General features: G+C 44.2%; 2 protein-coding genes, 2 long non-coding RNA genes, 1 other non-coding gene and 1 pseudogene across 18 annotated transcripts in view; all 6 read left to right on the top strand.

Moving 5' to 3' along the window:
• LOC125524534 overlaps positions 1-1,708 on the top strand; it is a 3,888-nt gene extending 2,180 nt beyond the window's left edge. For 3 of the 4 annotated variants that reach the window (XR_007290804.1, XR_007290807.1, XR_007290806.1), the window contains 2 exons: positions 1-702; positions 1,421-1,708. The exon at positions 1-702 is cut by the window's left edge and continues 171 nt beyond it. This is a non-coding gene — a long non-coding RNA (uncharacterized LOC125524534). The remainder of the gene's footprint in view (positions 703-1,420) is intronic. The other variant, XR_007290805.1, reaches the window with a different exon arrangement.
• A 40,858-nt stretch (positions 1,709-42,566) lies between these two features.
• LOC125523719 (aspartyl protease family protein 2-like) lies at positions 42,567-44,075 on the top strand. The gene has a single exon (XM_048688781.1). It carries the CDS (start codon positions 42,651-42,653, stop codon positions 43,977-43,979), a length of 1,329 nt encoding a protein of 442 aa, XP_048544738.1. The 5' UTR covers positions 42,567-42,650; the 3' UTR covers positions 43,980-44,075.
• Positions 44,076-48,403: 4,328 nt separating this feature from the next.
• LOC125524576 (two-component response regulator ARR12-like) lies at positions 48,404-52,120 on the top strand. Its single transcript, XM_048689609.1, has 4 exons — positions 48,404-48,563; positions 48,655-48,807; positions 50,628-50,987; positions 51,082-52,120. Exons 1-4 carry the CDS (start codon positions 48,416-48,418, stop codon positions 51,216-51,218), a joined length of 798 nt encoding a protein of 265 aa, XP_048545566.1. The 5' UTR covers positions 48,404-48,415; the 3' UTR covers positions 51,219-52,120.
• Positions 52,121-53,496: 1,376 nt separating this feature from the next.
• TRNAE-CUC lies at positions 53,497-53,569 on the top strand. Its single transcript has one exon. It is a non-coding gene; the product is annotated as a tRNA-Glu (tRNA).
• A 1,721-nt stretch (positions 53,570-55,290) lies between these two features.
• On the top strand, positions 55,291-58,903 carry LOC125519368 (annotated as a pseudogene).
• A 685-nt stretch (positions 58,904-59,588) lies between these two features.
• Positions 59,589-63,281, top strand: LOC125521757. 11 transcript variants are annotated; one of them, XR_007289412.1, is made up of 8 exons: positions 59,589-60,435; positions 60,517-60,570; positions 60,658-60,744; positions 61,071-61,166; positions 61,349-61,520; positions 62,367-62,442; positions 62,641-62,742; positions 62,923-63,281. It is a non-coding gene; the product is annotated as an uncharacterized LOC125521757 (long non-coding RNA). The 11 variants fall into 11 exon arrangements; XR_007289420.1 differs by having other exon boundaries at positions 62,918-63,281; XR_007289419.1 differs by adding an exon at positions 62,106-62,150 and having other exon boundaries at positions 62,641-63,281.
• Positions 63,282-72,089: the final 8,808 nt, after the last annotated feature.

Here is a 72,089-nt window from a genome sequence, read left to right as displayed (position 1 = left end):
GACTAGCAGTTCTTGTCTTGCTTATGTTTTGTGATCTCAGCTTATCTAATAAAACTGGCAATTATAGGATACAAGATACCATAACTACATAACTGGGGTCATTTGCGTTACTGTAGTTGTGCCGTCTGGCTAGTGGGCTAATATGGGAGCCACAGCATGGCATCCTTCTCCATTGTAGATCCATTGTATTTGCATGCTGCTATATTATGTCAAGTTGAGTGAAGCAAACATATCCTGGTGTGTGTGTGTGTGTTAACATCTCCTAATGCTCCTACCAGCTTTCTGACTTTGGCAAATGATTTGACTCCTCTCACCTGGCCTAGGAGCAACACCACTGCTGATGAGAGCAGATCCTTTCCCTCAATAGATTAGCATCATTCCATTCTTACTGTGTAGTAGAATTGGTAGTGATAGAGTGGGTGAATCTATGTGATGTAGAGATACACTAAGATAATGCAAAAATATATATTAGTTCCGCTAATGCTTACCAGTGAATTCAAGTCTCCTTATTTGAAGGTCCAACACTTGTGCATACTGATTTGTGTGCTTTCTGGTTTAGGGAGGAGCTGCATGCTCTGTACCAGCTCATCCTTGTCCTGCTCGAGGAGCAGCAGGAGGAGGGGCGCATCTAGCCAGCCACAAAGGGCCTGCTCTGTACGACCACGTCATCGGCCTGCTGCAGCATCGAGTTCAATATGTCAGGTGACCCTTCCTATCCTGATGATGTCTAGTAGATAGTTTGATGTATACCTGCTGCTGATTGATGCTCTTGTGGTTAGCATTATACTCCTGGAATCATATTCTACTATATCTAGTGTTCTTGTGGTTCTCGAAGATGCATCACAAACATCTAGTGTTCTGATATAAAATTGGTCTCTAAAATATGTTTCTAAAATTGGTCTCTAAAATATTATAATATACCTGTTGTTGATTGATGCTCTTGTGGTCTCTTGAAGTTGGCTGAATCTGTTGCTTTATCATATATTTGGTCCAACCAGAATCTGTTCTTGAAGTAATCAAATATTATACCCACTAGATAATTGGTCTCTAACCAGAATCTGTTGTTGTTATTGTGTCATCTGCTGATTACTTCTTCTATTAATCGCCTAGTGCTCTTGTTAGTGAGATTCATCTAGTATTTTCTTTGCAAAGCACGAAATGGTTTTGAGTAGTTGATCATTGCTTGATGGAACCTTCATGTCGTTAGCTTGCACTACAGTAACCAGATGCAATCCATTTTTATTAAATGCATTCTGGTTAGGATTTTGTCGTGGTTGTTCTGTTTCCTATAGATCTAGATCTGGTCACTACTGAAATTTCATTCTAGGACTTCATCATGTGATTATTAGTTATTTTTAACCAATGCAATTCCTAGCATGTGTACACTCTAATCTCTAATGATGTTTGTCTTTGTGTTCAGGAGCTCGAGGTCTACAAAATTTGAAGATCGAAACCATATAGCTCTACTCAGCAAAGAGCCGTCTCTTCTGTTTGATTGTAATAGAATGTAAATATTGCAATATTGTAATAGTAGGCATATCTGGGTTGTAATAACTATGTACAAATTGTAGTAGACTTAGTGTTATTTGACGTACTACATCTGTACTGTTCCGTTTGAAATAATGATTATGTATGTGATTTGAAAACATGTGGAATGGAAACCTGACTTGTGGGATCCACTTATGAAAATAATCTGAGCATTTTTGAATTTTCTGTCAAGTGGGCCCAATGTGTGAGAAGATGACAAGTGGGACCAGCTCCAAAATATAATGGCCCAAACAATGTTAAAAGACCCGACCCAGAAATAAATAAAAGGCTGAAATGGGCTTGGCCCGTGTAACTTACAGAAAAAAATACATTAAAAGGCCGAATTGTTGGGCTAGGCCCATGTAGAAAACCGAATTGGACCGGGCTGAATCTTGTGCCACATCAGCTTGCCACGCTGGATGCCTACGTGGCCTGGAGAGGTTGCTAGTGACCAAAACGCCACAGTGGACATATTTTGGTCACAAACGTTTGCGACCATTCCAGAAGAAAGGTCGCTATAGTCAGTTTACGACGCCCAGCTTTTGACCTTATGTTTTTGGTCACAAAAAGGTCATAAATGGAAATTTGTGACCATTCAGTGACCAATAGTGGTGGTCATAAGTTAACATATTTCTTGTAGTGATTTTCCCATAGGGGAACAACAAGATGTTTCTTCTTCAATCTTATTTTTGAGGTATCTAATTCTTCCTTACGGCAAATGTATGGTCAAGTTCTTTTTTTCAGTTTTTGTTTTGTAGTCTTAGACAGTACATTTTTTCTAGGTAAAATATGTACACAGCAGCAGGATATTTCTCTGAATTCAGTTTTTATTCACAACATGGGAAAATTGTAGTATGGGGAATTTTTTTAGTGTGGGAAAGTATGCAGCTGGGGTTTAGTTAGAGCCAGGGCAGTAAGCTACGGCTCCAAGTCGCCCCAATCTGGGTAAGATCTTGGGCTACTCCAGCGTTTTTATGTGTTAACGGGTTGGCCAGGCGGCCCGATTAGGGGAAAGGAAGGATGACGCGCAAACCATCAGAAGGGCCAAAGAGGCTGGCGCATAGTTTTCGACCTGAACCCAGCGAGAAAACAGATGTTTTTTATTACTAACATTTAGACTGAGTAGTCACTGCAGACGCGTGTCAACCCTCCATTGGAATAAAAAACAGCCTGAAGCAAATTGAAAAACAGACGTCTGATAATTAGTCACTCCCAATATTTTTGTTTGCGGAAACCCCACTAAAGCCAGATCCATCATCGCAAACCCAAGACCCAAGTCGTGCGTCGTGCGTCTCCTGCCCCAAGTCCTTCGTTGCCAGATCTCTCGGCTCCCAAATCAAGTCCTAATCCGAAGGTCTCGTACGACGACAACGCCCAGATGATTCCCTCGAACTTCTCCAGGGACGACAAGCAAGTAGCGAAAGCAACGGCTCGACGGTTACATAGACCCGGCCGGCCGGTCGTCTCAACGGCGAAGGCATGATAACTGACGACGTTCCGCAGCTGTGAAGACGAGTCTGATGAGGCACCAACGACGCCCTGGGTGGCCTCCCCTGACCGCGACGGTTCCTTCATAGGAAGATGCAGTCTCTCGTGATCCGTAGGAAGCTGTAGTGATGTAGTCTTGTAGCCTATAGCAGAGTAATAATATTTGCCCCTAATGAATGGCATGGTGTGAGATGTTTTCACATGTTTCTATTCATTTCTAAATTGCTTACCAATACGTGATATGCCTTGTTCAGATCAGAGGCTTTGGCTCAGCTTTTCCCTTATTAAAAATATCATGTTTGCTGTTGCCACAAAATTCAGTGACTAGTTCAGTTATGTACTTATGTGTTGAAAAAAAAAATCAGTGATTTTCTCAGTCATGTGGTCAAAGCATGTATTCTTTGTTATAAAGATTTTGAGTTGCAGAAGTGGCCTGGGGTGGTTTTCTCCACTTTTGATATGTAAGCTGTAAGCAGCAAGTCACTATCCAAAATATCCTGAAGATTTACAAAGTTCAGTGACTAGCTCCCGTATGTGTTGAAAAAAAATAGTAATTACTAGAAGTTGCCTGGGATGGCCTTAACCAGTTTTGAGGTAAAAAAGGCTATAAGCAACAAGTCACTATCCAAAGTTTCCTGAATATTTACTGTAGTTTTTTATGTGTCATGTATAAAAGTAAATTGAGAAACAGCGTTGTGTGCTCCAGTATGATGCTGGTCTGAGCAAAGAATTGATTTCACATAATGTAAATTTGACAATCATCCACTGGCTGAGGTTCAATATATAATGTAATAATTTGACAATCATCAAAGTTGTGATAAATCAAGCCAAATTTGATTTAACATAATTTGAATCCCCATCCATTACATGGCTTATGTACATCCAAGAGTAAATCAAAACATATATAAAATCATTATTTGCTTGTTAAAATTTGGTATCAGGGAGCACAATTTAGTTGCATATATCTTCCACAGTCATGCTCCTTTTCCCTTTGCTTGGACACAGCTGTAGAATGCCAACGTGAGGAAGAATTGATGGCAGACAATAGAAGTATACAACTGTAGGATGCCAATTTGGAATTGAATCCTTCACGGTTACACATGAAGCGCTTAACTTCATTCTCAATCTTCTTCTGTTGTCCGATACAAACTCCAAAACCCACATTATGTGCATAAGCCTTGTAGAACTCCAAAATCAAATATGTACAAACGAAATAATGTCTTTGCAAGTAGGCTGAAACTCATTTTAAACAGCTCTGCTGCCGAGACCCGTGAGCCAATCATATGGCGCCAGCGCATAGAGTATACCGAAACATCCTATTTGATTCATTTATCTTGTTACTCCGATGTTGATATGTCATCACTCGCCCCACCATCACATTCGGTGGTTCATATTTCTTTCAAAAGAAATGATTTTTTAAACCTATTTTTTGCAGAAATTTCAAAAAAGAACAAAACTAATTTTCACCAAAAAAGTTTGACAGAAGTTTTCAATTATTCCAGTGATATTAGGAAACACATTTGTGCATTTTTAACGATTCACTGTATAAAAATGTTTACAAACATACTCCCTCCGTTCCAAATTACTCGTCGCAGAAATGGATGTATCTAGAACTAAAATACATCTAGATACATCCATATCTGCGACAAGTAATTCGGAACGGAGGGAGTATTTCATAAATACTCGCACAAATTGCAATCATAGTTCAACCATTTTTAGAAGCATTACATAGAGATTCATACAAATTTTAATTATTTCAGTCACATCTTAATGAATTTCGCTAATATATAGAAGCACAAAATATCAAAAATATTCACACACATTTAACTAATTTTGACAGTAATTTAATCAATTTTAGAAACACGATGCTTTTTTTAACAAAGTATAGACGCAGACGCTCATACATATGCACATACACTTACCTTATGAATGCACACACACCCTACCCTTCTGAGCATCTCTGAGAGACCGAGCTCGACAAGTTGACGGGAATGTCTATTCCACTGAACGAACATCGCTGAAAATACTAAATTAAATCCAGAAAAATGCGAGCAGCAGTGCCAAATACTGAAGTAAACCTTGGTGCGTTGGTTCCACCACAAAAAACGTAATCATCTAAGCTAGGTTCGGTTCGCCGATGCTCTCTCTTCTAGTCATCTAGCAAGTGCACAAACATAGTTGCACCCCATTCAAGCATGCAGATAAGCAACAGACTTGCCACCTCCCCTCCTACCCCCCCCCCTAAAGAGCGCTGCTATACAGACGACGAACATGCGGCCGATGCGTGCACGATTCTGCTGTGGCAGCGCCAACAGCAAGCATGCACACAGGAGCGCTGTTGGGGAGGAAAAATCGTTTGCATCTCATGCGGAAATAGTCGTCCGTGAAGCAATTTCGCCACCTAAATATCACATACAAGTTGGTCATGTAGACAAACAGATTCAATATATGTCACATATAAAAAGTGATTCAGTATGCATAAAAGTATTTCGGCATGTCGGAATTGCCTATGGAGACTAACAAATATACATAACTAGTGCATGCTCTCCCAAAAATAATCACCTCAGGAACATATACAAAGTTGTGCCTAGTAGCATCTCTCATGCCTCTCAATGATACATAAATTACATATCATCATCCATATCTATATATAGAAGATCTAGTTAGCCCAAATCTGCCAAAAGATCTCTCATGCCTCTCAATGATACATGTTATAATCATCCATATATTAACATTTGTCTAATCTATCTGCATAACACCAACCCAAAAGTCCAAACAAAAATTATTATTTTTTGCCCTGCATACAGAGTCCAAACCCAACTTTGTCCCTAAGAAGGGAGAAAAAAAGAAACAGTACCTCACGGGAAAACAAACCTGTATATTTTTCTTTTTCTTCAAAAGGAGGATGACACCCAGCCTCAGCATCTTGACGATGCATACACCATTTTATTAATTATTCATAAAGACCTCACAAAGTAATACATCAATAAGTCTGAAGGCACCATCTTGGCAATATCTGTCGCTACTTCTATCCACTTGATGAAGGGGTGCAGATGATCAAAACCGAATACCCAAACGTCTCATCAAAGCCTATCATCTAAAGCTAGGGGCCCCAACCCAGCCGTCATGCCGAGTCTGGGGCACACACTAGTCCGACGCACTCTCAGACGTCGTCGCCGCCTTTCTTTCACCGATCCATCTTTAGAGCATGTACTGACGCATCGAACTTGCCAGGCCTACCGTAGGCGCCCACACGGTGCAAGACAATGCCTCCTCCCTACCATCATCACACATCCGTCGACAAGACCCTACCGCGCCACACCGTCGAGACTCCACGTCGTCGATGCATCACATGGAACGTCGCTCCACCGCTGGAACCGTCCACTTGTATATTTGTCATAGAATTTTAATAAGATAAGACAAGAATGGCATTTTAATAAGACACAATTAATGACAGCAAGCAAGCGAAGAGATACTTAACTTGTTTAAAAATTGTCGGAAGAAGGGGCCCACCCCGGTGAAATTCAGGGGGGAGAAATTGGTGAGGAAAAATTGTGCAACATACCCCTAAAAGAGCAGTAGGTGTAGGATTATTGATATTCCCCTATGATTCGGAATGCACTCCCCCATCTTGGTGGAATCACATAGAGCGCCTTGGTCTCGCATCTCTCACTTTGCCCCACAACCCCCTCACCACTGAACCCCTATCCCAGTGCCGCCACTCCCTCATATCTCCCCCCTCTCGATATGCGCCCCCTCGCCTCTCCCTCTCCGTCGATGCATCTATCTCTTCTACCAGCTCCGCTTGGTCCTCTCAGCCTCCTTTCCCATGACCCGCATTGGGTCGCTGCGGATCTCCGCGAGCTGCTGTTTCGATTGCAATACTCCATAGGCTGGGGCTTGGAGTTGTCGATGGATGCATCGACGACGTCTACTCTAATAAGCTCGCAAGCATCCTTGATCTGGAGGATTACCTACTCCTTGGGCCGTTCTCGAGTCGCCACCATGGTGATGGGGACAGAGAAGGGGATGAGAGGAGATTGGGATCACGTCGATTGGGTGCTGGTGATTCTTCTTTTGTGTATGTGATGGAGCCTTGGCACCCGGACAACAGTACATAGTCGGTTTCATTGCCTCTTTGGTGAATCCTCTAGTTGAAGGGTGGCCTAATGAAGCTTTGGCATCTTGCCAGCTTCCCATCTTCCTCCCGGTCGATGTGCCAAAAGGGAGGTAGTGCAGTGATGGTGTGGTGGCCACTTCTCATTTCTTTGGCATGCATAGCTGCTGGAGATGTGGTGGTGGTCCTATGGTCACAAGTGGTGTCATCTCCAGCGACGAAAAGCTGGATCCGCGGTAGAGATGCAATTTGGACCCAAATGTGTGTTTCCTATCCTCATATTAGGGACCTACTTGAAAATGTCAAGGACTAGGTTGTAATTATTTCTTTTGCATCCTGATTTGATCTTTGTAATGCAGCCGCTTTAATCTATGAAAGCTTTTGAAAAAAATCTTACACAACTGGGTCGTACGCCCGAGATAGCTAGACCCTCCCCATGGTTGACACCTGAAAAATTTGTCTTAAAAAAATCAGGCCAAAATCCGAATCAAGGATTCCATTCCTGACTCCATGTCAACCAAGTTTTACAAAAAACAGTCTCATGGCCGAAACCCTCTCTACAACGATAGGCTGTATAGGTAGCCGTTTTGCCAACTGTGAGGATGATGTGCCGTCGTGTAGTGCGGCTGCTATCGACAAGAGCTCATGTTGTTCGTCACCCTGACTAATCTTGTGGCCTAACGGAGGAGCTGAATGGGCAATGCAACCAGGAGTCTGCTCTGTCATGCCGCATGATGGCCGCTGGTGAGAGGTCGTACCGAATCGAAGACAATGGTGGGATTAAGAAAAAGCAATTGTCAAAGAAAGAAAGGAGAGGAATCAGGATTAGGGTGGATTGCTTTGAGATTGATAATGACAGGTGTCGTGAATCAAAGTGGAGAAAATTCCTTATATGACACTCTTTTAAATATTGTCTCCCTATTTAAAGTTCATGGCTTAGTAGTTTGTATAGTTTTGTGAGATCTCTAGTTTTGTACTAGCAGTAATGATCATGCATATGTTTTGTACTAGTAGAAAATGATAATGCATAGGTTTCTGTCCAGATTGGTAAATTCATGCATAGGTTGTACTTGGTTTATGTTGCTGTTAATTTGCTTGCCTGCGATCACAACAAGATGAGACTCCAACAAAAGTACTTGTTCACTTAGATTCAAGTAAAAGATCAGATTGTCTAGCAATAGGCATGCATAGATTTAATGCAAAGTTGTCTCTTTAATTGACGGGATGGATCCAAATTCAAGTTATCTGCTCAAAATTAAATTTTTTGGCAATAAAAAAAGCTCGAAAGGACATAAGATGTTTTTGTTTTGAGAAGGTCGTTGATTATAACTTGACAAATTATAAGGATTTGGTTGAATCCATTGTAGAGAAGTACTCGCCGCGTTATTTGGAAGATGAAGTAGAGGAGGCTGAAGTAGAGCAAGATGAGGAGTTGCATGAGGCAGATCATACTCCACATGTAGAGTACGACAAATTAGACCCTCCAATGACAAAAGGCTTTACATATCCCAGCATGAAAGAGGAAAAGTGGCCAGCACTTGTGCCCTATTTGTAAGGAATACGGGCACCATTCGCATAAGTGCAAGAAGGGTAACAAAGATGACATTGCTGCTTTGATGGAAGTGAGGTAATCAACTATGCATTCTACTTTCTTATTGCATGTTAACTACTTCCTTGCATTACTGTTTTGTAATCACTTATGAATGCTCACTACTTTCTTATTGCTCGTGTAGAGAACTGCCAAATAAGAGGAGGAAGAGTACTAAAACAACTGATTCGTCCATTGTGCCAACAGGTGATGGTGCACCGGCAGTTGCTATGTATTTTCCACCAAGGTTACCAATTCTACACCAATGCTTGTTCCAAATGAAAACTAAGTTTTATTTGTGTGAAGCGAAAACTGAGTTCGGTTTGTATGTATTCATGTAATCCATAGCCAAAACTTGGAAACTACTGTTGGGGAACGTAGTAATTTCAAAAAATTTCCTACGCACACACAAGATCATGGTGATGCATAGCAACGAGAGGGGAGAGTGTTGTCTACGTACCCTCGTAGACCAGAAGCGGAAGCGTTAGCACAACGCAGTTGATGTAGTCGTACGTCTTCATGGCCCGACCGATCAAGCACCGAAACTACGGTACCTCCGAGTTCTAGCACACGTTCAGCTCGATGACGATCCCCAGACTCCGATCCAGCAGAATGTTGGGGAAGAGTTCCGTCAGCACGACGGCGTGGTGACGATCTTGATGTTCTACCGTCGCAGGGCTTCGCCTAAGCACCGCTACAATATTATCGAGGATTATGGTGTAGGAGGGCACCGCACACGGCTAATAGATCTCAAGGATCAATTGTTGTGTCTAGAGGTGCCCCTGCCCCCGTATATAAAGGAGCAAGGGGGAGGGGCGACCGCCCAGGAGGAGGCGTGCCAGGGAGGAGTCCTACTCCTACCGGGAGTAGGACTCCCTCCTTTCCTTGTCCAACTAGGAGAGGGGAAAGGAAGGGAGAGAGGAGAGAAAGGAAAGGGGGGGGGCGCCGCCCCTCCCTCCTTGTCCAATTCGGACTAGAGGGGGAGGGGGCGTGCAGCCTGCCCTAGCCGCCCCTCCTCTGCTCCACTTTGGGCCCATGAGGCCCATTAACCCCTGGGGGGGTGGTTCCGGTAACCCCCGGTACTCCGTTTTATATCCGATAACTCCCGAAACCATTCCTTTGTCCCAATATAGTCGTCCAATATATCAATCTTTATCTCTCGACTATTTCGAGACTCCTCGTTATGTTCGTGATCACATCCGGAACTCCGAACAACCTTCGGTACATCAAAATATATAAACTCATAATGAAACTGTCATCGTAACGTTAAGCGTGCGGACCCTATGGGTGAGAGAACAATGTAGACATGACCGAGACACGTCTCCGGTCAATAACCAATAGCGGAACCTGGATGCTCATATTGGTTCCTACATATTCTACGAAGATCTTTTATCGGTCAGACCGCATAACAACATACGTTGTTCCCTTTGTCATCAGTATGTCACTTGTCCGAGATTTGATCGTCGGTATCTCAATACCTAGTTCAATCTCGTTACCGCAAGTCTCTTTACTCGTTCCGTAATACATCATCCCGCAACTAACTTATTAGTTGCAATGCTTGCAAGGCTTATGTGATGTGCATTACCGAGAGGGCCCAGAGATACCTCTCCGACAATCGGAGTGACAAATCCTAATCTCGAAATACGCCAACCCAACAAGTACCTTTGGAGACACCTGTAGAGGACCTTTATAATAACCCAGTTACATTGTGACGTTTGGTAGCACACAAAGTGTTCCTCCGGTAAACGGGAGTTGCATAATCTCATAGTCATAGGAACATGTATAAGTCATGAAGAAAGCAATAGCAACAAACTAAACGATCAAGTGCTAAGCTAACAAAATGGGTCAAGTCAATCACATCATTCTCCTAATGATGTGATCCCATTAATAAAATGACAACTCATGTCTATGGTTAGGAAACATAACCATCTTTGATCAACGAGCTAGTCAAGTAGAGGCATACTAGTGACACTATGTTTGTCTATGTATTCACACATGTATTATGTTTCCGGTTAATACAATTCTAGCATGAATAATAAACATTTATCATGATATAAGGAAATCAATAATAACTTTATTATTGCCTCTAGGGCATATTTCCTTCAGTCTCCCACTTGCACTAGAGTCAATAATCTAGATTACACAGTAATGATTCTAACACCCATGGAGCCTTGGTGTTGATCATGTTTTGCTCATGGAAGAGGCTTAGTCAGCGGGTCTGCAACATTCAGATCCGTATGTATCTTGCAAATTTCTATGTCTCCCGCTTGGACTAAATCCCGAATGGAATTGAAGCGTCTCTTGATGTGCTTGGTTCTCTTGTGAAATCTGGATTCCTTTGCCAAGGCAATTGCACCATTATTGTCACAAAAGATTTTCATTGGACCCAATCCACTAGGTATGACACCTAGATCGGATATGAACTCCTTCATCCAGACTCCTTCATTTGATGCTTCCGAAGCAGCTATGTACTCTGCTTCACATGTAGATCCCGCCACGACGCTTTGTTTAGAACTGCACCAACTGACAGCTCCACCATTCAGTAAAAACATGTATCCGGTTTGCGATTTAGAATCGTCCGGATCAGTGTCAAAGCTTGCATCAACGTAACCATTTACGATGAGCTCTTTGTCACCTCCATATACGAGAAACATATCCTTAGTCCTTTTCAGGTATTTCAGGATGTTCTTGACCGCTGTCCAGTGATCCACTCTTGGATTACTTTGGTACCTCCCTGCTAGACTTATAGCAAGGCACACATCAGGTCTGGTACACAACATTGCATACATGATAGAGCCTATGGCTGAAGCATAGGGAACATCTTTCATTTTCTCTCTATCTTCTGCAGTGGTCGGGCATTGAGTCTGACTCAACTTCACACCTTGTAACACAGGCAAGAACCCTTTCTTTGCTTGATCCATTTTGAACTTCTTCAAAATCTTGTCAAGGTATGTGCTTTGTGAAAGCCCAATTAAGCGTCTTGATCTATCTCTATAGATCTTAATGCCCAATATGTAAGCAGCTTCACCGAGGTCTTTCATTGAAAAACTCTTATTCAAGTATCCCTTTATGCTATCCAGAAATTCTATATCATTTCCAATCAATAATATGTCATCCACATATAATATCAGAAATGCTACAGAGCTCCCACTCACTTTCTTGTAAATACAGGCTTCTCCAAAAGTCTGTACAAAACCAAATGCTTTGATCACACTATCAAAGCGTTTATTCCAACTCCGAGAGGCTTGCACCAGTCCATAAATGGATCGCTGGAGCTTGCATACTTTGTTAGCTCCCTTTGGATCAACAAAACCTTCTGGTTGCATCATATACAACTCTTCTTCCAGAAATCCATTCAGGAAAGCAGTTTTGACATCCATGTGCCAAATTTCATAATCATAAAATGCGGCAATTGCTAACATGATTCGGACAGACTTAAGCATCGCTACAGGTGAGAAGGTCTCATCGTAGTCAATCCCTTGAACTTGTCGAAAACCTTTTGCAACAAGTCGAGCTTTATAGACAGTAACATTACCGCCAGCGTCAGTCTTCTTCTTGAAGATTCATTTATTCTCAATTGCTTGCCGATCAACGGGCAAGTCAAAGAAAGTCCACACTTTATTCTCATACATGGATCCCATCTTAGATTTCATGGCTTCTAGCCATTTTGCGGAATCTGGGCTCACCATCGCTTCTTCATAGTTCGTAGGTTCATCATGATCTAGTAGCATGACTTCCAGAACAGGATTACCGTACCACTCTGGTGCGGATCTTACTCTGGTTGATCTACGAGGTTTGGTAGTAACTTGATCTGAAGTTTCATGATCAATATCATTAGCTTCCTCACTAATTGGTGTAGGTGTCATAGAAACCGGTTTCTGTGATGTACTACTTTCCAATAAGGGAGTAGGTACAGTTACCTCATCAAGTTCTACTTTTCTCCCACTCACTTCTTTCGAGAGAAACTCCTTCGCTAGAAAAACTCTGAATTTAGCAACAAAAGTCTTGCCTTCGGATCTGTGATAGAAGGTGTACCCAACAATCTCCTTTGGGTATCCTATGAAGACACATTTCTCTGATTTGGGTTCGAGCTTATCAGGTTGAAGCTTTTTCACATAAGCATCGCAGCCCCAAACTTTTAGAAACGACAACTTTGGTTTCTTGCCAAACCACAGTTCATAAGGCGTCGTCTTAACGGATTTTGATGGTGTCCTATTTAACGTGAATGCAGCCGTCTCTAAAGCATAACCCCAAAATGATAACGGTAAATCAGTAAGAGACATCATAGATCGCACCATATCTAATAAAGTACGATTACGACGTTCGGACACACCATTACGCTGTGGTGTTTCGGGTGGCGTGAGTTGCGAAACTATTCTGCATTGTTTCAAATGTAGACCAAACTCGTAACTCAAATATTCTCCTCCACGATCAGATCGTAGAAACTTTATTTTCTTGTTATGATGATTTTCAACTTCACTCTGAAATTCTTTGAACTTTTCAAATGTTTCAGACTTATGTTTCATTAAGTAGATATACCCATATCTGCTTAAATCATCTGTGAAGGTGAGAAAATAACGACATCCGCCACGAGCCTCAACATTCATTGGACCACATACATCTGTATGTATGATTTCCAACAAATCTGTTGCTCTCTCCATAGTACCGGAGAACTGCGTTTTAGTCATCTTATCCATGAGGCACGCTTTGCAAGTACCAAGTGATTCATAATCAAGTGGTTCCAAAAGTCCATCAGTATGGAGTTTCTTCATGCGCTTTACACCGATATGACCTAAACGGCAGTCCCACAAATAAGTTGCACTACCATTATCAACTCTGCATCTTTGATTTCAACATTATGAATATGTGTATCACTACTATCGAGATTCATCAAAAATAGACCACTCTTCAAGGGTGCATGACCATAAAAGATATTACTCATATAAATAGAACAACCATTATTCTCCGATTTAAATGAATAACCATCTCGCATCAAACAAGATCCAGATATAATGTTCATGCTCAACGCTGGCACCAAATAAGAATTATTTATGTCTAATACTAATCCCGAAGGTAGATGTAGAGGTAGCGTGCCGACCACGATCACATCGACTTTGGAACCATTTCCCATGCGCATCGTCACCTCATCCTTAGCCAATCTTCGCTTAATCCGTAGCCCCTGTTTTGAGTTGCAAATGTTAGCAACAGAACCAGTATCAAATACCCAGGTGCTACTGCGAGCATTACTAAGGTACACATCAATAAGATGTATATCACATATACCTTTGTTCACTTTGCCATCCTTCTTATCCGCCAAATACTTGGGGCAGTTCTGCTTCCAGTGACCAGTTTGCTTGCAGTAGAAGCACTCAGTCTCAGGCTTAGGTCCAGACTTGGGTTTCTTCTCCTGAGCAGCAACTTGTTTGCTGTTCTTCTTGAAGTTCCCTTTCTTCTTTCCTTTGCCCTTTTTCTTGAAACTGGTGGTCTTATTGACCATCAACACTTGATGCTCCTTCTTGATTTCTACCTCCGCGGCTTTTAGCATTGCGAAGAGCTTTGGAATAGTCTTATTCATCCCTTGCATATTATAGTTTATCACGAAGCTTTTGTAGGTTGGTGGCAGTGATTGAAGAACTCTGTCAATGACACTATCAACAGGAAGATTAACCCCCAGTTGAGTTAAGTGATTATGATACCCAGACATTTTGAGTATATGTTCACTGACAGAACTATTCTCCTCCATCTTGCAGCTATAGAACTTATTGGAGACTTCATATCTCTCAATCCGGGCATTTTCTTGAAATATTAACTTCAACTCCTGGAACATCTCATATGCTCCATGACGTTCAAAACATCGTTGAAGACCCGGTTCTAAGCCGTAAACCATGGCACACTGAACTATCGAGTAGTCATCAGCTTTGCTCTGCCAAACGTTCATAACATCTGGTGTTGCTCCTGCAGCAGGCTTGGCACTTAGCGGTGCTTCCAGGACATAATTCTTCTGGGCAGCAATGAGGATAATCCTCAAGTTACGGACCCAGTTCGTGTAATTGCTACCATCATCTTTCAACTTTGTTTTCTCAAGGAACGCATTAAAATTCAACGGAACAACAACACGAGCCATCTACCTACAATCAAACATAGACAAGCAAGATACTATCAGGTACTAAGTTCATGATAAATTTAAGTTCAATTAATCATATTACTTAAGAACTCCCACTTAGAAAGATATCTCTCTAATCCTCTAAGTGATCACGTGATCCAAATCAACTAAACCATGTCCGATCATCATGTGAGATGGAGTAGTATCAATGGTGAACATCAATATGTTGATCATATCTACTATATGATTCACACTCGACCTTTCGGTCTCCGTGTTCCGAGGCCATATCTGTTATATGCTAGGCTCGTCAAGTTAAACCTGAGTATTCCGCGTGTGCAACTGTTTTGCACCCGTTGTATTTGAACATAGAGCCTATCACACCCGATCATCACGTGGTGTCTCAACACGAAGAACTTTCGCAATGGTGCATACTCAGGAAGAACACTTATACTTTGATAATTTAGTGAGGAATCATCTTATAATGCTACTGTCAATCAAAGCAAGATAAGATGCATAAAAGATAAACATCACATGCAATCAATATAAGTGATATGATATGGCCATCATCATCTTGTGCTTGTGATCTTCATCTTCGAAGCACCGTCATGATCACCATCGTCACCAGCGCGACACCTTGATCACCATCGTAGCATCGTTGTCGTCTCGCCAATCTTATGCTTCCACGACTATCGCTACCGTTTAGTGATAAAGTAAAGCATTACAGCGCAATTGCATTGCATACAATAAAGCGACAACCATATGGCTCCTGCCAGTTGCCGATAACTCGATTACAAAACATGATCATCTCATACAATAAAATTTAGCATCATGTTTTGACCATATTGTAGGGGAACGTAGTAATTTCAAAAAAAATTCCTACGCACACGCAAGATCATGGTGATGCATAGCAATGAGAGGGGGAGAGTGTGATCTACGTACCCTTGTAGATCGACAACGGAAGCGTTAACTTGGTTGATGTAGTCGTACGTCTCCACGGCCCGACCGATCAAGCATCGAAACTACGGCACCTCCGAGTTCTAGCACACGTTCAGCTCGATGACGATCCCCGGACTCCGATCCAGCAAAGTGTCGGGGAAGATTTCCGCCAGCACGACGGCGTGGTGACGATCTTGATGTACTACCGTCGCAGGGCTTCGCCTAAGCACCGCTACAATATTATCGAGGACTATGGTGGAAGGGGGCACCGCACACGGCTAAGAATATGATCACGTGGATCAACTTGTGTCTCTAGGGGTGCCCCCTGCCCCCGTATATAAAGGAGCAAGGGGAGGAGGCCAGCCGGCCCTATAGGCGCGCCAAGGAGGAGTCCTCCTCCTAGTAGGAGTAGGACTCCTACTCCTACTAGGAGGGGGAAGGAAGTGGGGAGAGAGAGCAAAAGGGGGGCGCCGCCCCCCTCTCCTAGTCCAATTCGGACCAGGGGGGAGGAGGCGCGCGGCCCAACTTTGGCTGCCCCTCTCTCTCTCCACTAAGGCCCATATGGCCCATTACTTCTCCTGGGGGGGTTCCGGTAACCTTCCGGCTCTCCGGTTTTCTCCGAAATCACCCGGAACACTTCCGGTGTCCGAATATAGCCGTCCAATATATCAATTTTTATGTCTCGACCATTTTGAGACTCCTCGTCATGTCCTTGATCACATCCGGGACTCTGAACTAACTTCGGTACATCAAAACTCATAAACTCATAATATAATTGTCATCGAAACCTTAAGCGTGCGGACCCTACGGGTTCGAGAACAATGTAGACATGACCGAGACATGTCTCTGGTCAATAACCAATAGCGGAACCCAGATGCTCATATTGGCTCCCACATATTCTACGAAGATCTTTATCGGTCAAACCGCATAACAACATACGTCGTTCCCTTTGTCATCGGTATGTTACTTGCCCGAGATTCGATCGTCGGTATCTCAATACCTAGTGCAATCTCGTTACCGGCAAGTCTCTTTACTCGTTTTGTAATACATCATCTCGCAACTAACTCATTAGTTGCAATGCTTGCAAGGCTTATGTGATGTGCATTACTGAGAGGGCCCAGAGATACCTCTCCGACAATCGGAGTGACAAATCCTAATCTCGAAATACGCCAACCCAACATTTACCTTTGGAGACACCTATAGAGCTCCTTTATAATCACCCAGTTACGTTGTGACGTTTGGTAGCACACAAAGTGTTCCTCCAGCAAACGGGAGTTGCATAATCTCATAGTCATAGGAACATGTATAAGTCATGAAGAAAGCAATAGCAACATACTAAACGATCGGGTGCTAAGCTAATGGAATGGGTCATGTCAATCACATCATTCTCCTAATAATGTGATCCCGTTAATCAAATTACAACACATGTCTATGGTTAGGAAACATAACCATCTTTGATTAACAAGCTAGTCAAGTAGAGGCATACTAGTGATGTTTTAGTTTGTCTATGTATTCACACAAGTATTATGTTTCCGAATAATACAATTCTAGCATGAATAATAAACATTTATTATGATATAAGGAAATAAAATAATAACATTATTATTGCCTCTAGGGCATATTTCCTTCAGTCTCCCACTTGCACTAGAGTCAATAATCTAGATTACACAGTAATGATTCTAACACCCATGGAGCTTTGGTGCTGATCATGTTTTGCTCGTGGAAGAGGTTTAGTCAATGGGTCTGCAACATTCAGATCCGTATGTATCTTGCAAATCTCTATGTCTCCCACCTGGACTAAATCCCGGATGGAATTGAAGCATCTCTTGATGTGCTTGGTTCTCTTGTGAAATCTGGATTCCTTTGCCAAGGCAATTGCACCAGTATTGTCACAAAAGATTTTCATTGGACCCGATGCACTAGGTATGACACCTAGATCGGATATGAACTCCTTCATCCAGACTCCTTCGTTTGCTGCTTCCGAAGCAGCTATGTACTCCGCTTCACATGTAGATCCCGCCACAACGCTTTGTTTAGAACTGCACCAACTGACAGCTCCACTGTTTAATGTAAACACATATCCGGTTTGCGATTTAGAATCGTCCGGATCAGTGTCAAAGCTTGCATCAAGGTAACCATTTACGATGAGCTCTTTGTCACCTCCATATATGAGAAACATATCCTTAGTCCTTTTCAGGTATTTCAGGATGTTCTTGACTGCTGTCCAGTGATCCACTCCTAGATTACTTTGGTACCTCCCTGCTAGACTTATAGCAAGACACACATCAGGTCTGGTACACAGCATTGCATACATGATAGATCCTATGGCTGAAGCATAGGGAACATCTTTCATTTTCTCTCTATCTTCTGCATTGGTCGGGCATTGAGTCTTACTCAATTTCACACCTTGTAACACAGGCAAGAATCCTTTCTTTGCTTGATCCATTTTGAACTTCTTCAAAATTTTGTCAAGGTATGTGCTTTGTGAAAGTCCAATTAAGCGTCTTGATCTATCTCTATAGATCTTTATGCCTAATATGTAAGCAGCTTCACCGAGGTCTTTCATTGAAAAACTCTTATTCAAGTATCCCTTTATGCTATCCAGAAATTCTATATCATTTCCGATCAGTATTATGTCATCCACATATAATATCAGAAATGCTACAGAGCTCCCACTCACTTTCTTGTAAATACAGGATTCTCCAAATGTCTGTATAAAACCAAATGCTTTGATCACACTATCAAAGCATTTATTCCAACTCCGAGAGGCTTGCACGAGTCCATAAATGGATCGCTGGAGCTTGCACACTTTGTTAGCTCCCTTTGGATCGACAAAACCTTCCGGTTGCATCATATACAACTCTTCTTCCAGAAATCCATTCAGGAATGCAGTTTTGACATCCATCTGCCAAATTTCATAATCATAAAATGCAGCAATTGCTAACATGATTCGGACAGACTGAAGCATTGCTACGGGTGAGAAGGTCTCATCGTAGTCAACCCCTTGAACTTGCCGAAACCCTTTTGCGACAAGTCGAGCTTTGTAGACAGTAATATTACCATCGGCGTCACTCTTCTTCTTGAAGATCCATTTATTCTCAATTGCTTGCCGATCATTGGGCAAGTCAACCAAAGTCCACACTTTGTTCTCATACATGGATCCCATCTCAGATTTCATGGCTTCAAGCCATTTTGCGGAATCTGGGCTCACCATCGCTTCTTCATAGTTCGTAGGTTCATCATGATCTAGTAGCATGACTTCCAGAACTGGATTAACGTACCACTCTGGTGCGGATCTCACTCTGGTTGATCTACGAGGTTCAGTAGTATCTTGTTCTGAAGTTTCATGATCATTATCATTAGCTTCCTCACTAATTGGTGTAGGTGTCACAGAAACAGTTTTCTGTGAGGCACTACTTTCCAATAAGGGAGCAGGTACAGTTACCTCGTCAAGTTCTACTTTCCTCCCACTCACTTCTTTCGAGAGAAACTCCTTCTCTAGAAAGTTTCCAAACTTAGCAACAAAAGTCTTGCCTTCGGATCTGTGATAGAAGGTGTATCCAATAGTCTCCTTTGGATATCCTATGAAGACACATTTCTCCGATTTGGGTTCGAGCTTATCAGGTTGAAGCTTTTTCACATAAGCATCGCAGCCCCAAACTTTCAGAAACGACAACTTTGGTTTCTTGCCAAACCATAGTTCATAAGGCGTCGTCTCAACGGATTTTGATGGTGCCCTATTTAACGTGAATGCGGCCGTCTCCAAAGCATAACCCCAAAACGATAGCGGTAAATCAGCAAGAGACATCATAGATCGCACCATATCTAGTAAAGTACGATTACGACATTCGGACACACCATTACGCTGTGGTGTTCTGGGTGGCGTGAGTTGCGAAACTATTCCGCATTGTTTCAAATGTACACCAAACTTGTAACTCAAATATTCTCCTCCATGATCAGATCGTAGAAACTTTATTTTCTTGTTACGATGATTTTCAACTTCACTCTGAAATTCTTTGAACTTTTCAAACGTTTCAGACTTATGTTTCATTAGGTAGATATACCCATATCTGCTTAAGTCATCTGTGAAGGTGAGAAAATAACGATATCCGCCACGAGCCTCAATATTCATCGGACCACATACATCTGTATGTATGATTTCCAACAAATCTATTGCTCTCTCCATAGTACCGGAGAACGGCGTTTTAGTCATCTTGCCCATGAGGCATGGTTCGCAAGTACCAAGTGATTCATAATCAAGTGGTTCCAAAAGTCCATCAGTATGGAGTTTCTTCATGCGCTTTACACCGATATGACCTAAACGGCAGTGCCACAAATAAGTTGCACTATCATTATCAACTCTGCATCTTTTGGCTTCAACATTATGAATATGTGTGTTACTACTATCGAGATTCAATAAGAATAGACCACTCTTCAAGGGTGCATGACCATAAAATATATTATTCATATAAATAGAACAACCATTATTCTCCGATTTAAATGAATAACCGTCTCGCATCAAACAAGATCCAGATATAATGTTCATGCTTAACGCTGGCACCAAATAACAATTATTTAGGTCTAATATTAATCCTGAAGGTAGATGTAGAGGTAGCGTGCCGACCGCGATCACATCGACTTTGGAACCGTTTCCCACGCGCATCGTCACCTCGTCCTTAGCCAATCTTCGCTTAATTCGTAGTCCCTGTTTCGAGTTGCAAATATTAGCAACAGAACCAGTATCAAATACCCAGGTGCTACTGCGAGCATTAGTAAGGTACACATCAATAACATGTATATCACATATACCTTTGCTCACCTTGCCATCCTTCTTATCCGCCAAATACTTGGGGCAGTTCCGCTTCCAGTGACCAGTCTGCTTGCAGTAGAAGCACTCAGTTTCAGGCTTAGGTCCAGACTTGGGTTTCTTCTCTTGAGCAGCAACTTGCTTGCTGTTCTTCTTGAAGTTCCCCTTCTTCTTCCCTTTGCCCTTTTTCTTGAAACTAGTGGTCTTGTTGACCATCAACACTTGATGTTCCTTTTTGATTTCTACCTCCGCAGCTTTCAGCATTGCGAAGAGCTCGGGAATAGTCTTATTCATCCCTTGCATATTATAGTTCATCACGAAGCTCTTGTAGCTTGGTGGCAGTGATTGGAGAATTCTGTCAATGACGCAATCATCTAGAAGATTAACTCCCATTTGAATCAAGTGATTATTATACCCAGACATTTTGAGTATATGCTCACTGACAGAACTGTTCTCCTCCATCTTGCAGCTATAGAACTAATTGGAGACTTCATTGTTGGAAATATGCCCTAGAGGCAATAATAAATTGTTTATTATTATATTTCCTTGTTCATGATAATCGTTTATTATCCATGCTAGAATTGTATTGATAGGAAACTCAGATACATGTGTGGATACATAGACAACACCATGTCCCTAGTAAGCCTCTAGTTGACTAGCTCGTTGATCAATAGATGGTTACGGTTTCCTGACCATGGACATTGGATGTCGTTGATAACGGGATCACATCATTAGGAGAATGATGTGATGGACAAGACCCAATCCTAAGCCTAGCACAAGATCATGTAGTTCGTATGCTAAAGCTTTTCTAATGTCAAGTATCATTTCCTTAGACCATGAGATTGTGCAACTCCCGGATACCGTAGGAATGCTTTGGGTGTACCAAACGTCACAACGTAACTGGGTGGCTATAAAGGTGCACTAAGGGTATCTCCGAAAGTGTCTGTTGGGTTGGCACGAATCGAGACTGGGATTTGTCACTCCGTGTGACGGAGAGGTATCTCTGGGCCCACTCGGTAGGACATCATCATAATGTGCACAATGTGATCAAGGAGTTGATCACGGGATGATGTGTTACGGAACGAGTAAAAGAGACTTGCCGGTAACGAGATTGAACAAGGTATCGGGATACCGACGATCAAATCTCGGGCAAGTATAATACCGCTAGATAAAGGGAATTGTATACGGGATTGATTAAGTCCTTGACATCGTGGTTCATCCGATGAGATCATCGTGGAACATGTGGGAGCCATCATGGGTATCCAGATCCCGCTGTTGGTTATTGACCGGAGAACGTCTCGGTCATGTCTGCATGTCTCCCGAACCCGTAGGGTCTACACACTTAAGGTTCGGTGACGCTAGGGTTATAGAGATATTAGTATGCGGTAACACGAAAGTTGTTCGGAGTCCCGGATGAGATCCCGGACATCACGAGGAGTTCCGGAATGGTCCGGAGGTAAAGAATTATATATAGGAAGTGCTATTTCGGCCATCGGGACAAGTTTCGGGGTCACCGGTATTGTACCGGGACCACCGGAAGGGTCCCGGGGGTCCACCGGGTGGGGCCACCTGCCCCGGGGGGCCACATGGGCTGTAGGGGGTGTGCCTTGGCCTATATGGGCCAAGGGCACCAGCCCCAAGAGGCCCATGCGCCAAGAGAGAAAAAAAGGGGAGAGTCCTAAAGGGGGAAGGCACCTCCGAGGTGCCTTGGGGAGGATGGACTCCTCCCCACCCTTGGCCGCACCCTTCCTTGGAGGAAGGGGCAAGGGCTGCGCCTCCCCCTCTCCCTTGGCCCTATATATAGTGGGGAAAAAGGAGGAGCAAACCAATCTAAGGCCTGGCGCCTCCCTCTCCCTCCCGTGACACATCTCCCTCCTCCCGCAGCGCTTAGCGAAGCCCTGTTGGAATCCCGCTACTTCCACCACGCCGTCGTGCTGCTGGATCTCCATCAACCTCTCCCTCCTCCTTTCTGGATCAAGGCATGGGAGACGTCTCCGTTCCGTACGTGTGTTGAACGCGGAGGTGCCGTCCGTTCGGCACTAGGATCATCGGTGATTTGAATCACGACGAGTACGACTCCATCAACCCCGTTCACTTGAACGCTTCCGCGTGCGATCTACAAGGGTATGTAGATCCACTCCTCCCTCGTTGCTAGATGACTCCATAGATTGATCTTGGTGACACGTAGGAAAATTTTGAATTTATGCTACGTTCCCCAACAGTGGCATCATGAGCTAGGTCTATGTGTAGTTACTATGCACGAGTAGAACACAAAGTAGTTGTGGGCGTTGATTTTGTTCAATATGCTTGCCGTTACTAGTCTTATCTTGATTCGGCGGCATCGTGGGATGAAGCGGCCCGGACCAACCTTACACGTACTCTTACGTGAGACCGGTTCCACCGACAAACATGCACTAGTTGCATAAGGTGGCTGGCGGGTGTCTGTCTCTCCTACTTTAGTCGGATCGGATTCGATGAAAAGGGTCCTTATGAAGGGTAAATAGCAATTGGCATATCATGTTGTGGTCTTTGCGTAGGTAAGAAACGTTCTTGCTAGAAACCCATAGCAGCCACGTAAAACATGCAAACAACAATTAGAGGACGTCTAACTTGTTTTTGCAGGGTATGCTATGTGATGTGATATGGCCAAAGGATGTGATGAATGATATATGTGATGTATGAGATTGATCATGTTCTTGTAATAGGAATCACGACTTGCATGTCGATGAGTATGACAACCGGCAGGAGCCATAGGAGTTGTCTTTATTTATTCATGACCTGCGTGTCAACATAAACGTCATGTAATTACTTTACTTTATTGCTAACCGTTAGCTGTAGTAGTAGAAGTAATAGATGACGTGACAACTTCATGGAGACACGATGATGGAGATCATGATGATGGAGATCATGGTGTCATGCCGGTGACGATGATGATCATGGAGCCCCGAAGATGGAGATCAAAAGGAGCAATATGATATTGGCCATATCATGTCACTATTTGATTGCATGTGATGTTTATCATGTTTATACATCTTATTTTCTTAGAACGACGGTAGTAAATAAGATGATCCCTTACAACAATTTCAAGAAGTGTTCTCCCCTAACTGTGCACCGTTGCGACAGTTCGTGTTTCGAAGCACCACGTGATGATCGGGTGTTAGATTCTAACGTTCAAATACAACGGGTGTGGACGAGCCTAGCATGTACAGACATGGCCTCAGAACACATGCAAAACACTTAGGGTTAACTTGACGAGCCTAGCATGTACAGACATGGCCTCGGAACACAGAAGACCGAAAGGTCGAGCATGAGTCGTATGGTAGATACGATCAACATGAAGATGTTCACCGACGTTGGCTAGTCCGTCTCACGTGATGATCGGACATGGCCTAGTTGACTCGGATCATGTAATCACTTAGATGACTAGAGGGATGTCTATCTGAGTGGGAGTTCATAAGATGAACTTAATTATCCTGAACATAGTCAAAAAGGATTTTGCAAATTATGTCATAGCTCGCGTTTCAGTTCTACTGTTTAGATATGTTCCTAGAGAAAAATTAGTTGAAAGTTGAAAGTAGCAATTATGCGGACTAGGTCCGTAAACTGAGGATTGTCCTCATTGCTTCATAGAAGGCTTATGTCCTTAATGCATCGCTCAGTGTGCTGAACCTCGAACGTTGTCTGTGGATGTTGCGAACACCTGACATACACATTTTGATAACTACATGATAGTTCTGTTAAATGGTTTAGAATTGAGGCACCAAAGATGTTTTTGAAATGTCGCGAAACATATGAGATGTTTCGAGGGCTGAAATTGGGATTTCAGGCTCGTGCCCACGTCAAGAGGTATAAGACCTCCGACGATTTTCTTAGCCTGCAAACTAAGGGAGAAAAGCTCAATTGTTGAACTTGTGCTCAGATTGTCTGAGTACAACAATCGCTTGAATCGAGTGGGAGTTGATCTTCCAGATGAAATAGTGATGGTTCTCCGAAGTCATTAGCACCAAGCTGCTAGAGCTTCGTGATGAACTATAATATATCAGGGACATATATGATGATCCTTGAGATATTCGCGATGTTTGACACCACAAAAGTAGAAATCAAGAAGGAGCATCAATTGTTGATGGTTGGTGAAACCACTAGCTTCAAGAAGGGCAAGGGCAAAAAGGGATGCTCCATGAAACGGCAAATCAGCTGCTGCTCTAGTGAAGAAACCCTAGGTTGAACCCAAACCCGAGACTAAGTGCTTCTGTAATAAGGGGAACAGCCACTGGAGCAGAATTACCCTAGATACTTGGTAGATGAGAAGGCTGGCAAGGTCGATAGAAGTATATTGGATATACATTGTGTTGATGTGTACGTTACTAGTACTCCTAGTAGCACTAGGGTATTAGATACCGGTTCGGTTGCTAAGTGTTAGTAACTCGAAATAAAAGCTACGGAATAAACGGAGACTAGCTAAAGGTGAGCTAATGATATGTGTTGGAAGTGTTTCCAATGTTGATATGATCAAGCATCGCACGCTCCCTCTACCATCGAGATTGGTGTTTGCGTTGAGCATAGACATGATTGGATTATGTCTATCGCAATACGGTTATTCATTTAAGGAGAATAATGGTTACTCTGTTTATTTGAATAATAACTTCAATGGTCTTACACCAAAAATGAATGGTTTATTGAATCTCAATCGTAGTGATACACATGTTCATGCCAAAAGATATAAGATAGTAATGATAGTACCACCTACTTGTGGCACTGCCACGTAAGTCATATCGGTATAAAACGCATGAAGAAGCTCCATGTTGATGGATCTTTGGGCTCACTCGTTTTTGAAAAGTTTGAGACATGCGAACCATGTCTATTGGTGTATATGCATGAAGAAACTCCATGCAAATGGACCGTTTGGACTCACTTGATTTTGAATCACTTGAGGCATGCAAATCATACCACATGGGCAAGATGACTGAAAGCCTCGGTTTCAGTAAAATGGAACTAGAAAGCAAATTGTTGGAAGTAATACATTTTGATGTGTGCAGTCCAATGAGTGCTGAGGCGTGTAGTGTATATCGTTATGTTCTTACTTCACAGATGATTAGAGTAGATGTTGAGTATATTTACTTGATGAATCACGAGTCTGAATTATTGAAAGGTTCAAGTAATTTCAGTGAAGTTGAAAGATCGTCGTGACAAGAGGATAAAATGTCTATGATATGATCATAGAGATGAATATCTGAATTACGAGTTTGGCACAGAATTAAGACATTGTGGAAATTGTTTCACTGCTGATACAGCCTGGAACACCATAGTGTGATGGTGTGTCCGAACATCATAACTGCACCCTATTGGATATGATGCATACCATGATGTCTCTTATCGAATTACCACAATAGTTTATGGGTTAGGCATTAGAGACAACCACATTCACTTTAAATAGGGCACCGCGTAATTCCGCTGAGACGACACCGTATGAACTATGGTTTAGAGAAACCTAAGCTGTCATTTCTTAAAAGTTTGGGGCTATGACGCTTATGTGAAAAAAGTTTCAGGCTGATAAGCTCGAACCCAAAGCGGATAAATGCATCTTCATAGGACACCCAAAACAGTTGGGTATACCTCCTGTCTCAGATCCGAAAGCAATAAGGGATTGTTTCTAGAATCGGGTCCTTTCTCGAGGAAAAGTTTCTCTCAAAAGAATTGAGTGGGAGGATGGTGGAGACTTGATGAGGTTATTGAACCGTTACTTCAACTAGTGTATAGCAGGGCACAAAGAGTTGTTCCTGTGGCACCTACACCAATTGAAGTGGAAGCTTATGATAGTGATCATGAAACTTCAGATCAAGTCACTACCAAACCTTGTAGGATGACAAGGATGCGTACTACTTCAAAGTGGTACGTAATCCTGTCTTGGAAGTCATGTTGCTAGACAACAATGAACCTACGAGCTATGGAGAAGCGATGGTGGGCCTGGATTCCGATAAATGGTTTGAGGCCATATAATCCGAGAGAGGATCCATGTATGAAAACAAAGTGTAGACTTTGGAAGAACTACTTGATGGTCGTAAGGCTGTTGAGTGTAGATGGATTTAAAAGGAAGACGGACAATGATGGTAAATGTCACCATTAAGAAAGCTCGACTTGTCATTAAGAAGTTTCCCGACAAGTTCAAGGAGTTGACTACGGTGAGACTTTCTCACTCGTAGCGATGCTAAGAGTCTGTTGGAATTATATTAGCAATTACTGCATCATTTATGAAATCTTGCAGATAGGATATCAAAACATTGTTTCCTCGACGATTTTTGAGGAAAGGTTGTATGTGATACAACCGGAAGGTTTTGTCAATCCTGAAAAGATGCTAATAAGGATGCAAAGCTCCAGCAATCCTTCTAAGGACTGGAGTGAGCATCTCGGAGTTGGAATGTACACTTTGATGAGATGATCAAAGATTTTGGGTTTATACAAAGTTTATGAGAAACTTGTATTTCCAAAGAAGTGAGTGGGAGCACTATAGAATTTCTGATGAGTATATGTTATGGATCAGAAATGATGTAGAATTTCTGGAAAGCATATAGGGTTATTTGGAAAGTGTTTTTCAATGGAAAGCCTGGATTAAGCTACTTGAGCATTGAGCATCAAGATCTATAAGGATAGATCAAAACGCTTAATGGTACTTTCAAATGAGCACATACCTTGACATGATCTTGAAGTTGTTCAAGATGGATCAGTCAAAGAAGGAGTTCTTGCCTGAGTTGTAAGGTATGAAGTTAAGACTTAAAGCTCGACCACGGCAGAATAGAGAGAAAGGACGAAGGTCGTCCCCTATGCTTAAGACATAGGCTCTACAGTATGCTATGCTGTGTACCGCACTTGAAATGTGCCTTGCCATGATTCAGTCAAGGGGTACAAGAGTTATCCTTAGTAGCAAGTAGACTAAGGAATTTTCTCGATTATGGAGGTGGTAAAAGAGTTCGTCGTAAAGAGTTACGTCAATGCAAGCTTAACACCTATCCGGATAGCTCTGAGTAGAGATACCGGATACATATAATGGAGCAACAATTTAGAATAGCTCCAAGTAGAACAGTTATTTGGATTAGCTCCAAATGGAACGTGGTAGCTACATCTAGGAGATGACATAGAGATTTGTGAAGCACACACGGATCTGAAAGGTTCAGACCCGTTGACTATAACCTCTCTCACAAGCAAAACATGATCAAACCCAGAACTCATCGAGTGTTAATCACATGGTAAATGTGAACTAGATTATTGACTCTAGTAAACTCTTGGGTGTTAGTCACATGGGGATGTGATCTTGAGTGCTAATCACATATCGATGTGAACTAGATTATTGACTCTAGTGCAAGTGGGAGACTGTTGGAAATATGCCCTAGAGGCAATAATAAATTGGTTATTATTATATTTCCTTGTTCATGATAATCGTTTATTATCTATGCTATAATTGTATTGATAGGAAACTCAGATACATGTGTGGATACATAGACAACACCATGTCCCTAGTAAGCCTCTAGTTGACTAGCTCGTTGATCAATAGATGGTTACGGTTTCCTAACCATGGACATTGGATGTCGTTGATAACGGGATCACATCATTAGGAGAATGATGTGATGGACAAGACCCAATCCTAAGCCTAGCACAAGATCATGTAGTTCGTATGCTAAAGCTTTTCTAATGTCAAGTATCATTTCCTTAGACCATGAGATTGTGCAGCTCCCGGATACCGTAGGAATGCTTTGGGTGTACCAAACGTCACAACATAACTGGGTGACTATAAAGGTGCACTACGGGTATCTCCGAAAGTGTCTGTTGGGTTGGCACGAATCGAGACTGGGATTTGTCACTCCGTGTGACGGAGAGGTATCTCTGGGCCCACTCGGTAGGACATCATCATAATGTGCACAATGTGATCAAGGAGTTGATCACAGGATGATGTGTTACGGAACGACTAAAAGAGACTTGTCGGTAACGAGATTGAACAAGGTATCGGGATACCGACGATCGAATCTCGGGCAAGTATCGTTACCGCTAGACAAAGGGAATTGTATACGGGATTGATTAAGTCCTTGACATCGTGGTTCATCCGATGAGATCATCGTGGAACATGTGGGAGCCACATGGGTATCCAGATCCCGCTGTTGGTTATTGACCGGAGAGTCTCGTCATGTCTGCATGTCTCCCGAACCCGTAGGGTCTACACACTTAAGGTTCGGTGACGCTAGGGTTATAGAGATATTAGTATGCGGTAACCCAAAAGTTGTTCGGAGTCCCGGATGAGATCCCGGACGTCACGAGGAGTTCCGGAATGGTCCGGAGGTAAAGAATTATATATAGGAAGTGCTATTTTGGCCATCGGGACAAGTTTCGGGGTCATCGGTATTGTACCGGGACCACCGGAAGGGTCCCGGGGGTCCACCGGGTGGGGCCACCTGCCCCGGGGGGCCACATGGGCTGTAGGGGGTGTGCCTTGGCCTATATGGGCCAAGGGCACCAGCCCCAAGAGGCCCATGCGCCAAGAGATGGGAAAAAGGGGAGAGTCCTAAAAGGGGAAGGCACCTCCGGGGTGCCTTGGGGAGGATGGACTCCTCCCCACCCCTGGCCGCACCCTTCCTTGGAGGAAGGGGCAAGGGCTGCGCCTCCCCCTCTCCCTTGGCCCTATATATAGTGGGGAAAAAGGAGGAGCAAACCAATCTAAGGCCTGGCGCCTCCCTCTCCCTCCCGTGACACATCTCCCTCCTCCCGCAGCGCTTAGCGAAGCCCTGTTGGAATCCCGCTACTTCCACCACGCCGTCGTGCTGCTGAATCTCCATCAACCTCTCCCTCCTCCTTGCTGGATCAAGGCATGGGAGACGTCTCCGTTCCGTACGTGTGTTGAACGCGGAGGTGTCGTCCGTTCGGCACTAGGATCATCGGTGATTTGAATCACGACGAGTACGACTCCATCAACCCCGTTCACTTGAACGCTTCCGTGCGCGATCTACAAGGGTATGTAGATCCACTCCTCCCTCGTTGCTAGATGACTCCATAGATTGATCTTGGTGACACGTAGGAAAATTTTGAATTTATGCTACGTTCCCCAACATTCATATCTCTCAATCCGGGCATTTGCTTGAAATATTAACTTCAACTCCTGGAACATCTCATATGCTCCATGACGTTCAAAACATCGTTGAAGTCCCGGTTCTAAGCCGTAAAGCATGGCACACTGAACTATCGAGTAGTCATCAGCTTTGCTCTACCAGACGTTCGCAACATCTGGTGTTGCTCCAGCAGCAGGCCTAGCACCCAGCGGTGCTTCTAGGACGTAATTCTTCTGTGCAGCGATGAGGATAATCCTCAAGTTACGGACCCAGTTCGTGTAATTGCTACCATCATCTTTCAACTTTGTTTTCTCAAGGAACGCATTAAAATTCAACGGAACAACAACACGAGCCATCTATCTACAATCAAACATAGACAAGCAAGATACTATCAGGTACTAAGTTCATGATAAATTTAAGTTCAATTAATCATATTACTTAAGAACTCCCACTTAGAAAGATATCCCTCTAATTCTCTAAGTGATCACGTGATCCAAATCAACTAAACCATGTCCGATCATCATGTGAGATGGAGTAGTATCAATGGTGAACATCAATATGGTGAACACCAATACATCCTCTACTTTGTTGTTGCAAGTTTTACATGGCTGCTACGGGCTTAGCAAGAACTGTTCTTACCTACGCATCAAAACCACAACGATAGTTTGTCAAGTTGGTGCTGTTTTAACCTTCGCAAGGACCGGGCGTAGCCACACTTGGTTCAACTAAAGTTGGAGAAACTGACACCCGCCAGCCACCTGTGTGCAAAGCATGTCGGTAGAACCAGTCTCACGTAAGCGTACGCGTAATGTCGGTCCGGGCCGCTTCATCTAACAATACCGCCGAACCAAAGAATGACATGCTGGTAAGCAGTATGACTTATATCGCCCACAACTCACTTGTGTTCTACTCGTGCACAACATCAACGCATAAAACCTAGGCTCAGATACCACTGTTGGGGAACGTAGTAATTTCAAAATATTTCCAACGCACACACAAGATCATGGTGATGCATAGCAACGAGAGGGGAGAGTGTTGTCTACGTACCCTCGTAGACCGGAAGCGAAAGCGTTAGCACAATGCGGTTGATGTAGTCGTACGTCCTCACGGCCCGACCGATCAAGCACCGAAACTACGGCACCTGCGAGTTCTAGCACACGTTCAGCTCGATGACGATCCCCGGACTCCGATCCAGCAGAATGTCGGGGAAGAGTTCCGTCAGCACGACGGCGTGGTGACGATCTTGATGTTCTACCGTCGCAGGGCTTCGCCTAAGCACCGCTACAATATTATCGAGGATTATGGTGGAGGAGGGCACCGCACACGGCTAATAGATCTCAAGGATTAATTGTTGTGTCTAGAGGTGCCCCTGCCCCCGTATATAAAGGAGCAAGGGGGAGGGGCGGCCGGCCAGGAGGAGGCGCGCCAGGGAGGAGTCCTACTCCTACCGGGAGTAGGACTCCCTCCTTTCCTTGTCCAACTAGGAGAGGGGGAAGGAAGGGTGAGAGGAGAGAAAGGAAAGGGGGGGCGCCTGTTGGGGAACGTAGCAGAAATTCAAAATTTTCTACGCATCACCAAGATCAATCTATGGAGTAATCTAGCAACGAGGGGAAGGAGAGTGCATCTACATACCCTTGTAGATCGCTAAGCGGAAGCGTTCAAGTGAAAGGGGTTGATGGAGTCGTACTCGTCGTGATTCAAATCACCGGAGATCCTAGTGCCAAATGGACGGCACCTCCGCGTTTAACACGCGTGCAGCCCAGTGACGTCTCCTACGCCTTGATCCAGCAAGGGGAGAAGGAGAGGTTGGGGAAGACCCCATCCGGCAGCAGCACGACGGTGTGGTGGTGGTGGAGGAGCGTGGCAATCCTGCAGGGCTTCGCCAAGCACCGCGGGAGAGGAGTAGGGAGAGAGGCAGGGCTGTGCCATGGAGAGGTCAAAACTCATGTGTTGGCAGCCCCAAAGTCCTCAAGTATATATAGGGGAGAGGGAGGGGGGTGCGCCCCCTTTAGGGCTTCCACCCCAAGGGATGCGGCAGCCCCAAACCCATCTAGGGTGGCGGCCAAGGGGGGGGAGAGGGGAAACTTGCCCCCCAAGCTAGGTGGAGGCGCCCCCTCCCCAAACCCTAGGCGCCTTGGGCCCTTGTGGGGGGGCGCACCAGCCCACCTGGGGCTGGTCCCCTCCAACACTTGGCCCATGCAGCCCTCCGGGGCTGCTGGCCCCACTTGGTGGACCACCGGGACCCTCCCGGTGGTCCCGGTACATTACCGATAAAACCCGAAACTTTTCCGGCGACCAAAACAGGACTTCCCATATATAAATCTTTACCTCCGGACCATTCCGGAACTCCTCATGACGTCCGGGATCTTATCCGGGACTCCGAACAACATTCGGTAACCACGTATATCTATTCCCTATAACCCTAGCGTCATCGAACCTTAAGTGTGTAGACCCTACGGGTTCGGGAACCATGCAGACATGACCGAGACAACTCTCTGGCCAAAAGCCAACAGCGGGATCTTGATACCCATGTTGGCTCCCACATGTTCCATGATGATCTCATTGTATGAACAATGATGTCAAGGATTTAATCAATCCCGTATACAATTCCCTTTGTCCATCGGTATGATACTTGCCCGAGATTCGATCGTCGGTATCCCGATACCTTGTTCAATCTCGTTACGGGCAAGTCTCTTTACTCGTTCCGTAACACATCATCCCGTGATCAACTCCTTGATCACATTGTGCACATTATGATGATGTCCTACCGAGTGGGCCCAGAGATACCTCTCCGTTTACACGGAGTGACAAATCCCAGTCTCGATTCGTGCCAACCCAACAGACACTTTCGGAGATACCTGTAGTGTACCTTTATAGCCACCCAGTTACGTTGTGACGGCACACGCAAAGCACTCCTACGGTATCCGGGAGTTGCACAATCTCATGGTCTAAGGAAATGATACTTGACATTAGAAAAGCTTTAGCATACGAACTACACGATCTTTGTGCTAGGCTTAGGATTGGGTCTCGTCCATCACATCATTCTCCTAATGATGTGATCCCGTTATCAACGACATCCAATGTCCATGGCCAGGAAACCGTAACCATCTATTGATCAACGAGCTAGTCAACTAGAGGCTTACTAGGGACATGGTGTTGTCTATGTATCCACACATGTATCTGAGTTTCCTATCAATACAATTCTAGCATGGATAATAAACGATGATCATGAACAAGGAAATATAATAATAACCAATTTATTATTGCCTCTAGGGCATATTTCCAACAGTCTCCCACTTGCACTAGAGTCAATAATCTAGTTCACATCACCATGTGATTAACACTCACAGGTCACATCGCCATGTGACCAACATCCAAGAGTTTACTAGACTCAATGATCTAGTTCACATCACTATGTGATAAACACTCAAAGAGTTCTGGGTTTGATCATGTTATGCTTGTGAGAGAGGTTGTAGTCAACGGGTCTTGCCATATTCAGATCCCTATGTATTTCGCAAAACTTTATATCGTAGATGCTGCTACCACGTTCCACTTGGAGCTATTCCAAATTGTTGCTCCATTATACGTATCCAGTATCTCTACTCAGAGCTATCCGGATAGGTGTTAAGCTTGCATCGACGTAACTCTTTATGTTGAACTCTTTATCACCTCCATAACCGAGAAACATTTCCTTATTCCTCTAAGGATAATTTTGACCGCTATCTGGTGATCTACTCCTAGATCACCTTTGTACCCTCTTGCCAAACATGTGGCAAGGCACACATCAGGTGCGGTACTCAGCATGGCATACCGTATAGAGCCTATGACAAGAGCATAGGGGACGACCTCCGTCCTTCCTCTTTCTTCTACCGTGGTCAATCTTTGAGTCTTACTCAACTTCACACCTTACAACTCAGGTGAGAACCCCTTCTTTGACTGATCTATTTTGAACTCTTTCAAAAACATGTCAAGGTGTGCGTTCTTTGAAAGTATCATCAGGCATCTTGATCTATTTCTATAGATCTGGATGCCTAATATGTAAGCAGCTTTATCCAAGTCTTCCTTTGAAAATCACTCTTCAAACAACCATTTATGCTTTCCAGAAATTCTACATTATTTCATATCAACAATATGTCATCCACATATACTTATCAGAAATATTGTAGTGCTCCCACTCACTTTCTTGTAAATACAAGTTTCTAGCAAACATTGTATAAACCTAAAAGCTTTGATTACTCCATCAAAGCATATATTCTGATTCCGAGATGCTTGCTCTAGTCCATAGAAGGATCGCTGGAGCCAGCATACCTTTTAGCATCCTTAGGATCGACAAAACCTTTTATTGTATCACATACAACTTTTTCTTATGAAAACTGGTAAGAAAACTTGTTTTGACATCCATCTGTCAGATTTCATAATCGAAAAACACAGCTAATGCTAACATGATTCCGACGGACTTAAGCATCGCTACGGGTGAGAAATTCTCATTGTAGTCAACTCCTTGAACTTGTGAAAAGACTCTTTCCCACAAGTCGAGCTTCATAGAAGGTAACATTACCGCCCACGTCCGTCTTCTTCTCAAAGATCCATTTATCTTGATGGCTTGCCGATCAATGGGCAAGTCCACCAAAGTCCATACATGGATCCTATCTCGGATTTCATGGCTTCTAACCATTTGTCGGAATACGGGCCCACCATCGCTTCTCCATAGCTCGTAGGTTCATTGTTGTCTAACAACATGATATCTAAGACAGGATTACCGTACCACTTAGGAGTAGTACATATCCTTGTCGACCTACGAGGTTCGATAGCAACTTGATCCGAAGCTTCATGATCACTATCATTAACTTCCTATTCAACAGACGTAGGCTCCACAGAAAACATCTTTCTGTGTTGCATCACTCTCTGGTTGAAATAAAGGTTCGACAACCTCATCAAGTTCTATCTTCCTCCCACTCAATTCTTTCGAGAGAAACTCCTTCTCGAGAAAGGACCCGTTCTTAGCGACAAACAATTTGCCCTCGGATCTGAGATAGAAGGTATACCCAACTATCACCTTTGGGTATCCTATGAAGATGTGTTTGTCCGGTTTGGGTTCGAGCTTCTCCGGCTGAAGCCTTAAGCATCGCAGCCCCAAACATTAAGAAACGACAACTTTGGTTTCTTGCCAAACCAATGTTCATACGACGTCGTCTCAACGGACTTAGATGGTGTCCTATCTAAAGTGAATGCAGCTGTCTCTAACGCATAACCTCAAAATGAAAACGGTAGATTGGTAAGAGACATCGTAGATCGCACCATAGCTCATAGTGTTCTATTACGACGTCCGGATACACCATTACCTTGTGGTGTTCCAGGTGGCTTCAACTGTGAAACAATTCTACAATGTCTTAAGTGATTGCCAAACTCATAACTCAGAAAATCCCCTTTTGATCAGATCGTAGGAACATGATCTTATTGTTATGATGATTCTTAACTTCACTCTGAAATCGCTTGAACTTTTCAAACGTTTCAGACTTGTGCTTCATTAAGTAGATATACCTATATCTACTCAAATCGTCAGTGAAGATGAGAAAATAGCGATATCCACTGCACGCTTCAATTCTCATTGGATCACACGCATCAGCATGTATGATTTCCAACAAGTCACTTGCCCGTTTCATTGTACCTGAAAGCGGGGTCTTAGTCATCCTGCCCATGAGGCATGGCTCGCATGTGTCAAGCGATTCAAAAACAAGTGACTCCAAACATCCATCGACATGGAGTTTCTTCATGCATCTTACGCCAATATGACCTAAGCGGCAATGCCACGAGAAAGTGGTACTATCATTATTAACTCTACATCTTTTGGCGTGAACATGTGTATTACCACGATCGAGATTCAATGAACCATTCACATAGGGTGCATGACCATGAAAGGTATGATTCATGTAAACAGAATAACCATTATTCTCTAACTTAAATGAATGACCGTATTGCAATGAACATGATCTAATCATATTCATGCTCAATGTAGACACCTGATAACATTTATCTAGGTTCAATACTAATCCCGAAGGCACATGGAGCGTGCGATGGTGATCTCATCAACTTTGGAAACACTTCCAACACACATCGTCACCTCGCCCTTAGCCAGTCTCTGTTTAGTCCGTAGATTTTGCTTCAAGTCACCAATAATAGTAACTGAACCGATATCCAATACCCAGGTGCTACTAGGAGCACTAGCGAGGTACACATTAATAACACGCATATACTTTGTTGAAGTTGCCAGCCTTCTTATCTACCATGCATTTGGGGTAATTCCGCTACCAGTGATCGTTCCCCTTACAATAGAAGCACTTAGTCTCGGGTTTGGGTTCAACCTTGGGTTCCTTTACTGGAGCGGCAACTGGTTTGCCATCCATGAAGTTTCCCTTCTAGCCCTTGCCCTTCTTGAAACCAGTGGTCTTGTTAAACCATCAACAGTTGATGCTCCTTCTTGATTTCTACCTTTTGCGGTCTTAAGCACCGCGAACAGCTCCGGGAACAATTCCATCCCTTGCATGTCATAGTTCATCACGAAGATCTAGTAGCTTAGTGATAGTGGCTAGAGAACTCTATCGATCACTATCTTATCTGGAAGTTTAACCCCCACTTGATTTAAGTGATTGTAGCACCCAGACATTCTGAGCACATGCTCACTAGCTGAGCTATTCTCCTCCATCTTGTTGGCAAAAGAACTTGTTAGAGGTCTCACACCTCTCAACACGGGCATGAGCCTGAAATCCCAATTTCAGCTCTTGGAACATCTCATATGTTCTATGGCGTTCAAAATGTCATTCGAATCCCGATTCTAAGCCGTAAAGTATGGTGCACTAAACTATCAAGTAGTCATCAGGATGTGTCTGTCAGGTGTTCACAACATCCACAGACGACGTTGTAGGGGTTTGCACATCGAGCGGTGCATCAAAGACGTAAGCCTTCTATGTAGCAGTGAGGACACTCCTCGGACACCTAGTCCGCATCAGTGCTTACAATATCTTTCAACTTGGTCTTTCTCTAGGAACGTATTGAAACAGGGAGCTACAACATGAGCTATTTATCTACAACATATTTGCAAAGACAATTTAGACTATGTTCATGATAATTGAGTTCATTTAATGAACTCCCACTCAGATAGACATCCCTCTAGTCATCTAAGTGAAACATGATCCGAGTCAACTAGGCCGTGTCCGATCATCACGTGAGACGGACTAGTCAACATCGGTGAACATCTTCATGTTGATCGTATCTTCTATACGACTCATGCTCGACCTTTCGGTCTTCCGTGTTCCGAGGCCATGTCTGTACATGCTAGGCTCGTCAAGTCAACCTAAGTGTTTTTGCTGTGTAAATCTGGCTTACACCCGTTGTATTCGAACGTTAGAATCTATCACACCCGATCATCACGTGGTGCTTCGAAACAACGAACCTTCGCAATGGTGCACAGTTAGGGGGAACACCTTTCTTGAAATTTTAGTGAGGGATCATCTTATTTAAGCTATCGTCGTTCTAAGCAAATAAGATGTAAAACATGATAAACATCACATGCAATCAAATAGTGACATGATATGGCCAATATCATTTTGTTCCTCTCGATCTCCATATTCGGGGCTCCATGATCATCGTTGTCACCGGCATGACACCATGATCTCCATCATCGTGTCTTCTTGAAGTTGTCTCGTCATCTATTACTTCTACTACTATGGCTAACGCTTTAGCAATAAAGTAAAGTAATTACATGACTTTTATGTTGACACGCAGGTCATAAATAAATTAAGACAACTCCTATGGCTCCTGCTGGTTGTCATACTCATCGACATGCAAGTCGTGATTCCTATTACAAGAACATGATCAATCTCATACATCACATATATCATTCATCACATCCTTTTGGCCATATCACATCACAAGGCATATGCTGCAAAAACAAGTAAGACGTCCTCTAATTGTTGTTGCAAGTTTTTATGTGGCTGCTATAGGTTTCTAGCAAGAACGTTTCTTACCTACGCCAAAACCACAACGTGATATGCCAATTTCTATTTACCCTTCATAATGACCCTTTTCATCGAATCCGATCCGACTAAAGTGGGAGAGACAGACACCCGCTAGCCACCTTATGCAACTAGTGCATGTCAGTCGGTGGAACCAGTCTCACGTAAGCGTACGTGTAAGGTCGGTCCGGGCCGCTTCATCCCACGATGTCGCCGAATCAAGATAAGACTAGTAACGGCAAGTAAATTGACAAAATCAACGCCCACAACTGCTTTGTGTTCTACTCGTGCATAGGAACTACGCATAGACCTAGCTCATGATGCCACTGTTGGGGAACGTAGCAGAAATTAAAAAATTTCTACGCATCACCAAGATCAATCTATGGAGTAATCTAGCAACGAGGGGAAGGAGAGTGCATCTACATACCCTTGTAGATCGCTAAGCGGAAGCGTTCAAGTGAACAGGGTTGATGGAGTCGTACTCGTCGTGCTTCAAATCACCGGAGATCCTAGTGCCGAATGAACGGCACCTCCGCGTTCAATACACGTGCAGCCCGGTGACGTCTCCTACGCCTTGATCCAGCCAGGGGAGAAGGAGAGGTTGGGGAAGACTCCATCCAGCAGCAGCACGACGGCGTGGTGGTGGTGGAGGAGCGTGGCAATCCTGCAGGGCTTCGCCAAGCACCGCGGGAGAGGAGTAGGGAGAGAGGCAGGGCTGCGCCATGGAGAGGTCAAAACTCATGTGTTGGCAGCCCCAAAGTCCTCAAGTATATATAGGGGAGAGGGAGGGGGTGCTCCCCCTTTAGGGTTTCCACCCCAAGGGGTGCGGCAGTCCCAAACCCATCTAGGGTGGCGGCCAAGGGGGGGAGAGGGGAAACTTGCCCCCCAAGCTAGGTGGAGGCGCCCCCTCCCAAACCCTAGGTTCCTTGGGCCCTTGTGGGGGGGGCGCACCAGCCCACCTGGGGCTGGTCCCCTCCCACACTTGGCCCATGCAGCCCTCCGGGGCTGGTGGCCCCACTTGGTGGACCACCGGGACCCTCCCGGTGGTCCCGGTACATTACCGATAAAACCCGAAACTTTTCCGGCGACCAAAACAGGACTTCCCATATATAAATCTTTACCTCCGGACCATTCCGGAACTCCTCGTGACGTCCGGGATCTTATCTGGGACTCCGAACAACATTCGGTAACCACGTATATCTATTCCCTATAACCCTAGCGTCATCAAACCTTAAGTGTGTAGACCCTACGGGTTCGGGAACCATGCAGACATGACCGAGACAACTCTCCGGCCAATAACCAACAGCGGGATCTGGATACCCATACATCTCGTTACCGGCAAGTCTCTTTACTCGTTCTGTAACACATCATCTCGTGATCAACTCCTTGATCACATTGTGCACATTATGATGATGTCCTACCGAGTGGGCCCAGAGATACCTCTCCGTTTACACGGAGTGACAAATCCCAGTCTCGATTCGTGCCAACCCAACAGACACTTTCGGAGATACCTGTAGTGTACCTTTATAGCCACCCAGTTACGTTGTGACGTTTGGCACACCCAAAGCACTCCTACGGTATCCGGGAGTTGCACAATCTCATGGTCTAAGGAAATGATACTTGACATTAGAAAAGCTTTAGCATACAAACTACACGATCTTTGTGCTAGGCTTAGGATTGGGTCTCGTCCATCACATCATTCACCTAATGATGTGATCCCGTTATCAACGACATCCAATGTCCATGGCTAGGAAACCGTAACCATCTATTGATCAACGAGCTAGTCAACTAGAGGCTTACTAGGGACATGGTGTTGTCTATGTATCCACACATGTATCTGAGTTTCCTATCAATACAATTCTAGCATGGATAATAAACGATTATCATGAACAAGGAAATATAATAATAACCAATTTATTATTGCCTCTAGGGCATATTTCCAACAGCGCCGCCCCTCCCTCCTTGTCCAATTCAGACTAGAGGGGGAGGGGGCGCGCAGCCTGCCCTAGCCGCCCCTCCTCTGCTCCACTTTGGGCCCATGAGGCCCATTAACCCCTGGGGGGGTGGTTCCGGTAACCCCCGGTACTCCGTTTTATATCCGATAACTCCCGGAACCATTCCTGTGTCCGAATATAGTCGTCCAATATATCAATCTTTATGTCTCGACTATTTCGAGACTCCTTGTTATGTCCGTGATCCCATCCGAAACTCCGAACAACCTTCGGTACATCAAAATATATAAACTCATAATGAAATTGTCATCGTAACGTTAAGCGTGCGGACCCTACGGGTTCGAGAACAATGTAGACATGACCGAGACACGTCTCCGGTTAATAACCAATAGCGGAACCTGGATGCTCATATTGGTTCCTACATATTATACGAAGATCTTTTATCGGTCAGACCGCATAACAACATACGTTGTTCCCTTTGTCATCGCTATGTTACTTGTCCGAGATTTGATCGTCGGTATCTCAATACCTAGTTCAATCTCGTTACCGGCAAGTCTCTTTACTCGTTCCGTAATACATCATCCCGCAACTAACTTATTAGTTGCAATGCTTGCAAGGCTTATGTGATGTGCATTACTGAGAGGGCCCAGAGATACCTCTCCGACAATCGGAGTGACAAATCCTAATCTCGAAATACGCCAACCCAACAAGTACCTTCGGAGACACCTGTAGAGCACCTTTATAATCACCCAGTTACGTTGTGACGTTTGGTAGCACACAAAGTGTTCCTCCGGTAAACGGGAGTTGCATAATCTCATAGTCATAGGAACATGTATAAGTCATGAAGAAAGCAATAGCAACAAACTAAACGATCAAGTGCTAAGCTAACGAAATGGGTCAAGTCAATCACATCATTCTCCTAATGATGTGATCCCCTTAATCAAATGACAACTCATGTCTATGGTTAGGAAACATAACCATCTTTGATCAACGAGCTAGTCAAGTAGAGGCATACTAGTGCCACTATGTTTGTCTATGTATTCACACATGTATTATGTTTCCGGTTAATACAATTCTAGCATGAATAATAAACATTTATCATGATATAAGGAAATAAATAATAACTTTATTATTGCCTCTAGGGCATATTTCCTTCAACTACAACCAAGAAAAAGGGAAAACATAACCAAACATTGGAGACTACAAACAAGAAAAATGCAAAAGGGGGGAAAAGGTGACCTTTTCTGTTTCTGAATTTTAATATCACATATTATGAATAGTTAATATTGTTGTTTGCTGTCATACATGTATCAAATATATCCATATGTATTGCATGCACTATAATAATTTGACAACCATGTCTTTCTTTTTAGGGCCACAAGGAAGATGAAGCTTGCTATAATCCGATGGTGCCATTTCACAGCCCTGCAATGGGCACTAGAAGCAAAAAAGCTTACCCAACTAGCCCTGCAATGGGCACAAGAAGCAAAAGAAGACTAAGCTTGTGAACTCCATCTAATTTCTTGCACTTAAAGTCACTTTTGTTGCTGCTCATGTCATGTTGTGTGGAGTTGGACTCATGTATGTGAATCTGGGTATGATGTGAGCCACTTTTGGGTTGCTAATGTGATGTATGTGGAGTTGGACTCATGCATGTGAACCTGGGTATGATGTGAGTCACTTTTGGGTTGCTAATTTCATGTGTGTGTGGACTTGAACTAACCTGGATATGTTGTAAATCATATATGTGTACTTGGATGTGAGTCTGCATGTTTATGCCTCATGCCATTGGCAAATTTGAAAGTTGTGTGTTGAAAAATGTATATGTGGATTGTGTCTACAGGAATGGCAAATTACAGGGGAGGTTCTGCCCAAAATTTGAATTGAATTTCGAAATAAAAAACTTTCCAAAATGGCATGTTTATAGGGGAGGTTCTGTCCAGTTTTGCACTTAACAGCAGGACCAAGTTATTGATATTGTTCTGAATTATTTTGGTCACAAGTTGCAATAGGGGTAAGATCGTCTTTTCATGTGCCACTTAACACCATTAGTGCTCAAAATAGACAGAAGTGTCACAAAGGGAACAAAATTTAGCATTGTTGTTAGATAAGGAAGAAAAAGTTTTCCGGTGTTAAATAGGGCAAAAAAAATTAAGACAGTGTTAAATAAGGAATTCTCTCATCAAAGTGGGTGTAACCTGGTGGAGCATATGATCTGATCGTATAAGATTTTTTTTTCCAAAATCTTTTGGGGCCTTCGTGCCCCTACCTGTGTTTATGACATAAATTAGTTTGCGGTACATGGAAGTGTGTAATGGATATGCAAATCTCAACAAGAGATTTTTGATTCATAATAGATGCAACTATATCTTCCTCTACATGGTGGTGTTTAAAGGATCTGCAAATGTCAACAAGGGATATTGGATTCATATTAAACGCAGCCAATCCCTCGTATACATGGAGGGTTGCAAGGTATACGCAAATCCCAACTAGGGATTTTGGATTCACAATAAATGCAGTCAAGCCCTTCTCTACATGGATGTGGGCCTTTTAAGAACAAAAATATTTTCGTAGAATTGAACGAAATTACAACCAAGGGTTACATGGGTTGATCTACACCGTAATAACTTGGTCCCATCAGATGCACATCTTGTATTTTTTGATTAATATGGATATTAAATGGACAGATCTAAACCATAATAACTCGGGCCCACCAAATTAATGTCTCGTATTTTCTGATTAACATGAGAACTTCTAGAGTCTCTAATGTATAGATAGATAGATAGACCGATAGATGCATAGATATAAATAGATATATAGATACATATAGATAGATTTATAGATGTATTGTTATAGATAGATAGATACATAGAAATGCAGCCAAATCCTTGTGTACATAGAAGTGTACAAGGGATATGCAAATCTCAACAAAGGATTCTTGGTTCATTATAAATGCAGCCAAGCCATACACAAAAGAGTGCTCACTATTGTGTGCACGAGCCAACAAGTTAACTCTCCAACAGCCACATCCATGGACCTCTCCAATCACGCTCTTCTCCTCCATCTGGTGCTTGCGGCGCTCCTCCATCCTGCCGTCGTCGTCGCTGTTGACGATGCCACATCAGGCCGCAGCAAGGGCTTTAGCCTGCGCCTGGTCCCTAGCCCCGGCTGGAACAGTACCATCCATGTCGACGACGACGGGTTCGTGCACCTGAACGAGCCAGTTGAGCACGCCCCCAACGTGCTTCGGCCGCACATTCCTCACAAAGAGAGGTACAACATCATCACCACCGTCGGGACGGGCCATGGCTGCCGAACGTACACCCTCGCGATGGAGATGACCCAGAGCCTGACGTGGATGCAGTGCGTGCCGATCCAAAACCCGTTTGAGCAGGTGCCGCCGCCCTTCGACCCGACGGCCTCGCCGTCATTCCACCCACTCGCGCCCACCAACCACCTTTGCTCCCCGCCGGGGGGCATCGTGTGCAGGTTCAGGAGCAACCCCATGTTCCTCGGTGTCGCGAGTGCAAGCGGTGTGCTCGGCCATGAGACCATGTCCTTCGCGGCCTCGGGCCATGGCGCCGCGGCGGCGGTCGAACCCGCCGTCGTCATCGGCTGCGCGCACACCAGCGAGCGTTTCAGAAGCCACGGAGTGCTTGCCGGCATCCTCGCCCTGGGCAAGACGTATCCATCGCTCATCTGGTTACTGGGCCGTGGCGGCTTGCATCGCTTCTCGTACTGCCTCTTCTTCCCGTTCACGCAGGGGAACCGGCACGGGTTCCTCCGGTTCGGCAGCGACATCCGGGTCGACACGAGGCACATGAAGAGCACCAGGCTGCTCTACCCCGAGGTGAGCGCCTACTACGTCAACCTCGCCGGCATCAGCTTTGGCAGGACGCGGCTGGGCGGCAACCTGGCGGAGGTGTTCAGGCGCCGAAAGCTCGCGGATGGCAGTTGGCACAGTGGTTGCGTGCTTGACGCCGGGATGTTCTGGGGGGGTACGTTCATGATCAGGCCTGCGTACGACATCCTGGAGCGCGCCCTGGCGGAGCACGGCAGGAGGCTCGGGGTGCCGCGCGTACCCCGCCACAACTTCGGTCTCTGCTTCCGCGCGACGCGCGCCATCTTGTCGCACTGGCCGACGGTGACGCTGCACTTCGAGTCCGAGCAGGACCTTGTGCTCACGCCGAATAAGCTGTTTGTCCTGCAGGATCAAGACATGTGCCTCACCGTGAAACCGCACCCGCAGATTACTGTCATCGGCCCAGCGACGCAAGTGGGCACGCGCTTCGTCTACGACCTCGCCGCCGGCAGGGTGTACTTCGCCCCTGAAAACTGCAATGCCGACACTGGCGTCTAGGATTGATCTTCTGTTCCTGTAGCGGTCAACCCAATTCGATGTGGTTAACCGTCTGTCTCTGAAATAAAAGGGAAATTAAACTATATTGAGAGTGCAATAACTAACAAACAAAAAGATCAAATATCTTTCTTATAGAAAAATGCCGACGGTGCTCGAGCTGCAGGGAGCTCGTTTTCAAAATACAAATTTCCGCAGCGTGAAATTTTTCGGTTTCTTGAACACACATACACATGTACACTAAGTATGTGCACAATTTCATAACGTTGTACTTTCATGCATGGAGTACAAAAAAGGGAGAATACGTATTTCCAAAAGGGCCGACCATTTTTGTTGGCCGGACGGAATTTTGTTTTCTTAATTACAGCCTACAAATCATAATATTTTCTGAAAAAGGGTTTTCCCGCTTTATAAATAAAGCAACTTCCACCAATCACACGATAACTGCTGGGGCGCACCGCACATCAAGCCCAAAAGAGAAAAAAGAAGAACAAAATGCCAACAACAGCAACTCGGCAAAGCACAGATGATCCGCCGCCGCTACGCCCTCCTGATTCGTCCCACCACACACCAAGGCTCCGAATCGCCGCGCAACCAAGCAGTACCTCCAAGAAGGGATGCGACGTCGATCGACGACGCTGCTGCCCGGACATGTCCTAGGGTTTCCCCCGGCACACGGAGAAGAGTGGAGGATGGGTAACACCTACGCCCATCAGGAAGGAAAGGTGACGCCCGCAGGCGACACCGCGTCGGCGCCGGAAGAACCGGCAGGGATTTCTCCCGCATCCCAACCACCACTATACGTCCGATCCGGAGCCAACCAGCCAGCTAGCCACCAACCAGCATACGCCACCACGGTCTTGAGGTCATCCATGCCGTCTCATTGAGACCGCCATCACGAGGCCTAGAGGATGGAAAGAGGAGCGCCAGAAATCGGGAGGGGCAGCATCGGAGCCGCGCCGGAGGGAACCACCTGCACTGCCATCGTGCGGAAGGCCTGTGCCTCCAGCACCGTCGCAGGTGCCGACCGGACGCGGCCGCAGCGGCACACCAGGCCACCTGGGCCCGGCCAGGCCCATCTCGGGCCCGCAAAGCCGCTGCCGCCCCGCTGCAGCAAGCCGGCGATGGCGCCGCCCCCACCCAGCCTTCCTACGCCCGAACTCCACCTCCAGGGGGCTCCGCCGTCGATGAGAAGCCGCCGGCCCACCGCGCATCCAACCTCCCACGCCTGCGCCGGGTTGCCCCACCGCTGCCTGAGCACACCACCAGGAAGCGCGCCGCCCCGCGCAGGTCGCCTCCGAGAGGGGAAAAGAAGGGACCTCCGCCACCGGCGCCGCCCGGGGCAAGCCTGGCCCCGCACGCCGGCGACGGCGGGGGAGAGGTGGCGAGGGAGGGCCTCTGGAGAAGGGGACGGAGGCGCGGTCGGCCGCCCGCGGGGAGGCGGTGCGGTCGCGAGGGAGGGGGGCATATAACTTCACGGCAGTGACTCTTCGTGTGTCTCTCTGCCTTCACAAATCATAATATTTTGAAATGAGTTTTCACACATTCATGCAGAATACATATAAATTTCCATGGATTGTTTTTTATTTTTATTTTTTGATACTTTAAAATGGGTTTTGTGATTTTTTTTTTCAAAATAGCGGCCTCCCTGATGCTTGAGCACCGAAAGACCGCACTGAAGACTTGTCATGCTTTGCACTTGCGTGTTAATCCCTTCTTACTTAGCATCACCGAAAGACCGCACTGAAGACTTGTCATGCTTTGCACTTGCGTGTTAATCCCTTCTTACTTAGCATCACCGAAAGACCGCACTGAAGACTTGTCATGCTTTGCACTTGCGTGTTAATCCCTTCTTACTTAGCATCACCGAAAGACCGCACTGAAGACTTGTCATGCTTTGCACTTGCGTGTTAATCCCTTCTTACTTAGCATCACCGAAAGACCGCACTGAAGACTTGTCATGCTTTGCACTTGCGTGTTAATCCCTTCTTACTTAGCATCACCGAAAGACCGCACTGAAGACTTGTCATGCTTTGCACTTGCGTGTTAATCCCTTCTTACTTAGCATCACCGAAAGACCGCACTGAAGACTTGTCATGCTTTGCACTTGCGTGTTAATCCCTTCTTACTTAGCATCACCGAAAGACCGCACTGAAGACTTGTCATGCTTTGCACTTGCGTGTTAATCCCTTCTTACTTAATGTCTCTCACAAAATTCCCAAAATGGGCATAAATTCCATCACTTCTCAAATGAGACTTTTTTTGTAACTTGGGAGATGTTCGTAAATACCACTTGGTCAATTGGGGTTTGTCTTAGCAATCTTTTGGAGGAACGGGTCTTACCAATGTTGGGGATTTCAATATGCACTCCTGGCCTCTTAGGGTAAAACATAGCGCGCGCCTATAGTTCAGGCGGCTGAGAAATACAGTCACCTTATATTTGTTGTTCCACCATCCCACCTGTGCCCCTCACCCTTGTCCCCTGGGTTGTTTATTTTTCTTCTCCTCTTGGACTAGCCTTTCATTTGTTTGCCATTGACTCCTACCCTTCTCCTCTGTTTTTTTTTCTATTGGGCATCCTATTCGTCTACGACCTCACTGCCAGCAGGGTCTACTTCACCCCCGAGAACTGCAATGCCGACACCGGCGGCCAGACTTGATTCCTTCGTTTTTGTAATGGCTAACCCAATTTGCTGTCATCAGTTTTGGAGAGTGCAATAAATAAACAAAAAAGATCAATGCCAAATATCTTGGATTGTGATGTCGTCCCAAGGCATCTGAGCTGCCATTTCCGGCCCGAAGCTCAATCTGTCCATTTTGGTTTTGGACCGGTCTAGCTCGGTTGGACTGACTTTTGGCCCAAGACCAATACGAAGTCGCTAGGGGAGAGGAGAGGACTTAGACGCAGAGTCTCTCTCTTCCCATCACCCTGAGCCGCCACCCGCTCAAGCTGCATGAGGGCACGACTAGCGCCGCCTCCGTCGGCCACCGTAGACCACCTCCGTCAACCATCGCCCGTCTCCAAGCGTCACCATGGAGCACCTCCTCGGCTCGTTACCGTCGACCATGAAGCTGCAGGAAGCATGGGACGAAGCCGGCCCCGATGCATGTGCACGTCGTCGTCGTCTCCCATGGTTCCTCGTTGAGCGACATGAGGAGGTAGCTAGATCGTCTCCTTCGTCATCGTTCCTCCATCCCTTCCCACGCACGGGCATGGGCACAACCAGCACCACACCGGCCAACGCGCACGGCACGGTCAAGGCGAATGTCAGCAGTCCAGTGTAGGCGAACGTGCTAACTTTGAGACAATTTTTTTTAAAAAAATATGGGCTTATTGGCCCTGGGCTCCAAATCGCCTCACTCATTGAACCAACCATCTATTAGTTCATAATATCACAGCGTGATGCAATTAGTGAGACAATGAACATACGCTTTCGGTGCATCAGAATAATTTCATTAGAATTGAGGCGAAGGCATTAATTTGAGATATGACCTGTGGTGAAGGCATTAATCTGAGATATTACCTGAACAGTGCTAAGAGCCCTTTTTGAATACAGATGATAAATATCATGTAGCTCCAACATTAGGTGAGAAAGCAACAAAAACACAACCAGGAACATAGACTGGGTCATGGGCTATGCCAGGAACAGATATGTTGACATTTGCGAATGCAATGGAAACAAAAAGGGAAATTTGATGGAGGGGAACGAAACCAAAAACGGCAGAAACTATAGACATCCATTGCCTGGACCACAGAAAATCCACACCTTCGATCTCTGTAGTTCTTTCTCTCTTCTTTTTAAACGCGCGATAATATTTCGTACGGACCACATTTTCACCGTTTGAGACGATGAAGGCACTCTCAATCCGTCCCGGTCAAAGGAAGTAAAAGGATACTCTCTCCATGGCCATGCAACCGAACAAAGCAAGAGACTACTCTCCTTTGTAATTCAGATGATATCTTCGTGCTCGAACATTTGCTGAGAAAACAACAAAGCAAAAAAATAACAAGACGGCCCGTGGTTTTGCTCTCCTCTCATGGAAGAGGAACCATGGGCCGATGGCACAAGCAGACACAAACATTGACATCGCCAAAACAAATGCAGTAGCTGCAGAAATTATGGAGTAAGAAAGTCTTTGACCTCTGGAGCGCAAGACTTCAACTCCTTCCACCCACCCCTCCTCCCCTCCTACAAATAGACCCCCGCATCTTCCAGCCCATCTCACCACTGCAGTCCTGCTCTCCTCTGAAATCTGCAGTTCTGTTCTGCCTACAGCGAGGAAGCCTCCCCGTTGTTTCTTAATAGAGGTGGGAAAGGAGGGACCTATCCAATAGAGGTTTTCGGGTTATGTTCTTACATTGCTGCCTCCCCGTTGTTTCTTAATCACTCTTTTCTTGATGGTGTTTTCTTTGACAGGTGGGAAGAAGTTGGGAAAACATGGCCGCGATGGGTGGGAACCAGAGGCAGATGATGGAGGATGCGGCGGAGGACAAGTTCCCGGAGGGGTTGCGCGTGCTCGCGGTGGACGACGACCGTGTCTGCCTCAAGGTACTAGAGGTCCTCTTGCGCCACTGCAAGTACCAGCGTGAGTCTCTTGATCTCTCCACTTTGCCATGGTTCATTAGATCAGAATCCGAGCCTTTTTGTTTCTCTGAATAATGCTCGCTGCTATGCAGCAACAATGGTGATGGATGCCAAGAAGGCGCTGAAGATACTCAGGGCGGGGAAGGAGCAATTCGACCTGGTCCTCACCGATGTGCGCATGCCGGACATGGACGGCTTCCAGCTCCTCGAGCTCATCGGCCTCGAGATGGATCTGCCCGTCATCAGTACACTCACTACTCAACCCGAAGTCCTAATTCTATTTTTGCATGTACAATTGTTTTTAAGGAGTACTTTTACTCCTGAATCTTCAAAGATACACTAAAAGTATATTTATTCCTTTAATTGGGCAGCATGTGAGATCCTATATTTTTAGGATGACTTTATGAAATCACATACAGATGCACAGCATGCGCACACTATTTTGAACTTGGGCTTTGAGAAGATCTAAAGAGTAGGGTCCCCAGCCTAGACCAGCGGGATCCCATCTAACCGTTCATCCGCTCGATCGGATGGCCAGTGTGATAGCAGAGGAGAGGTGGATTGACACATGAGTTAGGAGGGGGGCGTGGGATCCAGATCTCATCTAACCGTTCATCCTTTTGATTGGATGGCCGGCAGGGCAGGTAGCAGAACTGAGGTGGATCGACACATGAGTTAGGAGGGGGAGCGCAGGATCCATACATAGTGGTGTCGGTTCATCACCCGAACTAATAGGATCCTATCTAACCATACATCCATCAGATCGAATGGCTAGTGGGGGAGGGGAATGGACGTGGATAGGTTAGCACATGAGTTATGAGATTCCATTATAATTGTTGATTTCAATAATTGTGTTGATTGTGTTTAGTATGCTAGAGACATGGTCATGCATTCCAAATAATCAAGCAACAAGATGTGTTTTTTCTATAGGAACTGCTTCTATTTTCGATCAATTTATCACCCAATTGCATGCAAAGATGTCGTCTGCATTCTATATACATTTGTTTTTACAAATTTAATAATTAATGCGGAAGTCTAGAGTTCAGTATCATGCATACGATATATATGGGTAATTATCATTCCAATGTAATGTAGACCCCACTATGTACTTGTTTGATGGGTGCATTTATGGACATAATTTAATTTGGTATCCTAAAAATTGTAAAATCCTAGTCATAAGAATTAAATCTATAATATATCTTTTTCGTGATATGACCAAATTATATTTAATTATTTTCTAAACTATCTTAAATTTCTAGTCCTTCCAATTACAGAAATTATACAATTGCACCATACATGTTTTCTATGGTGGCATGAGTAATACAATTCCAAAAACAGAGAAGTTGTACTGACATTATTCAAGGATTATGCATCTTTAATCTCCTTGAGTTTGTTAGTAGTTAAAACTATCTACTCTTAAGAATAGCATATAAAGTAGGAGTGCCACTTCTAAGAAGATACATTGAGTAGGTCACCCATGTATCATATAAAAATCATGCAGATTAGTTTTGCTAAACTAGAAAACTATTATGCTGTTACATTATTTTTGACAGAAAGTGCAACCACAAATATTTATTTTCCTAAATTGTAATAAAATCCCCATAGATAATACTGCTTACCATATAAAAACTAATATGTGTGACCGCTTACCATGCTCAGAACATTGTTTGGGTCGACAACTGTTATCTAGTACGCTAGAGAAACATGGTCAACAATAGTAATTGATCTTGTGGTTCACCAATAGATTTATGTGATGATCTGATTTACCTAGTTGGAACATGTTGTGATGATGGTTTAGGCATTGTGTTATGCTTTTTTTTAGCCATTATATTGAGTGTATGAATGTTTTCCCATTTAGTTTGCATTGAAACATCAGATTTATTGTAGTCGTGATATCATTTGAAAATCATGTGTAACATATTTGCTTCCCCACTTGCACGACACATTGGAAAACATCAAACTCATTTTTCTGTCTATAAGCACTTAGACAAAATTTATGTTCGGTTAATAGATTTTTGTGAACGTTTGAATTCCAAAGCTAAGCCGTTGGTCGTATGGCATGCAGTGCTATCAGTGGATTGCGACAAGAAGGCCGTGATGAAGGGGATAAATCATGGGGCGTGTGACTATTTGATGAAGCCAGTGCATACCAACGAGCTCAAAAACATATGGCAGCATGTTCAAAGTAGGAGAAGATCCCAAGCAATAAGCCACATGAGTAGAGATAATGATGACGACCAGAGAGTACATCCTGGGACGCTTGCCAAGAATAAGGACTCCAAGAGTAAGAGCAATGAAAAAGATGGTTCTAACGAGAACAAAGAGAGCACTCGTGCATCCACTACCCACAAGAATACAAGGGTGAAATGGACAATTGAGCTTCATAACAAGTTTCTAGAAGCTATCAACCAGATCGGCCTTGATAGTAAGACACCATATTTTTTGCCTCATTCATTGACACAACACTTGTGGTTATTTGGTATTTATCATTAACAAATATTTTGATGACATTTTTGTAGAGGCTGCTCCAAATAAGATATTGGAGCTGATGAATGTGGATTGCCTCACTAGAGATAATATTGCGAGTCATCTACAGGTTTATTTTTTATCCCCGTGCTTAATTTTGATGTTTGCATTACTATTATTCATAGTCTAACATTTTTTCATATATCAGTACAAGCTTTTATTTTGTAAGAACATAACAATCAAAGCTTTAGTAATGCACTGATCACGAACATGTGTGTGATTGTAATTCCTTTTGTCCCTGGAAATGTAAGGCATATCTTGTACAATGCATGACACGCACATTCTATTAGAAGTTGTGCAACACTTTTAGTTCTTTTTGTTCCCACATTCTATACAGATCTAGCTCCTCCTATAGTGCATGCATAGTATCATTCCCAACACACCCATCATAGGCATCGTGCACATGACATGCACTTTATGAAGGTAGAACGGTAGTATGACAACACAATTTCATAAAAGATCTGCAACACGGCCATGGTAAGTGTTTGCGGTAGGTCCGAGGAAATTCCCACCGCCGAGTTCCACATCTACCAGTCGCCATCCTCTCTCCGGGGCTAGCCCAACGACCATAATACGGAGGCCGCCCTCTGCCACCTCAGCATCCTCGACTTCACGTGACTCCAACTCTCGGATTGTATCCCCCGACACGACCACGTCTTCCACCTCGTCGTCTCCTACCACCTGCAGAGGCGATGGGGCTACTAGTCCTGCGCCTACATCTGGGGGACCCACGTCAATGTCAACCGCGAGTCCTTCCTCAACACAACAGACATTGAACTCCAACCCATGACGGAGCACAAGGAGCTCCCTCCCAACTTGAACTCGGACGCGGGTACCTACACCGTCTTGCAATTCATAGAAATGTGTATCCACCCCGAGTTCCATGTCAAAGACATGTTGTCGTCAAATGTGTCGGATGCGATTGAGAAAGCAATGGTGGGGTTAGCGCATAAGTTTGGCTGGGCGCAGCTGATCTGGGACCTAGTCCAGAATGAGATTCTCGAATTGTCAACCAGGGATGATAAAAATTCATACTTCGGGGGTGCATCTTCTCAGACTCATTTGGGTAAAGGATCCGGATGTGTTCGGGATGATGGACAGGATGGTGGACATGATTAAAAAAACTCATTCATGAGGAATTTCATACACAGCCACAGGTGTCCAAACTAGTGGGGCCTGGGGATGAAATGTCAACAGTTGTTCAAGTTCAACAGCAAAACCCTCTAAAAATAGCAAGCCATGGTGGTACAACTGCTGACGATGTTCAACTACTGGAGCTGGAGATGTCATTTTTTGTTCTTGATTTTCATCAAATGCGTGCACTCTTGTTGATTCTAGAGAACTGCATCGAACGTCACACGCCTCCCTTATATAATCCTTATCCACCATGAATCCTAAGCACCAACTGTTGTCTTACGCCAATTTGATGGGGCTCCCTCCAAGCCGGCGGCTCTCTCCACTCTAGTGGCTCCCTCCATGTGTTGTTCACCATACAACAACAAACCAAGATTCATGCACAACGTCGAGACCAGCAGCGGAGGTGGGTCCAGTGAGTGTTTCTCTGCAGCAATCAAGACCGGCGTGTAGATGTGGATGGCGACATGGCTGCCTATGGGACTTGAGAAATTTTATCATTGTTCTCACAGGCAAAACTGGCGAGGTCATTTTTCTTTCTCCAATCAGTATCAGGTAGTTTGTCTATAAATGAAGTTCTTTCGTCGGGGCTTTATATTGTTTTTAAGAATATATCAGATGTGGTGCAACTTAAAGTCTTAGTTCTTAAAGACTAATTTCATTGAAGACTCGACATGCAAGCTCCTCCTCTTTACTAGTTGATAAAAGAAAGACAGATTCACCCTGAACCTGAATCTCAATAATCTCTTTCGTAGTGTTAACTATTAAGGCTTCAGGATGCTTCTCTCGGTGATGGACAGTTATCTATATTTTTAGTTTGCTTCCTCCTAGTTTCTTTGGTAAAAGCAAATGCCTGTAAAAGCTAAGCCTTGGCAAGCTATTAGTTGCTTGATGAGCTAATTGCTACTTTGTTATGGTGACCTTTATGGAACCTTTTGATATTTATATGGCTGAGAGACACTGATGGTTGATGATTCCAGACTTTGATCAATTGTAGGGTTCAACTTCTACCTATCAATTGGGAGGCATATTGCTCGAATTTTCTCCCTAATTGGTATTCGATCATGCGTCGCCATGGTAAATTCTGATGTGTTATGGATCAAAGAGAGCTACAACGAGCAAATATAGCCTTTGCTCGGTTCAGGGATGTTGCCACCCTTGTCCGAATTCAAGCAAAGCTGCGATTCAGCTCTAACGTTCGTGTTGTTCTGTGTTGTGTACATGATAGACATACCACCTAAATAGATATGTTTTAGTATTGCAACTGCAACAATTCCGTCGTAGTCTAGGTGGTTAGGATACTCAGCTCTCACCCGAGAGACCTGGGTTCAAGTCCCCGCGACGGAACTCCTTTCATTTTGAAATTATTTTTTTCCTCTCTGCTTTGTGCTACTTGAACTCGTAACGCTCCTACGCTTCACGTCCGAGTCTGGAGCGGTTCCAGTTAATTTTGGCAGGTGAGCAATACATCTGAACAACGTTGATGCCTCGCTCTCTCTCATCTCTATTGTGACCGCTAACCAGCAAACTCCTTAAGCAGGTAACCTTATCAACCGTTGTTGCTACTGACGGGCCAACAATAGTTCCAGGTATAGAAAGCTCAACAGTAGATAGAAAAATATGAGGAAGGGGAATGCAACACGAATCAAGAAGCAAATCAAATTGAATGGTTAAAAATGTTAGTGAATTATAGTGAATAAAATAAGCTAGTACTACCAGCAAACTCCTTGTTTGAATCTCTCATGAGCAGGGCCCGACCCGGTCCCCTTTATTCTCTGGCAGTGATGCCGGCCTGGAGCAGAGGAGGGAGAGGTGCAGGGGGGTCCATGTACATAGTAATAGGTCTAGGTCGCCTGCCACAGTGACGTTTGGCTTCATGCCAGACTGGAGAGCGCCACCGCCGTACTAGAGCAGCGTGTGGCAGCTAGCGAGTGTTGTTCTTCCGATTGCACTGCTCCTTAGGTTGGGGCTTGAACTTTTCGGTGGATGTAACACCCTTCCAATCGCGGTGCTCCATGGACTTGGGCTTGAACTTGTCGGTGGATGTAACACTGGCGTCACCACTAATAATTTTGCATGCCTCCTTGATCTGGAGGATTGCCTACTCTTTCGGCTCATTCTTGAGTCACCATCGTGCTGATTGGGACCAACAACGGGGCGAGATAAGGTCGGGATCCCGTCGATTGGGTGCTGGTGATCCTTCTTCAATGTTTGCGATGGAGCCTTGGCACCCGCAGAACGTTCGATGGCATTCTTTCATAGCCTTTCCGGCAAATCCTCTGGCGAAGGGTGGAACTTTCGCATTTTACTAGCTCCCTCCCGGCAGATCTGCCGAAAGGGAGGCAGTGTAGAGACGGTGTGGTTGCCACTTCTATTTTCCCTGGCATGCGTAGCTGCTCGAGATACAGTGGTGGCGGTCATATTGTCGGAAGTTGTGTCGTGTACAGCGACGACAAGGCTTGGACCTCCATCGGAGCTGCAATTTGGACCCAATTACATTTTATATTCTAAGATTAGGGCCCTCATGAAAATGTCCAGACTGGTTGTAATTTCCTTTCTTTTTACGTCCTTGTTTGAGCTTTTGCAATGTGGCTGCTTTGAACTATGAAACCTTCTCGGACCTTTGTGCGCAAAGAAATGACATAAATTAATTCATCGTACATGAACGTGTGGAAAAGTTACTCAACAAGCGATTATCGACTCATAATAAATGCAGGAAAATCCTCCTCTCTACGTGGGTTGTGAAAGAGATATGAAAATCTCAACAAGGAATGTTGGATTCCTAATAAATGCAGCCATACCCACATTTACATGGAGGGTTGCAAGGTACGTGAAACCCAACCCGGGATTTTCTTTTTATTCACATTAAATGCGGTCAAACCCTTCTTTATATGAAGTGTGCAAGGGATACGCAAATCTGAACAAAGAATTGTTGGTTCATAGTAAATGCAGCCAAACCCACCTCCAACAGTCCGGCTGTCGAGATAAAATCATACTCACTATTGTGTGCACGAGCCAACAGATTAGCCAGCCACAGTTTGTCTGCATTGTTGCGACGGGTACCATCCATGGAGCTCGCCGCGCACGCTCTCCTCCTCCCTCTAGTGCTTGCGGCACTCCTCCACCTCGTCCTCATCGCCGTCGTTGTTGCTAATGCCAAAACAGGGTGTAGCGGTGGCTTCAGCATGCGCCTGGTCCCCAGCCCCGGCTGGAACAGTACCATCCACGTCAACTACGACGGCTTCCTGCACCTAAACGGGCCAATTGGGCTCGACACCACTGTGCTTCGGCCGCACGTGCACCCTTTCCAAGGGAGGTACACCGTCGCCACCAGTGTCGGGACGGGCCATGGACACCATACGTACACCCTCGCGATGGAGATGACCAGCAGCCTGACATGGATGCAGTGTGTGCCGATCCAACACCCGTTTTAGCAGGTGTCGCCGCCCTTCAACCCGGCGACCTCGCCGTCATTCCACCCACTCGCACCCACGAACCACATTTGCTCGCCACCGGGGCACAACGTGTGTAGGTTCCATGCCACCCCCACCCTCCCCGGTGGCTCGCAGGCGAGTGGGGTGCTAGGCGCAGAGACACTATCCTTCGCGGCCTCGGGCCACGGCGCCATGTTGGTTGTCATTCCTACCATCGTCATTGGTTGCGCACACACCACCACGAGTTTCAAGTGCCATGGGGTGGTCGCTGGCGTCTTTGGCCTGGGTAAGACGGACCCGTCGCTCATCTGGTTCCTTCATCGTGACGGCTTGCATCGCTTCTCCTATTGCCTCTTTGTGCCCGGGTCGGCAAACCAGCACGGCTTCCTCCGTTTCGGTAACGACATCCCGGTGGACACAAGGCACTTGAGGAGCACCAGGATGCTCTACCCTGAGGATAGCTCCTACTTCGTCAACCTTGTCGGCATCAGCGTCGACGGGTCGCGGCTGCACAGCAACCTAGTGGAGGTGTTCAGGCACCGACAGCTCGACGACGGCAGGTGGCATAGCGGGTGCGTGATCGACGCCGGGACACCCTAGGGTGTGATGGTCAAGGCTACGTACGACATCCTAGAGCACACCCTAGCAGAGCACGGTAGGAGGATCGGGGTGACGCGGGTGCCCCGCACCAGTCACCACCATCGGACTCTACTTCCGCATGACCCGTGCCATCCTCTCACAGTTGCCGATGGTGACGCTGCACTTTGAGCATGAGCAGGACCTCATGCTCTCGCCGAATAAGTTGTTCATCGCGCAAGAGCAAGACATCTGCCTCACCGTGTCACCGAGCACACACATCACCATGATCGGCGCGATACAACAACTGGGCAAGCGCTTCATCTACGACCTTGCCGCCGGTAGCTCTACTTCGCCCCCGAGAACTGCAATGCCGACACCAGCGGCCGGGGTTGATCTTCCGTTTTTGTAGCGGCCAACCCAATTTAGTTTTAAAAAAAAAACAATATTGTGAGTGTAATAAGCTGACAAAAAGAGCAAATATCTACAAACTAAAGAATGACTTTGCAGAAGGCTGAAATTCATTTTAATCGACTCCGCTGGCTTGTGGAGGGAAAAATATCTGGTGCTCCCGACAATGGGATGTTACGCAGCTCCTGGATCACCTTTGAGGGGGTCTGCTCCTGCATCACCTGGTGGGTTATATCTGAGGCAATGGCGAATCTACCGGTGAGGGTTCTATAGGCACGAACCTACCGTCCAAAATCACAATTATTTTTATTACTAAGCATCGACAGGCCCGGCCCAACAAAAGTAGGCCATCCGGCCCATGTAAGCAAATTAGGCAGCCCACACGACCGCATGAGTAGACATCATGTGAGCGGTTCTGAGCGCCCTTATGTCTTGCATTAAGCGAGACAGGAGCGCACCCCTCGCTGAAGGGAACCGCCAGTTGGGCCAGCCCACGCGCACAGGAAACACCACCCTGTTTTTTGTTTTGTTTTTTTTTCACTTTTTTGTTTCTTTGGCTTTTTTACTTTTGTTTATATTTTAAAATATTATATGGTGTTACATGGATAGTAAAAAACATAGTAAATTCTTTGACAATGTAGGAAATTAAAAACATGGATAGTAAAAAAAAGTATTTCATAATTACTAAATTTTATACATCGTTCAACTAGATTTTGTGCATAGCTTATTGGGGTGTAGAATAAGCTATTCTACACTCAGCTTAGAATAGTGTTACCCTATTGAACAAGTATATAAGAATGTAGAATGAAAAACTAAAAGACACAAAAAAACCAAATAAACAAAATAAACCAAAGGAAAAAATGTTGACAATGTATTCAGAAAATATGAATCTTGTATTTGAAAAAAGTTAATCCACATTTGAAAAATGTTGAAAACATATATTAAAAAATGTTGACCAAAAATAAGAAAAATGTTAAATTTGTATTGAAAAAGTGTTAAACTTGTATTAAAAAACTATTGTTGATATATACAAAAAAAATAGAATGAAAACAAAAATAAAAGAACCAAAGAAATGAAAAATGAAAAAGAAACAAAATAAACCAAAGAAAAAACTGAAGAAACAAATGTGAAGAATGAAAAAAAATGAAGAAAAGAAACAAAAGAAACAGAAAAAAAAGTGGAGAAAACTAAATAAAACAGAAAAATTGATGAAGAAAATTAGCTCTTTTACATTAAGTAGGCCGCGCCCTACAGTGCATCATGAACTCAACACAGAGCAAAGTGGCTAGCGTCGCTATCTCGTATCTAGGAGACCCGGGTTTGATCCCTGGCTGCGGTTCATTTTCTTCCATGTCATGTATTATTTTTACTAGCTATTTTTTGAGAATCTGCTATTATTACTACCTACGCGCGGGAATGGTCCAGCCCAACGCGACACGATAGAGGGAAAACCTTCAGTGAGACCAAACTACAGTCTCGCTTAAAGCTATAAATAGTCGCTGTGGGCGGCGGAAAATGCCAACGGAGGCCGAGCTCCAGTGTGCTCGTTTTCATATTTTACTTTTTTGGAGTGCGAAAAATTCCAAATTTATTTTTTGAACACACATGCACATGTATGCTATGTATATGCAAAATTTCACAGCATTATACGTTTACGTGTGGCGTAGAGAAAAAAGACAAATACACATTTTTAATGGGCCTTTTATTTTTGTTATTGGACCAGAAATTTGTTATTTTTGTACAGCCTACAAATCACAGCATTTTTTCGACGAAACTTAACACGTTCTTGCGGAATACATATATGTTTTCATGGAATTTTTTTCAGATTTTTTTCGAACTTTTAGATACACTTTTTGATTTTTTTTCAAAATACCGAGCTCACTGGAGCTCGGCCTCCAAAAATCGGCACTCCTGTGGGCGGTTCCTATTTGGAACCCTGGCGGAGCATGGTAGGAGGATCGGGGTGATGCGAGTGCCCCGCACCAAGTTCGGCCTCTGCTTCTGCGCGACCCGTGCCATCCTCTCGCAGTTGCCGACTGTGATGTTGCACTTCGAGCACGAGCAGGACCTTATGCTCTCGCCGAATAAGATGTTCATCACGCAAGAGTAAGATATCTGCCTCGCCGTGTCACCGAGCACACACATCACCATCATCGGCGCGATACAGCAACTTGGCACACGCTTCATCTACGACCCTGCCGCCGGCGGGGTCTACTTTGTCCCCGAGAACTGCAATGCCGACACCGGCGGCCAGGGTTGATCTTTCGTTTTTGTGGTGGCCAACCCAATTTGGTTTTGAAAAAAAGAACAATATTGTGAGTGCAATAAGCTGACAAAAAGAGCAAATATCTACAAACTAAAGAATGACTTTACAGAAGGCTGAAATTCATTTTAATCGACTCCGCTGGCTTGTGGAGGGGAAAATATCCAGTGCTCCCGACAATGGGATGTTACGCAGCTGCTAGATCACCTTTTTTGGGGGGAATCTGCTCCTGCATCACCTCGTGCGTTATATTTGAGGCAGTGACGAATCTACCGGTGAGGGTTACATAGGCTCGAGCCTAACGTCCAAAATCACAAAATTATTTTTACTACTAAGCATCGATAGGCCCAGCCCAGCAAAAGTAGACCATCCGGCCCATGTAAGCAAATTAGTCAGCCCGCACGGCCGCATGAGCAAACATCGGGCGGGCGGTTCCGAGCGCCCCTATGTCTTGCATTAAGCGAGACAGGAGCGCACCCCTCGCTGAAGCCGGCCCACGCGCGGAAACACCACCCCGTTTTCTGTTTTGTTTTGTTTTTTGTTTTTGGCTTTCTTTTTTTACTTTTATTTATACTTTAAAATGTTTTATATATATATATATATAGGACTGGACTATTTTATTACTAGTAACAGAATGTTATTCTGTTACCATCCGTCCCTATATACGCACGCGCGAAGAATTCATTCCACACACCATCCACCACATCCCGAGCCCCGATCCCATTTCTTCCAGCGCGCCGCCACCCCCAACCCCGCCGTCGTGCGCCGTCACCCCCAACCCCGCCGCCGTGCGCAGTCGCCCCCGCCCGACCGCCGCGCGCCGCCGCCCTCGCCCGACCGCCACGCGCCGCCGCCCTCGCCCGGTCGCCACGCGCCGCCATCCTCATCCCCACCACCGGGTGTCGCCGCCCCCAGCCGGACGCGACCGCCGCGCCCTTGCTTCCATCCGCCGCCGCCCCATGCTTCCAGCGCTCGCCCCTCCACCCCCACTGGCCCTCTTCCCCAGCGCGCCACCAGGCCCTCCCCCACCGCCATCTTCCACGCGCCGCCGTCGCTAGTCCCCTGCCCAGCGCGCTGGGGGCCCTTCGCGTCCCATCTCCGGCAATGAGCCGCCCCTGCTGGACCCCGAGCGCGGCCGCCCCTCCGACTATGCTGAGTTCGTCAGTCCGTCAGTTCGCCGGTAGGAACCGCAGGTTAGGACCCCATCTTCCACCTCACCTACTCTCTACTGCAAGAGCAGCACAAGGAGGAGCCATGCACTTTTTTCTGTAGAATTTTGTATAATCTAGTTCATATTTGGTCTACTTGTGTAATTCCGTCAGTTCATGACAAGTATGTACTAATGATAGAAATATAGGTCATTTGTGAATCATGCTTGTTTCAGCGGGGAACAGATCCACGGCCAACGGACAAATTGTAAGCACATAGCAGTTCAAAAAAGAATTTGATGTGCAATAATGTACATGATTCGCCCCCCTGCGGTTTGGATTGTGGTGATTGTTTAGTTCCACAACATGCTCACGTAGCAGGTTGTTATGCTTGTGAAAGTTCAACATTTTTTTCAGATTTCTCTTTGGTGTGTGAGGACTAAAAGAATGCATTCTTTTTAGATTTTTCCTGTATTTGTTTGCAGAGAAAAGGAGAAAACTAGACTAATGTTCAAGGTTATTGAGCTTCTGACTTTAGATTCTGAACATCTTCTGTTACTTGCTACATACAAAGGGGGAAACTGATTCTGAACATCTTGCCAGGCTCCCTACTGGATGTCGGCGCCGGAGGGTAACGGACATCGTTGTCTCCCCACGCCCATAGACTTCTCTTCTCTCCTGCAATGCAAGGTTGGTTTTCCTCTTAAACATTCATACAGAACGAATTGAGCTACTCCGTACACTATGTTCCAAACTGAAGCTCAGACAAGGAGACAGGGATATATAGACAAAGTGTTTTCAGTATATGTAAACTACAACATATTATATCGAATACCACTGATAGTTCTTCTGTATTAAAAGGTACATTTTTTGTCTTTCAGTGATGTGTCATGTTGTACTGTTCTGTCTAGCTACATATGATGTTACTTGTTGGAGAAGTAGAATTACTTAATTGCATGGTAATCTGCTATACCAACGAATCATCGTAGTTAAACAATTCTTCCTTTGTTATATAGCTGTGAGGGAGCATTACTTGCATCTGAATTGGCTGATTGCATTGTTAAACTCTGGGATGTTGCGTCTAGCACAAAGGCCTTGAAGATGGATGACACGTAAGTTGGTTGGCTTGCTTGTAAAAGGCTCCTCTAGTCACTGAAAGTTTTATGTCTTATGCTGCCAACACTAAAGCGATATTTTGTAGTATCTGTACATACTGCTAACTGCATTTCCATTAACTCATAGTCTTGTATCAGTCCTGACATAACAATTTGGTTTATGTGGGTTTGAACTGTAGGGACGTGTGGAGCGAGCACTTTGGCAACGGAAAAATGAAAACAAAATGCAGGTGTTCGTCGCATGTGTCTGTTCAACGAGGGCTTCGGTGACGGTCCGCTGCTGGTGGCCGCCTCACCATGGTTAAGTTTGGCGTAGTCGCATGTGTTGCTTGCTGTTGTGGCCGTCTCCAGGTACATAGTGATGTTCCTATTAATGCATGTAGTGTTGCTCCGTTAAATCACTTGTTCATCTTGTTTGTTCCAACCACGCCGGATGCCTAGTACTAGTAGCTTGCACTAGCCTATACATGAAGCATCTCAAGCCGTTGTTAATAGATGTGAGTAGTACTGATTGTTTTGATTGAGTTGGCGTCTCAGATTATACTGGAGCATGTGTTTTCACAGAGAGTTTAGGTTCCAGATTGCCAAAAGTTTGAACATAGTGAGATGGATGGGAAACTACCAGACAAAGATGATATTGGACAAAGCAAAATTAGTAAAAGAAAGAAAATGCTAGAAGTTCAACTAGGGTAACTTGAAAAGTTCATGAAAAATAAAATATAGAAGTTCAGAGAAGAGGGTCGGAAAAAGATTTGGGAAAAGACACGCACCAAAAAAACATGGGAAATGTCAGTTCAAAAAAACTTGTCCTAAGTAGTTAAGAGTTTATTTGGAGTGGTTAGCAATTCAGGATCTTGGAATCCTATGTGGTCTCTGGTAAGGTATGCACAGAATGATATCTACCTCGATGAGTGTAATGTGTTTTCTCACTTCCAGGCCTGGGGATGTTTTTTCATTTGACATACTTCAAGTATTTTGTGGGTAAGTAAACCAATCATGTTTTTTGTAGTTTGGAGGAAAATCATAATAAGTTCTAAGGAAATAAATATAGAAGTTCATATTTTGAAACAAATGAAGTATTTGGAAAGTAAAATGAATTATTTCAAAGTACATATTTTTTTATGTTTCGTTGCGAATTTGTAATGTTACTGTACATGAACTTGTGCATGCTAATTGGTGGCTATTGTGTGTGTGCAGGGTACGTCCAACGACAACGAGCAGGTAGCAAGTGTATTGATGAGCAGCGGGACGGTGGCATGGAGCAGTTGAGTAGGTGTGCGTAGTTCAAGTTCACCAGTATTTGTAAATGCTGGTAGCAGTACTAGTATTTACAAATTTGTAACCTAAGAACTAAGCTTGATCTCGTTACTTCTATGGAAGCACTGACCTCGTAATTTTATTGGACCAACCACTAACTTGAGAATTAGACATGGTGCTCAGTGTATTCTCTCAATCTTGGTTGTTCTTGCAGTGCTTATAAGCTTGACATCTTTGATGAATCCAGCCCGAACTGAAGCCTGTCGGTGAGCCGGGCGCTGGGCCAACCACTGTCGTCTGTCTACCTCCTTCCCCGGTGAGCCCATGCTCTTCTGCTCTTGACGCTTTGAGCCGCCTGCAATTCTTTTCTCTGTTCGAAAATTCCCAAAGCATCAGTACTTTGTATCAGGATACACCATGTTATTTCTGCAAATTTCCATTATGCTTGTATGTCCAAAATGTGTGCATTTACTACTTTTGATTTGTTGTAGTGCAGATAAGTTACCCTGTTGCGGGTTGACCTGGAGGCGGCTCCTCCATGTCGACACAATTGCAGGACCAACGTGCTATTGACCACGCAAGCTTCCTCAAGGAGCTTGTGCCCAACGATACTAAAAGGAAAAATTGCTCCAGTATTGAACTACTTATTCAGTCATGCTATTACTGAGTGAAAATGGAGTGAAAGTGTATTGCAATTGATCTCTCTTAAACCCTGTCAATCCTCTATCTATCCTTTCTTTGCTTGTTTTTTGGTCTGTAATTCAAGAACTTTGACCTTTGTAATTTGGTTTTTGGTTAATTTGTTATGCCCAGTACAAACCATTAAATCTGAAGAGGCTTCTAATAGCAAGAAAATGTGCAGTCGGTGTGGTGTATATGTCATTCATGTATGAAAATTTGCAGTCGGTGTTGTGTATATGTTATTCATGTACATGTATTATATGTGTGAAGAAAATTTCTATATATGATGAGATGATTGCTAATTCTTCAAAGAAGGTATAGTACATGACAACTTGATGTGCATGCAAGAATAAAAAAATGGTTTGAATCAAAAATATTGATCAGTATGAATTAAAAACAATGATCAGTTTGAAAAATAAAAGATGGTTAGCTTTTGGTATTCTGTGACGTTGACTTCCAAGAAAATGTCCAAGTTCTGCAACTGATCTTTCCAGAGGGGACAAGGAGGTCAGTCCAGCAGGCGCATCTCAAGTGTCATGTCAGTGCGCCGCCAACCCGTCGCCATGCCTCTCTGCCGCATGTCGTGTCGTGCCGCCTTGCCATCAACCACCATTGTGGCTCAGCCCTGTAGTGCTTCCACGATCACCACACGCAGCTTCCTTCTATCATTGTCCTCGCACTGCTATCCTCAATATTGGCATTGCAAAAACACAGCAAGTTCACAATTAAAAAAGTTGTAAGTTCAACACGACGTCCCAGATAAGTTTGAGAAAAAAGCTCAAACAAAATAAAACCCAATGAAAAATCAAATGCTAAAAGTTCAAGTTGCAAAACAAGAGAAGTCCAAAACATCTTGCAAGAAAATTGAGTTAAAAAAACAAACACACGAAATTATTTCCTTTGTCCTCGCCCTGCTCTCCTAAATATTAGCATTGCAAAAACACAACAAGTTCACAATTAAAAAAGTTGTAAGTTCAACACGACGTCCCAGATAAGTTTGAGAAAAAAGCTCAAACAAAATGAAACCCAATGAAAAATCAAATGCTAAAAGTTCAAGTCGCAAAACAAGAGAAGTCCAAAACATCTTGCAAGAAAATTGAGTTAAAAAAACAAACACAAGAAATTATTTCCTTTTGAAAAAACATCATTCAGTTCGACGATATAAACCATGCAAGTTCGGGGACCATGATACCCAAAAAACAGAGTGAAGTCTAGTATGTGAAAACATGTTCAGTACAAAACCATACGAACATCAGTGCAAGTACTCTTTTCTTGGAACCATTCAAAATTACTCTGAAAAATATCTCAGTACAAACACACACATAGATCAGTACGAGTACTCTTTTTTCGGACAGAAAAACAACACGATGAGTCTCACCGTATTTCAAAATTACTCTTAAAAGATGGGAGCAAGTACAAAATCATAAAGACATCCGTTCAAAGTATTCTTTTTTCGGAACCATTCAAAATTACTCTGTGAAAAATACCTCAGTACAAACATAGACATAAATCGGTACGAGTACTCTGTTTTTTAGACACGAAAAAACAACACAATGGGTTTCACCTTATTCAAAATTACTTTTAAATTGTTTCGAAGTACAAAAAATGTTCAACATGACTAAGCTTTGCATTTTCGATAGCTATCCAACGGTATATTATTTGCCCCATTTCGACAAACTTTTTAATAAAAACCGCGTTCAAAACCAATTTTAACCGTATTTGAATTCGTATTTAAACCGAAAGGAATTAGAAAAAACTTTCTATACACAAAAGTTGCGCATTTTCCATAGCTTTCCAACGCCGTATCATTTGCGTCAATCCGACAAACCGTTTGCAAAAAATAGGAGAAAAAACATTTCGCCCAGAATTTCACCATTTTTCAAATTACTTTTAAATCATATACAATTTGAAAAAAAGTAGATATATGGAAGATGCGGATTTTCACAACCTTTCCAACGCCATCTCATTTGGTCAATTCTGACAAATCATTTGAAAATTAAGTCGAAAATACGATTCGCGTTTTTGGTTTTGAAAAAAACGGTTTTTTCAAAACTGCTCTTAAATCATAATTTTTTTTGTAAAAACAAATTATAAGATTGTAATGTTGATGTCAAGAGCTTTCCAACGATATATTACACGTCCTGTTTCGATAAAAAAATTATAAAAAAATTTGAACTAAAAAAGACAATTTTTAAGAGCAACAGAAAGCATCAGTCAACCGCTCGAATTTCATCAGTTCAACCGCTTGAATTCATCAGTTCAAGTAGGGTAATAGAATAATATTCTGTTACACGTAACAGAATAGCCCAAATATATATATATATATATATATATATATATATATATATATATATATCACGCTATTCGTCACCCTGGGTGAAGAATATTTATTCTTCGCTCCCCTCTATTTTACCATTAATGCACCGTAATTTTACGTTCCGTAAGTTTTGTCTTATTTCTGACGCAAAAAGAGACCGTAAGAAATATATAATCGCCGTAAAAAATATTTTATGTTATATAAAATTACAAACGTAAAAACATAGTCTAAAATACACATAAACTGTAAATTTTCTTGTCTTATGACCTATATTTTTATTTTCTTATGTCAAATTTTGCGTAGTAAATCAATAGAAATGTAACTATTTGAATTTCAAACGTAATTTAATTATGAAATGATCGTAAGATTACCTCGGGTGAAGAATAACTTATTCTGCACCCTGGGTGATGAATAGTAACACTATATATATTACAAAAAAAAATCTTCAAAAAACATTTGAAAAATGTTAATCAAGTATTTGAAAAAATGTTGAACAAGTATTTAAAAAATTGTTGTTCATGTATATAAAAATGCTGTGCAAGTATATAAGAATGTAGAATGAAAAACAAAAGGAAACAAAATAAACCAAAGGAAAAAATGTTGACCATATATTCAAAAAATGTTAATCTTGTATTTAAAAAATGTTAATCTAGCATTTGAAAAATGTTGAAAACATGTATAGAAAAAATGTTGACCAGAAATAAAAAATGTTAAATTTGGATTTAAAAAATTAAACTTGTATTAGAAAAATGTTTTTGACATATACAAAAAAACTCAAGAAATGAAAAACAAAATAAATTGAAGAAGCAAATGCAAAAAATGGGAAAAGAAAAGAAACAACAGAAAATGAAAAAAAAACATGGTGAAAACTAAATAAGACAGAAAAGACGATGAAGGAAATCGGCTCTTTTACATTTAGAAGGCCGCGTCCTACAGTACATCACGAACTCAACACAGAGCGGAGTGACTAGCGTCGCTATCTTGGATCTAGGAAACCCAGGTTTGATCCCCGGCTGCGATTCATTTTCTTCCATGTCCTGTGTTATTTTTACTAACTATTTTTCTGAGAATCTGCTATTATTACTTCCTACGCGCGCGAATGGTCCAGCCCAACGCAACGCGATAGAGGGAAAACCTTCAGCGAGAGCAAACTACCGTCTTGCTTAAAGCCAGAAATAGTCGCCGTGGGCGGTTCCTATTTGACGCTTTAGATCATTTTGCAAACGGGCGCATAAAGTGCACACCTTAGCCGCGACCTGGGTCGGCCCATTTTGCGTTTTTCTTATATCCGTTGAAAGTGCAAAAATGGAGCGTTGGTAACATATCGAACTCGAGACATGTACTTTTATTCTTTTATTCTTTCCCCGGGAACATCGGAGACCTATGCATAGTAACTTCTTTTGTTCTTTTATTCTTTTATTCTTTCCCCGGTTCGTGTTTCTTTTTCTTTTTCTTTTTTCTGTTCCTTTTCTTTTTTATTTATTTCTTTTTCTTAAAATGCGCAATTTTAAATTGATAAACTTTTTCTTCAACGACAAACTTTTTTCAAAAACCCTTGAACTTTCTCCCAAGTTGATGAATTTTTTTCAAAATTTGTTGAACTATTTTTCAAAATTGATGAACTTTTTAAAATTTGATGATTTTTTTCAAATTCGATGATTTTTCCAAAAATTGATGAACTTTTTCCAAATTCGAATAAAAAAATAAATTTTGAGAAGTCCACGGTCAACAGGGTTAAAGATAAAATATAGTGGAGCCGAGCGAGCGAGGATCGATCTTGTAGCGACCAATCGAGCGACGCAAGCACCTTGCTAATGGTCCGGCAAACGAGATCGCGCGCGTGAGTGCTGGTACGGCATCCAGCGCTCGAAGCGCCGACTAGGAGCTCCCCCTCATGCGCGCGAGTTGTGTAGCGACTAGCGATGCATGGAGGCAGCCCGCACGCTCTCTCCGCGACCTAGTCGCCGGACCAGTTCGGTGGCGGCGGCCGGAGACCGGCATGGTGGCAACACACAACGCAGACCTACCATACTATCCGAGGCTCCGAGATCGCCGCCCACCGAGGGAGCCAGCACGGAGAAAATGGCAGCTCGTCGCCTAGGCCCTTCAGTGCTTGCCAGATCCTTCACCGCCTAGCTGTCGCCCATCGCCCAGGCAGCCGAGGATCCCCTTCATGCTGGCAGATTTCTTCTTTTCTCTCCATTTTCTTCATTCTTGTTTTTTTTTGTTGATTGTTTAGTCCTGTGCTGCAGTGTGCTTTTGTGTCGTCAAATGTCAGTCATTATATGGTGTACGCTTTAGCTAGTTTAGTTCTAGTCAATAGCTTTTTTTGCGGGTGAAGTTCTAGTCAGTAGCTACTAGTTGGTTCTGGTTATCACAAACTAATTTACGTCTTGTTTGATTATTTGTAGGAATGAAGATAAAGAAGACTTAAAATATGCCCCCCTACTGTTTATGAATCCAACACTACCCCCATGGAGAACACAATCCGGGGGCGGCGTTTTGGCTCCCGGGAACATTTGCTCCCAGATTAACAGTAACTTAAAAAAAGTGATAAAATGTTTTCAAAACATACTGAATTTTTTGTGGATGTTCGTGTTAGTGTCGCAAGCATGCTTGACAATTTTCATGTGAAACGAAGCTATAGTGTTTCGTTGGTGAAAAAACCAAATTTAGGGTGGCATTTTGGGGTAACATTTGGTGTTTCAATTTGTTTTTTTTTTGCACATGCCAAAATGTTTAGCCTTTTTGCCTAAAACTTTGTAGGTAGCATTTGGATGTGACTATGAATACATAAAAAAATTGTTGTTTTTTAATATATTTCAAAAATCATTTTTTGCATGCAGGAGCATGTGCTTCCGGGAGCCAAATTGGATTTCTGACACAATCCCCTCTATACAACAAATGAGAGCTTATTTTGCAAAACATATTCAAATTTTGGTTTCAAATTTGATATTTTTCAAAAATACAAAAAAATATGGTAAATGCTACATGTTTTCAGTAGTAATCTGTGGAAATTTTAGTATATTTGCACAAAATGATTGGGAGATAACCGATTTTCCTTTGAAAGAACGTTTAGTTTTCTCGGCATAATCTTTGATCCCACCCTCCATTTTCCTTTTAGATTCACCACTGATATGAGGGGAAGGGACATGATCAATTCATTTCCCTTGAAAGATTTGCTTCTTGCCCCATGTAAGCATCAACATCACAAGATCAAACATCACATCATCCTGGCTTCATTACCCATAGTACATTAACTGGTTCAGTACTTAACATGGTAGTCAACACTTAATATAACAGTCTACGAGCTTAGACCATTACCACTAACATAACCAGGTTTGCAGAATATACAACTAGTATCATCATTTTCAAATTATACAAGCAGCATCACTAGGTTCCCAGACCAACTATGTAGTTCTCAGGCCAAATACTACTTAACATAGCTAACTATTGGATTCATACATTTAAAAAAAAACTATTGGATCGAGAAAGTTAATTCACCTCAGATGGCCTTGATCTTGAGAAGCTTGTCCTTACTCCCATATCCCAACTTTTAGCAGGTTAGCAATGGTGAATTCTCTCTTCTTCATCTCCTCCTTAAAGCAAATCTATATCCTATTTGATATCATCTGTCTCCTTCTTTAGATTCCCATAATGTGTCACGTGTTTGAGAGATATGAATGCTCCTTAGCTCCTTGTAGTTAATATTCTGTTGCCGCATGCCCTTGTCAATCTTCATGTTTGCCCTCTAGAGCTCTTCCTTCGTCCACATCTCACTATTCTCGTTTCATCTCTTCTATTGGTGCATCTCATGTACGTGCCTCTCTTGCCAATCAAATAGTTTACTCACATCATCAATAGGCTTCTTTTCTGCAGGTTCACTTCCTCATTCTCATTCTTAAGCTCACTCACCTCTCTCTCATAAGTTTGCTTTTTTCGACAAAGGATGGATTTTATTAGCTTAAAATAGAGCATCAAGAGGATACAAACATAATGAGCCCACACCCGGCCTCTGCATAACGAAGATGTACACAACCAATACCAATACTGTAACACCCCGAGAATCATGCTACAGTAATCCCCTTCTAATGATGCCTTGTCATCATTGTTACTGTTGCTAACCTTCACTTGATCCAAATCACCGATTCAAATTCAAATCCAATCTAAAGTCAAAAACTCTTATTTGTCAGACATGAGACCTAAAATGTTCGTCTTGTGGCAAATAGTCATTTGTTAATATTGGTGGTGAACCAACATTTTTGCAAGGTGTTTAAATGGCCTAAAGCAATTAAAGCAGTGGCTAAGACAATAGTTTAAATGGCTTTTTACTTTGTAAAAATTTCAAACTATTTCAAAAGCCTCACAACCTTTTTGTGGTAGTGCTAACTATTGCAATGTAATTATGTGGCCAAGTCCCACATTTTACAAAATCCTTTTGGCAGCCCAAATATTACCATGCTTTTTCTGTAAAAAGAAAAGAAAAAAAAAACCTGACCCCCCTGGGCCTTAGTCATCTGGGCGGCCCAACCCAGCAGCCCACCTCCCCCGGTCGCCTCCCTCCTCTCTGTTCACCCGACCCAGCGACCGCGCTCACCGGTCGCCACCGAACCCTGTCGCCGTCCCCGTCGGGGAAGGGATAAGGGTGACGTCCCCTCGACCCCTCGGGCTCCCCGCACCCACTCACTCCCCCTGGACGCCCCCTCTCCCCTCTCTCCCTCTGGCCTCGCCCCCTTCTCCAGATTCACCTCGCCCCGACGCACTGTCGCCGCCGCGTTGCTGCGCCACCGCGGCCACCGTGCCCTCCTCGCCGCCCCGATGTGTCCACGAGCCCCACGATCGTCTTCTGCTTCGTCTGCACCAACGACCTCAAGGCGGGAGCCACCCAGCGCCGGATCCCCTTCGTCTTCCTCCTCGACGGCCACCACACGACCTCGCGGCCGATCTACTTCACCGGACCTCCCCGAGCCCTCTGCCTAGACCCCACGCTCCCGCGGTGAGCTCCTGCGCCGAACGCGCCGTCCCATGCCCTCTCTAGCCGCCCGTAGTCACTACCCCGACGAAGCCCGAACCACCGACGCCTCGTTTGGTCGTCGGCGCATCTCCGGTGACCTTCTGGTCAAGGGCCTGTGTCCGTTGTCCTCGCGCGCGCGTAGAGCACGCCCGAAGCTTTAGTTTGGACTACTATGGGCTACATCGCCGTTTGCGTCATCGCCCGAAAACTCGCCACCGCGGACCTCGTCGCCGTCCACGATTCCGATCGCCCCCGCACCAACCGATGCCACAGATCGACGCGGTGCGTTCTGCCCGTTCGAACGCGACCAAGAACGCACAAAACAGGGCACTACAGCGTGATTCCGGCGCTCGCCGGCGTTCAGTCGCCGCGCGCAGGCCCGCCGGAGCAACTCCGGCGCCGGCCGCCGACGTGGCCGACCTGGGGCCACCCCCAGGGTCATTGCCAGCGGGCCCCATGGGCCCCTATTACCAGGTTGACCCAGTCAACTGCTGACTGGGCAACCCCAGCCACTAACGTGCGGGCCCCACCGCTTAATCCTCTAATTAAAATGTTTTAATAATTAAAACTAATTAGTTTAGCTAATTAGTCTATGACAAGTGGGGTCCAGTAGATAATTAACCTAGATTAGTTAGTTTAATATACTGTTAGACTAACAGAGGCTGACATGTGGGTCCCACTGGACCCACAGGTCAGTGTGACCTGGTCAGCGAGTCTGTTGACTGCTGACGTCATCAGCACGTCATGCTGACATCATTTTATCTTTTTTGTTAATGTAAATAAATCCAGAATATGGTTTAATCTTTGAAAATTCATAGAAAATAAACCGTAACTCGGATGAAAATGTTTTCTATATGAAAGTTGCTCAGAAAAATCCAACGAATCTGATTACGCGGTCCGTTCATCTGTCGCATGCCCCTAGCATGCTGAACATGGAACTTTCCCCCTCCGGTCATCTGTCTGACACAGGTCCGAAACCGGGATTACATTCCCGGTTGAATTCCCCCTTCACCTATATCGTGTAGCCATACGTTAGGTCACACCCAGCATAGCTTATTGCCATGTTATGCTTTGTGATGCTATGCTTGGTTTATATTTACTGTTTCTTCCCCCTCTTCTCTCTGGTAGACCCCGAGACCGATGCTGCCCCTGTGATCGACTACGTCGACGACGACCCCTTCCTGCCAAAGCAACCAGGCAAGCCCCCCTTTGATCATTCCGATATCGCTCATTCCATTCTCTCATGCTTGCATTAGATTTTGCTACTGTAATTGATTTCTCCTATTCTGATGCATAGCCTGCTTTTGTAACCTGCTTATTGTTACCTACCTGCTTATCCTAAACTGCTTAGTATAGGTTGGTTAGTGATCCATCAGTGACCCCCACCTTTTCCTTGTTGCCCCTGCTTCATCATTGAAGACCCGATCAACGGGATCGAAGACCAGGCCCCGACACCGCACATCACTTTCCCCTTAGTTGCTCGACACTACTGGGTTACTATCGAGTGCCGGGGGTGAGACCTCATCAGCACTTTTGATGTTACCCTGTAGTGTAGCTATTCGGTCCTGGTCATCGAGGGTGATTCCGCCTTAACCACTTCCGATACGGCTCTGTCGTGCAACCCCTCAAGTGTGAACTTCGAGGGTGGTTC

This window comes from Triticum urartu, chromosome 7 (genome assembly GCF_003073215.2).
Source record: "Triticum urartu cultivar G1812 chromosome 7, Tu2.1, whole genome shotgun sequence".
Taxonomy (NCBI): domain Eukaryota; kingdom Viridiplantae; phylum Streptophyta; class Magnoliopsida; order Poales; family Poaceae; genus Triticum; species Triticum urartu.
This window is presented reverse-complemented; position numbering and strand designations above follow the sequence as displayed.

What these genes read in the sequence shown, in the direction of transcription:
- LOC125523719 (XM_048688781.1), top strand. Translation starts at nt 42,651, where the DNA reads ATGGACCTCTCCAATCACGCTCTTCTCCTCCATCTGGTGCTTGCGGCG.
- LOC125524576 (XM_048689609.1), top strand. Translation starts at nt 48,416, where the DNA reads ATGGCCGCGATGGGTGGGAACCAGAGGCAGATGATGGAGGATGCGGCG. An exon ending in GCGCCACTGCAAGTACCAGC is followed by an intron (nt 48,564 to 48,654) that starts GTGAGTCTCTTG and finishes GCTGCTATGCAG; the next exon opens with CAACAATGGTGATGGATGCC. An exon ending in CAACCAGATCGGCCTTGATA is followed by an intron (nt 50,988 to 51,081) that starts GTAAGACACCAT and finishes ACATTTTTGTAG; the next exon opens with AGGCTGCTCCAAATAAGATA.